The 50,839-nt window shown below is 51.9% G+C and overlaps 2 protein-coding genes across 2 annotated transcripts; both read right to left on the bottom strand.

Annotated features, from left to right (window-relative positions):
* Positions 1–10,975: 10,975 nt before the first annotated feature.
* On the bottom strand, positions 10,976–21,813 carry IVD (isovaleryl-CoA dehydrogenase). Its single transcript, XM_062205630.1, has 12 exons — positions 21,640–21,813; positions 20,066–20,155; positions 19,840–19,891; positions 17,406–17,575; positions 16,232–16,325; positions 15,907–16,043; positions 14,762–14,858; positions 13,652–13,745; positions 13,260–13,341; positions 12,424–12,528; positions 12,280–12,352; positions 10,976–11,871 (listed from the first exon to the last, which is right to left on the bottom strand). Exons 1-12 carry the CDS (start codon positions 21,781–21,783, stop codon positions 11,738–11,740), a joined length of 1,272 nt encoding a protein of 423 aa, XP_062061614.1. The 5' UTR covers positions 21,784–21,813; the 3' UTR covers positions 10,976–11,737.
* Positions 21,814–38,696: 16,883 nt separating this feature from the next.
* KNSTRN (kinetochore localized astrin (SPAG5) binding protein) lies at positions 38,697–50,378 on the bottom strand. The gene is made up of 9 exons (XM_062205629.1): positions 50,170–50,378; positions 49,929–50,020; positions 45,965–46,097; positions 45,307–45,354; positions 43,392–43,497; positions 43,099–43,192; positions 40,912–40,967; positions 40,122–40,196; positions 38,697–39,471 (listed from the first exon to the last, which is right to left on the bottom strand). Exons 1-9 carry the CDS (start codon positions 50,376–50,378, stop codon positions 39,340–39,342), a joined length of 945 nt encoding a protein of 314 aa, XP_062061613.1. The 3' UTR covers positions 38,697–39,339.
* Positions 50,379–50,839: the final 461 nt, after the last annotated feature.

Raw genomic sequence — 50,839 nt, 5'->3', positions numbered from 1 at the left:
GAAGGCCCTCGCGAGGAGCGGCAAACTTGTGTGATGACCTTGGTGTGAGCTGCTGAGGATCAGCTCCTTCTCTGGTCCAGTGCCCTACCCAAGAGCCTCTCATGGGACTTCTCCGAGCAGCCCCTCAGGGTGCCTCCCCTGTGGCTGCTTGAATGCAGAGCCGCAGAGCCCTGGGATGATGAGGAAATCCAGGTCCAGGCAGCCTCCAAGCGAGCCTGGGGCCCTGCAGACAGGCCCTCAGCCTGTGTCCCTTTCTTTAATCCTCCACAACCCCACCAGGCAAATCGTATTCTCAAATTTACAAGCAAACGGGGAAACTGAGACCTGGAGAGTGAAAGTGCCCATGACCACATAGGCTTGGCATGGTTCCAAAACCTTTGCTCTCTCTTTCTTTCTTTCTCTCTCTCTCTCTCTTTTAATATGGCCTTTAGCCCAAAAGTTCAGCAGAGGTCGAACCCTTTGTAGGTCTAAAACTTCAATCCCTTCTGCATTTCATATAGCATAGTGGTTAAGAATGCAAGCTCCGAAGCCAGACTTCCTGGGTGGAAGTCTTTGCTCTACAGCTTCCTAAAACATGGGAAGGACTGGGAACAGTGCCAGACCCACAGCCAAGTGCCCTCGGAGTGTCAACCCTGGGAAGCTCCTTCATCACCCCCCATCCAGCAGTGCCTGCCGTCCGCTGGCTTCCACACCGGAATCCAGTCCTGCAACCCCTCTTCACACCCCGCTTCCTCTCTGGACACCGGACTTTATGGTGCTTGTGGCTGTGTGCTGGCCGCTCAGCTTCTCTCCCCGTGGCTTCCCCAACCCACCCTCCCAACAGCTGGCTCCTCTGTTTGGAATCCCCGGTTGCTTCCGAAGCCTGGTGATGACCAGAGGGCTCTTTGACCATCTTCTATCAGCGAACCTACAAGAGCCAGCTGAGGCTCCAAGTACGGTGCCCACCAACCACGGCACCACTTCTGCTCAGCACTGCTCAGGCTCCAGGAGAACCTGGGGGGCTGTGCAGAGAACCTTGCTTCTGACCTTGGAAAGCCACCGCTCCACACCGTAGAGCAGAGACCCTCTGAAACTGGAGTCCGTAGAGAGGACCTGAGCCAGGCAAGACAGTGCCAGTCCACAGCAGGTGACACCAAGACCTAGACGCGAGGTTCAACCTGTCTTGTTCCTGATTTGTGAATTTTACTCTGTCCCTTAAAGATCTTACAAGGGCCTTTGTGAAAATCACAGTTATCTGGGCAACACCTCTTCTTCATAGGAGAGTGTTATGGGGGATCAGCAGTGGTTTTTCTTCCTTCCTTCCTTCTTTCCTTCCTTCCTTCTTTCCTTTCTTCCTTCCTCCCTCCCTTTCTCCCTCCCTCCTTTCCTTCTTTCCTTCCTTCCTTTCTTTTTAGTTTTTGTCTTTCAGGGTGTATTCTGTAGTGATAGGCGAGGATCCTGGAGAGAGCCCACAGACGAGGCTTAAATCTGTTCTTTATACACTCTTCCATTCTCCAGCCAGTCTCCTGAAAGAGGTCTTCTTACTATTCCCATTTTACTGATTAGGAAACTGAAGCGTGTGAATAAAGCAAATAAATGCTGGGGCCAGGGTTTAGCACTCAGCCTTCTTGCTTGTTATCATTCCTCCATCACTTGTTACAAAGTGAACTTACCCAAACAACGCATGACCCCCTCCCCCCTAGTTTTGAAAGCCAAGAGCCTTCCAGTCATCCTTGGCACCTCCCTCTCCCTACCCAGCCTCCACCCTTATCTGCTCCACCACCCAGACTGTGTGTCAGGTGCCTTCATGCTGCCTCCCGGCTCCTCCTCCCCACCCCCAGACCAGTAGCAGTCCTGGCCCACCTTAGCCCCTCTGTCCCAGTCCCTGTGGATTGTAACATCTCACTCTACTGCTTAAGCCCTTGGGTGGCTCCTGCTCCCCCTCAGGATAAAGACCCAAATCTGGAACTGACCACTGTGCCTCCTCTCCTCCCTTCCCCATCCCCCAAGCCAGGAGATCCTCTGATCTCATCCCCTGGGCGCGGGTCCACTTCTACACCTGGGATGCTCCATCTTCCAGCTGTCCCCCTCCTGGGCTAGGGCGAGGACCATATCTGTGCTGGCTCTCAGTGCTTCCCCATGGCCTGCAGGGGCCCTGGACAGCGCGGGTTCTTGGTAAGCTGCTTAGCGATGAATGACCTACAGAGACACCAAGCTTCGGTGCCCCGTGCTGCTGCCTAGTAACTGCCGCCTGCAGCCACGCTGTGTGTCAGGGCTGCCCTGCTGCCCCTCCACTCGCTCCTGACCCGGTCTGACTGGTAACGGTGACATGACCTTGGCCTCTGACTTCCGCGTTTGTATGCTGGTGATTTGTGCAGATTTTTGCTATGCAATCTACTGCTTAATTCATCCACCACCTGGAATACAATGGTTGTAGCTTTGACAAGGCAAGCTCGAGGTTATGGTTCTGCTTTAGCAGGCCAGATGGGCTCCCCAAGAAGCTAGGGGCTCTGGCCCCAGAACCCGGTTCTTTTAGCTGCTACTAGAAAGATCAGAGAATTTAGTTCAAGGCTCAGCCTTGAGTGTTTCCAGCCTTCTCCTACCCTTCCTCCCGCCAAGGCTGCCCTTGATGTTTCAGTTCAATCTGATTTCATTTAGATAAGCTTGGTGGAGGGCGGGAAGAGGGTGATCCCCCCTGCACCCCACCCCCAGGGCAGGCACTCAGTATGCAAATATTTTGGGGGTGGGTGCCTCCCGAAGCCAGGTGCAAGGAGTGGGGGGATGCAACAGCAAAGCAGAGGTGTGGGGGTGTTCAGGTGAAGGCTGTTCAAGCTGGGTCTTAAAGAATGGAAACATTGAAATTGATGGAGTCATTGAAACATCTGTTTCTGTGTCTGTCTCCCTGTGGAGCTCCTGGTGAACTCCCCTGACCCTGGCCGGCAGTGGCCACTCTGCAACTGTTCCTCAAGCTGGAACTGGAAGTGGAGCTGAGGCTCAAACCCAGGTATGGGGTCCCCAGTGAGTCCTAACTGCTATGCCAAACACCAGCCTGGCCAGCGCGCTGAGGGGAGCATGGGGCAGGCTGCCTGAGTGAGGAGACTGGCGAAGCTTGGCAGCCATGCCCGGGCAGGGGGAAAGTGTGCTGGGCCATGTGGCGCCCTGGCAGTCTCTGTGGCACAGAGAGGTGACATTCTGGGGAGGCAGCAGGGACGAGGTGGAGAGCAGGTTCATTAGGAAGATGCTGGGCTTCCAGCCTTGGCGCAGAGGGGAAGGGGCAGGGGCAACATTGGTGAGAGAGCAGAACGCTGCAGACAGTGTCCCGAGCCCCCTGGCAATGGGCCCCACTCTGAGGCGCCCCGTGGCTCCTGCCCACCTTCCCAGAGGAGACACGAGTCCCTTGGAGGTCTGAGCCGCCTGATGGGGAGGCAGAGAAAGGGCAAAGACAAGACTTCAACAGCCCCACGGGCGAGGGAAGCGGGCAGTAGGGGTGTGTGAGGCAGGGTTCCAAGCACCTGGACCCCGCGGCCACAGAAGGAGATGAACGCCCCACCTGCTTCCCACCCGGGGGCTTCACCTCCCTTCGTGCAAGCCAGGCAGCCCAATGTGGAAGGAGGGGACGGGGGAGACACAGACCCCAGAGGCCAGCCTGCTTCCTGTGCCCATGCCCTTCCCCAGCCTCAAGGGAGCACGCCAGGGCACCTGGGAGGTGGAAACAGGGAGAGAAGAGAGAATATGGAGGAGACGCTGCCTTAGCCTAAACCATGGCGGGCTCCGGGCCTGGGGAGCAGACCCCGGCTCGCCACGCCACTGTCATGAAATCGCCACGTAGTTGCGTCCTGCATCCGGACCACAGGAGCGCTGGTGGTTCCACAGCATCCCCGGTACGGCTGTAACCGCCATGGTTTGTGTAAGTGCACCATGCTGTTTGCACAGTGAGGCATCGCCCAACAATGCGGCTCCCCAAGTTCATCCCCTTATTAAGCAACACGTGACTGTAGGTCAGTCTCAATCAACAGCCTTGTGATGGCCCTGACCCCCACCCTTCAACTCTGAGCCAGAAAGAAGGCAGGGGCTGGGCAGGCTGAGGCCAGTGGTGAAAGACATCACGTCTCCCCTGGCCGGCCTCTCCCTTCAGATTTCTCCATTTAAAATTACAAAACAAAAAAGCCTTTGATTTTGTTTTTGTGTGCTGACTTTTTAAAGATTTAGTTATTTGAACGTCAGACTTAGAGAGAGAAAGGGAGAGATACAAAGGACAGAGGTCTTCCATGTGCTGGTTCACTCCCCAAATGGCTGCAACGGCCTGTGCTAGGCCAGGCTGGAGCCTGGAGCTTCACTGGGTCTCCCACGTGGGTGCAGGGGTCCAAGGACTTGGGCCATCGTCTACTATTTTGCCTAGGTGCATTAGCAGGGAGCCAGATCAGAAGAAGAATAGGGGCAGGTGCTGTGGCATAGCAGATAAAGCCATCGCCTGCAGTGCCAGCATCCCATATGGGTGCTGGTTCAAGTTCCTCTTCTGATCCAGCTCTCTGCTATGGCCTGGGAAGCAGTAGAAGATGGCTCAAGTCCTTGGACTCCTGCACCCGCGTCAGAGACTTAGAAGTAGCTTCTGGCTCCTGGCTTCAGATAGGCACAGCTACTGCTGTTGTGGCCATTTGGGGAGTGAACCAGCACATGGAAGACCTCTCTCTCCCTCTCTGCCTCTCTGTAACTCTGCCTTTCAAATAAATAAATAAATAAATCTTTTTAAAAAAATAAGAAGTGGAGTAGTTGGCATTCATATGGAATGCTGGTATTGCAGGTGGAGGATTAATGTGCTGCACCCTGCCCCCACTTTAAATTTTAATTCACTTTGTAGTAAATTTCATTCAGCAATTTTACTTGAGTATGGAAAGCAATTTTACTTGAGTATGCTGTGAACCCATCTTGCCCAGCCTGGCAAGATCAGGCAGGGCTCAAGTGTAGACTAAGGAACTTTGCTACTGTAGTAGCAAAAAAAAACAAACAAACAAACAAACAAACCATAAGGAGAACAGGTTCTGGGGGCTGGGGTGCCCAGGTTGTCCTGAAAACATGGGGCTTTGCAGAGGCCACCTCTTGGGAGCCCAGGCTATGGCGTGAGGGGACTCTCCAGGCAGGTGGCTGCAGGGAGGACTTATCTACACACACACCCCAACTCCCCCTACCCCACCCCACAGCCTCCACCACGGCAGCCCTGTTTCCGAAACACCCCCCCCCCCCCCCCCGTCGAGTCTGACAGCCTCTCTCCATGGGTGCAGTTCACCTGTGCCTGCTCCTGGAAGGGCACAAAGCACAGAGGGGTGTTTGGATGGATCTGGTGACTTGGCCATCTGCTGGCACGGACCTAGCTCTGGTCCTCTCTTCTGCCTCCATGCTGTGCCTATACGGCCCACAAAGGCAGCCCCTTGTACTCCACTGAGGCCTCGCCCACCTTCCAGGAGACACTGCCCGCACTGAGGTTTTGCTCGGCCTGGAGTAGCTTTCCTCTCTTCGAGAAAATTCCTGCTTACCCATCCAGCACTTATTCCCCCGTGTATTCCAGGGCAAAGCCAGGGCATTGGGTCATCTAGCAAAGCAACTGTCCCTCTGTGGCTGCTCCCACCACACCATTGCTGCCTGCCCAGCCCTGAGCCCACTGCAGGGCTCGTCACAGCTTTGCTAAATGGTTTGCTGAGCATGTGCTGTGGCGACTGGGATGCACACTCTTCCACCAGCTGGCTTCTCCCCTTCCAGCTCTTGCTCAAAAGTCCATGGAGTCAGCCGTGGGGTTGCACGGCCACCTGTGCCTTGAGTCACCTCTGGCGGCCTCACTGTAAAGCATCCAGGTGCGCAGCTAATTTGGGAAACAGCTTTGCCTCCCGCAGTAAAGGTGACCAAGTGCGTGTGGCGCTGCTCGGGAACTCTGTTCCCATGGGGATGCTTCAGAGTAAGTAGCCTCAAGCTGCAGACACCCCAAAGGCCCGCCCACAGCGCAATACACCATTAAACTAGTGTTTCCATATGCAAGGGAAAATGGCGCCGACTTCAGTTCTGCTCGTTAACATCAACAAAGCTTTAAAAAACTACCCGAAGCAGCAATGCTTGGGAGTATAGAGACATAGGCGTCCACCTCTAGAAAGGCCAACTCATTTTTATTGAGTTGAGAGGCAGAGAGAGAAAGCAGCAGAAGGCAGCTCAAGCCCTTGGGCCCCTGCACCCATGTGGGAGACCCTGAAGAAGCTCCTGGCTCCTGACTTCGGCCTGGCCATTGCAGCCATGTGGGGAGTGAACCAGCAGATGGAAGATTTCTGTCTCTCCTTTTTCTCTAACTCTGCCTTTCAACTAAATAAAAAATAAATCTTTCTTTTAAAAAAAAGAAAGGTGAGGGACCGGGATGGCTGTTTCCTGGGGAGGACATGTTGGGGCCGGGGGTTGGGCCGCCACAGCCCCTGAGCTGGCTGCAGGCGGCACAGGGGTCCGTTACTTGCACACAGCATACAGGCCTAGCCCTGTAGCCTTCCACAGAGGCCATGCATCTCACACAAGCAAACAGAGGCCGGGTGGCCCTGCTCTGCCCTTTGCTCAGCCTCCATTGCCACACGCCGCCATCACAGCCCCTTTCCTGTGCTTCTCATCAGGGCGAGGAGTGTGGGGGTGAGGGGGAGAAGGCGCGAGGGCCTCCTTCCTGCAGTTGGGTGCTGGCTGCTCCAGGGTGGAGAGGCCTGGACACAGCCAGGCCAGCAGAGGCCGGCTGCTTCTGCTGTTTCTGCCAACACTGGGATTAGGCCAGGGCTCCGGCCCACCTGTCCTTTCAGTCACAGGGCGTGAGCACAGCCACAGAGCACTTGCTGTGAGCCCTGCGTGCCGCTGGGTGAGGTCCCGTGAGTGGGAGCTGGTCTTTTCCCTCAAAGGTTTTTCTAGTACAGGTGACCACAGACACAAGCAACTATGGTACCAGCCGAATGCCAGCCTGGTGTCTTGTGACCACTCAGCTACTCTTTCAGTCAACACGTGTTGAGCACCTGCTAGGTGCCAGGGGCTGAGCTGGATGGTGACCATATAGACAGTTAAACATGGTCCTGGGGTGGGTGCTGCGGGCATCCTATACCAGAGTGCTGGTTCAAGACCCACCTGCTCTACTTCCTACCTAGCCTGGGAAGGTGGCAGAAGGTGGTCCAAGAACTTGGATTCCTTTCCACCCTGTGGGAGACCAGGATGGAGTTCCAGCTTCTGTCTTTGGCCTGGACGAGCCTAAGCCATTGTGGCCATCTGGGTAGTGAACCAGTGATTGGAAGATCTGTGTCTCCCCTCTCTCTGTCACTCTGCCTTTCAAATGAATAAATGATAATAATAAAAAAAAAAATCAGTCCAGGGCACGTGCAGATTTGCCCAGGGAGGAGGAGGAGGAGGAGGAGGAGGAGGAGGAGGAGGAAGGAGACCCGTCCCCAAGAGGAACAGAGAAAGCTGGGGAGGGGAGCTCTTCCTGAGGGAGGCAAGCCCTGTGCCAGGCGCCAGGGATGCAAGGGGAGGGCAAAGGACCTACTGGGCAGAGGGCCAGCCGGGATAGAGGAATGGGGCAGGAGACGTGGCGATGGATGGGACCACTGACAGGAGCACAGTTCTCAGCAGAGGGACAGGAAGGCCAAAGCAGCCCAGAGGCCCCGAAGGATTCGGGGGACCAGGAGAGGCTTGGTACATCGCTCTGGCTCCGTACGGGGGAAGGGCTGGGGGCACCGACCGGGAGAAGGAAGGCTAGTTGGCAGGTTGTTGTGTTGAAGTCCTTAGGAGATACCAAGCCGGCCTCCGTCTGACAGTGGCGGGGTGGTGGGTGCGGGGAGGCCAATTTCCGGCATGGTTCTCCACCAGGTGGAGCCCAGGCGGAGGAGAGCTCAGGGCGGGGTAGGGCAGGAATGCAGATGGGGCTCTGCATGGCCTGACCTGAGAGCTGGCCTGTGGACGGTGTTGGTCTAAAGGGGAAAACACACACCGGCACGTGATGAACTTCTCGTCACTCAAATGCAAGTGCTTTGAAGAACCACCCTTAGAGTGTCCTGTCGACAACCAAACCTGGAAGGCGTGAGTTACCGAAAGAAATCTCTCAAAGTCTCCAAAGAGGCTTGGGCCTAGGAGTAGGAATGGGATTCAGAGGAACAGAGGGCAGCGTTGTCTTTTTTTTTAAAACAAGTTTTCAAGAAAAATAGCATTTTTTAAAAAACAAAGAACATAAATAATATACAAAAGTTTAAAATACGAAAGACAAGTGGCTTTTGTTTCTATCCTTTCTAGCTTTTAGTAGCTAAAATCGGCCTTTCTTGGATGACGTGATCGTGATAATTCCCTTTTATCCCCTCTGAGGTCCTCATTTAGCAAAATAAAACGTGGTCCACGAACCCGGAGCGTTCTTTAAAGCCCTGTGCGCCTGCGACCCCGAGGACGGCCGGCAGGGGTCAGGCGAGCTCTACGCAGCGCCAAGCCGAGTCAAGCGACCCAGAGCTGCGTTCAGCCGCGCGCACGGGGCCTCCAGGGAGGCAGGGGACAGAGGGAGGATCCTAGACCTGACCCAGGCTGGGGAATCCTGACTGACGGCCACCTGAGTCTCAGGTCCTGCCAGGCTGACCATGGGTTGGGCGTCCTTCCCCATCCCGCACGCGAGGTTTGCAACAGCTCTGGCTCCACCCGGAGTCGGGGCGTGGCCAGCTCGCTTGCGTCCCTGGTTCCCAGACCCCCTGGGCGACTCCCCTTACCATGGTCAGGAAGGGGGCCCTGGGTAACCTTGCCCCGCCCCCGGCGCTAAGAGACGTTATGTCAGAGGAGGCTTGAGAGGGTTAGGTAGGCAAGGGGCTGCTATCACTAGATAACAGCGGCCTAAGTAGCCGCGGGCCTGGGCACTAGATCTGTTGTTGGAGACCTGGGGTAGGATCCAGGAATCTGCGTATTTTATAGGATGCCAGATTCTGCCAAGAGATGTGCCTGGACCACCAGGCCTGAAGGAACATTCCATTAGCTTCTGAGGCCCTACAGAACAGGCAGAGTCAATGGGGGTAGTCCCGGAAGGCTGCACATTCGTGAAGACACTGGACCTCTCCCACCAGAACTAGTGTATTAGGTCTCAGGCTATAATTTTTTGTTGTTGTTTTACTTTTAAACATTTCTCAGGCTGGCGTTGTGGCACTGCAGGTTAAGCCACCGTCTTTTAGACCAGCATTCCAAATGGAGTAACAGTTCTGCTTCCCATCCACCTCCCAGCTAAAGTGCCTGGGAAGACGGCAGAGGATGGCCCAAGTGCTTGTGCCCCTAAACCCACGTGGGAGACCCAGCTGGAGCTCCTGGTTCCTGGCTTCAGTTTGACCCAGCCCTGGCCATCATGGCCATTTGGGGAGTGAACCAGCAAACGGAAAAATCTCTCTCTCTGTAAGTGCTTTTCAAATAAATAATCGAATCCTTAAAAAAAAAAAAAATTCCTCTTCTACTTCACACGTAGCATCAGGACAATCACATCTCCCAGTCTTTGTCCATTTTCTGTTGTTTAGCAGAATCACGGGCAGACTTAGATCAGAGGTTGGTTCAGCTCATGTTTCTGGAGGCTGGGAAGCCCAGGCCAGTGGCGCCAACACCTGGCAGGGGCCTCCTCGCCGTGTCCTGTGGTGAGACACAGTGAGCCTGCTAGCTTGAGTCTCTCTTCTTACAAAGCCTCTGATGCTGCCCTGTGGCCCCACTGAATCCCAATTACCTTCCACAGGCCTCGCCTCCAAATACCACTGACACTTGATTTGGGGGCAACAAGCGAACTTTTGGGGAGCACATTCAAACCGCAGCACTCCGCAGGTGGGCGGGGTCCGGGTGGCAGGGGCACAGGTGGACGCCGCCCCTGTGACATTCAGAATGCTGCCAGGCTGTCAGTGCGGCCGCACAGCAGCCCAGCAGGGCCACAGCATCAGCCACTTCATGTCCGACCTAACTTCTAAAAGTTCACGAAAGTTCCCAGGACCTCTTATCCTGTTTATCCGTGACCTTCCCAAAGCACCCTCGCAGCAGGAGACTCAGAGGTGGAGAGGAGGAGCCCAACCCACCCACCGTCCTCTCAGGACGGCCTGGGCCTGGCAAGGAGTCAGCCCCACCTGTCTCAGGCCTCCAGCCAGGAACAACCCTTGGCCACTAGCCAGGACCAAAAGCCAGCAACAGGCACTGCCAGGCTGGGGGCCAAGGAAACCAGTTCCCTTTTCAGAACTCCAAGAGCATGGAGAAAGCCAGACCTGGTTCTGCCTCAGCCTGTGCCCCGGCCAGGCTGCCATGCAGCGGGCGCCTGGCTGGGATCCTCAGGACACCGCATTTCTGCCTCTAGCAGATCTGGATTCCAGCTCCAGCTGTGATCTTGAGGAAGTCAAAACTGTCTTAATGTTTTAGAAAATGTAGGGATGGCTTCCAGAAATGTATAAGCCTCCTTCTAACTCCAAAACTCCACTGAGACTTCAGGTACCCTGCTTTAAAAACCGCCAGGGGGGGCCAGCGCTGTGGCATAGCAGGTTAAGCTGCTGTCTGAAACACAGGCATCCCACATGGGCACCAACTTGAGTCCCGGCTGCTCTACTTCCAATCCAGCTCTCTGCTAATGGCCTGGGAAAGCAGCAGCAGATGACCCAAGTGCTTGGGCCCCTGCCACCTATGTGGGAGACCAGGATGGAGTTCCAAGCTCCTGGCTTCTGCCTGGCTCATTTGGGTCACTGTGGCCATTTGAGGAATGAATCAGCAGATGGAAGATCTCTTTCCCTGTGTCTCTCCCTCTCTGTGCAACTCTTTCCAATAAGTAAATCCTAAGTAAATAAATAAATCACTAAGAGAGCTGGGAAACAGAGGCTGACACCTCTGTCCTAAGGGCTGCTGTGACTCTTGTGTCCCCCTTAACCAAAGAGCAGCATGGAGGGAGCCAGGGCCAGGGATGGTGCCTGGATCCACATGGGAGGTGGCAGCGGGTAGAAGGCTTCTCCCCATACACACGGGTTTAGAAGCAAATGGATTGGCTTCACAACATGTTTAATACAAAATGGCAACGGCTCCATTGCAGTCGTAACAAAATTAGCCATAGGGCATCTCAAGCTATGTCCGCAGGCAGTCTCAGCTGGAGCACAGCCAGCCAACCAGGCCAGCCCCGGCAGGGCCTGTGCGGGCCGCCCAGCCAGCTGTGGATGGTCACGTGGCCAGGACCGGACAGTGCCTGTGGCACAGAAGGGCTCAGACGAGCTGCCAAGGAGGCCAGCGTGAGCCAATCCTGCACAAGCACGCTGCCCTCGGCCAAACTGCGGTTCTTGAGCACAGGTGCTCCCAGGCTGCCTGCAGCGTTTGCCTCTAGGGACTGCAGAGACAAGACTGCTTTTTCACTGTTTCTGGTCCCAGAAGAGACCACCAAGTTCAGTAAATAGAGAGGGGCAATGCTTCGTGGTATCAGAACAGGGAGGGCTCCCTGCCAGAGGCTCCCCCGGAAAAGGGGTGCCCACCCCAGGAAGGGAGCCTCAGGCTCCAGGGACAGTGTCCTGCTCAGCAATCCCCTGAGAAGCCACTCGGATGCCTGCCGAGCCCACTCTCAGCCCCCAGAGGCTCCCTGGCTGGCGGGCCTAGCTGTGAGGCCCCAGGAGTGTGGCAGCGGGGGTGAAGTCAGCCTCGTGCAGCGGCTGGGGGGCTGACGCAGGCAGGACGGCCGAGTGGCAGGGCCTGCCTTGGGCGGAGAGTGGGAGCCACCACTTTTCTCTTGCCAGGGCCGGGGCTAGTGAAAGTCTGCGTTGAAGGCTCTGCCGATGACCAGCCGCCGCACCTCGCTGGTCCCCGCCCCGATCTCGTACAGCTTGGCGTCGCGGAGGAAGCGGCCCATGGGAAAGTCATTGATGTAGCCATTGCCACCTGTAGTGCGCACACACGGGTAGACGAGAAAGGACAATGGGAGGGGTGATAGCGAGGACAGCCAGCGGAGACAGGGCAAGCAAGGGGCTAGGGCAGGAAGGCCACCTGTGGTGCTGGGGATAGCAGGCAAAGGAAGCGGAGACCATGGGCAGACATGAGGTCAAAGGGACAGGACGACACTGGCACGGCAGACCCGGCATTCAGATGGGTTGTCAGCCGCTGGCCTGGGCTCCTAAGCACTGGGCAGCTTTGCAACAGGTCTGACCAGTGGCAAGGATGAGGGGGCAGTGGCGGCTGGTGGCCTCCTGTCTCCCCACTTGCTCTTCCATTTCCTCCTCCTCACTGGGGAATGGTGCCAGCTCTGCTGCAGCTTAGACAGGGTGGGGAGGGGGGCACGGGGCCGCTCACCCAAACACTGAATGCCGTCCAGGGCGACCTGCGTGGCACACTCGGCGGAGTACAGGATCACACCCGCACAGTCCTGCAGGGGGAGGCACGGTGAGCGGGGCCCCGCCACCGCGTGGCCGCGCCCTCCGAGGGGCTGGCCCTCACCTTGGCGGTGCAGTGGCCCTCATCGCAGGCCTTGGCGACGTTGTAGACGTACTGCCGACACGCCATGAGGCGTGTGTACATGTCGGCCATCTTCCCCTGCATCAGCTGGGCACAAAGGGAGGTCACAGGTCAACACGCAGCCACGAGCAGGGGAGCAGAGAGGACTTGTCTCGGACGACAGAGGTGGGAGCAGCTCTTGAGTTAAGGCCAGAGAGCTGCCATTCCTCTGTGCACGCTGCAGCCGGAAACTGCCCTTGTTACCTCTAAGGCGCCATTCCCAATGCGCCCCGGACCACAGCTGCCACAGACTTCCTGTCTCCTTCAGACCCTGCCTGACTGAAATGCCACTCCCTTGCCCTACGCCCCTCGCAACCTGCATGCTGCCCCTCCAGCGTCTAAAACAGGAGCGGAGAGGCCAGCACTGTGGCACAGTAGGCTAAGCCCCTGACTGCAGTGCCAGCATCCCTTATGGGTACCAGTTCTAGTCCCAGCTGCTCCTCTTCCGATCCAGCTCTCTGCTATGGCCTGGGAAAGCAATAGAAGATGGCCCAAGTCCTTGGGCTCCAGTACCCACGTGGGAGACCTGGAAGAAGCTTCTGGCTTCAGATCAGCCTAGCTCCAGCCATTGCAGCCATTTGGGGAGTGAACCAGCAGATGGAAAACTTCTCTCTGCCTCTCCCTCTCACTCTGTAACTACCTCTCTCAAATAAATAAAACCTAAAAAAAAAAATTGCTAACACAGGAGTGGAGGCGACAAGGTGAGGAGCAGCCTGCCCTCTAGGAGCTCAGCCCCTGTGGCTGGAGGAGGACAGCCGTGGTGCACGTCCCACCGCTACCTGGAAGTGGCCGATCTTCTGGCCGAAGGCCTCCCGCACGTGCAGGTAGGGGATGGTGTGGTCGAGGACAGCCTGCATGAGCCTGTGGAGAGGAGGAAGACACCATGGCCACCCATTGCCTCTGCCCAGCTGTACAGAGGCAGGAGCGCGGGACCCCTGCAGTGGACAGGCCTCAGAGGCTGCGCCCCCGCTGCACATCCATGTCGGCTACGCAGCGCTGCTCCTCAGGCCTTCTGGGCGTCACCTCGTGCTATCTCCCTTCCACGTGCAGAAAAGAAACATGGGAGGAGGACACTCTCTTTCCAGGGCAGCGTGTAGCAGCTGGGAAGTGGGGAAAGCTGCTGCTTGGGACAGCACCGTCTGCCCAGCGCCCCCTGCAGCCCTGCACTTACCCGAGGGGCCCTCCAGCCAGCACAAGCCGCTCCAGGTCCAGCCCACTCATCAGCACGTAGACACCCTTACCCACGTGGCCCAGGACGTTGGCAGCTGCCGGGACAAGTGCTGGTCAGAAGGAGGGGGCTGGCCGTAGCCTCTTCCCTTTTATAAAAGGTACAAGCTGTAGGGGTGTCAGGATGGCCGAGTGATCTAAAAGGTACAAGCTTTGGCAACGTGGCTCTTGTACAAGGCACTAAAGCATGTCACATGGTCTTCAACCAGAGCTCCAGGTAAGAGAGAAAAGGACCGAGTGTACCACTTCCCATGGGAAGGGGAGCTGCCAGGCCCCTACAGTTTCCCCGAGACTTCCCTTCTCTCGCTGGTCTCCCTGGGATGGAGCAGGAGACGCCATGACTGCTTGCTCGAGCAGCCACTCCTCCCTCCTGGGTCTTTCCACTCGACTGCCCGCTCAGGGAGAAGAGAATTACTCTTCCCTGAGCCGAGTCTGCTCTGGGCCAAGGTCACCTCCTCCCAGGGTGCTCCGAGACAGCGCCTATGTCCAGGAGACGGGGCGTGTGGTGCTCGGGACAGAGGCTGCGAAGCGCCCTCCACCTAAGCGAGGAGCTGGATGGCATGGGAAGCGTGGGTGGGAAACCACTCGAGTACTAAAAGTTGGTATCAGAAACCTGCCTTTAGTGCAGGCTGAATTGGGATCTGCATGGATCCCTTTCCTTAGCTGTTCCTCTTAACTCTGGTTAAGCTCCTGGGACAGCTGATCAACTGTTGATCGAGTCTGCCTACTGGCCTCCTCTGCACCTGCACCTCCCTCCATGCTCCATTGTGTCACATCTTCAGTTGCACCTCAGGCTCCCATCATTAATAAGGCACAGAGGCTCCACAGCCAACGCAGAGAGCCTGCAGGGCATCCGCAGGCTGGGACACATTTTACCTCTGCCTCCAACTGCTGGAAGACCAATCCTGGGCAGTGTTCCCCATCCAGGAGAGACCAGCCTCCTGCTCGGCCAGTCAGGCTCCAGGTGTCAGGAAGGACAGAGTGCCCCGCCCCAGGCCCCAGGGCAGCCTTCTGTCATTCACCGCCCGGCTCCCCCATTCTCAGTGACACTCACCAGGTACCTCGCAGTCTTCAAAGATGAGCTCACAGGTGTTGGAGCCCCGCATGCCCAGCTTGTCCAGCTTCTTGGAGGTGCTGAAGCCAGGCATGTTCTTCACAGGGGACAAAAGGGGCTCTTGTTGCAGACCAGCCCCAAGGGGCCACGTTCAACGGAGCCCCGGGAAGTGCAGAGCAGGGAGCACGCCAGCTTCCTATGCATGCCTTCCCCGCCATGCAGCCTCTCCGTTCCTGCTTCTCCCCCGTTCTCACGGGAGCAGTTCTTTCTCAAAGAAGTGCCCAGTCCCCGAGTCCTCCTGGCGCTCCCTGGCCATGCTTCCTGCCCCTGGGGATGGGTCCCCCGGAGCGTCTCAGCAGCCCAGTCACCTGCTGCCCTGAAAGTTTCCCCATGGAGCCCCGCCTCCACCTTTCTGCTTCCACCCAGATTACTCAGAGCAGATGTGCTGGCAGGGGCCCCGGGAGCGTGGCACTTGTCACCGCCCCGCCCCTCTGGCTGGGGAGGGTGCTGTTACACAACCTGGAGGCTGCCCAGCCCAGCCAGGCCCTTCCCACTCCATGCCAGCCAGCTCCCCAGCCCTCCCCACAGGTGCTGAGGCCCTGGACAACCCCGCTCCCTCGGGAGCCCCGCCCTCACGGGCACCTGGCCCCTGCTCCATGGTCATCAGGCGGATTCACCTCCTCACTTCTGCCCCAAATCACCATTGTGCTTTGCTCCTTCCTTCGCAGACATCGCAGTTTCTCCCTCCACTTTCCTTTAGCTCCACCCAAAGCTTTGCGCAGCTCTCCTTCGTTCTTGAAACAAACCCAGACTCCCAAGGTTCCATTCCAGCTCCTTTGCCTTAGCGCCCTCTCGCTTTCATTGTGCGGGTGGCGGAAAGCGAGTCTGCAACCACCCCTGTGCTTGCCCTGGATGCCACAGCAGGGGCCTCTCCCAGGCCTCCTCTGTCTGCCCTGGCTGCGTGGCCTGGCTCCGCCTCTCACACTTGACCCCCTGCTCTGTCTCTGGCAGTCTCCCTCCCGGCTGAGAGCCCTGCACAGCAGATGACGCCGATGGTTTGCATGATCAGTCGAAGGAGCTGCCCCTGGGGGCACTGGCACCGCTGGAGGGAAGAAGCGTGGTTGGCCGCCCAACCCCACACTCACCTTCTCCACGAGGAAGGCCGTGATGCCCCGGGAGGCCGGCACAGCAGCCATGTCTGTCTTGGCGTAGACAATAAGGACGTCAGCATCGGGGCCATTGGTGATCCAGAACTTGTTGCCGTTCAGGACATAGTGGTCTCCTAAAAGCAGGACGGTGGCTTCTGGTTCAGACTGCCTCAGCCTATCTCAGCCACTGAGTGCACAGACCTGCCGCCGCACAAGCTGCCCAGTGGAGAAATGGTTCTGGAGCACCCCCCCACACACACACTGTTGCCCCGCCCCCTGATAAGGGGTCTGGCTCAGCATCCCATGTTGAGCGTCGCCTCACCTTTCTTTTCCGCTTTGAGCTTCATGGAGACAACATCAGAGCCGGCGTTGGGCTCACTCATGGCCAGGGCGCCGATGTACTCGCCGCTGATCAGCTGCAAGGAAAACCCCAGTGGGTGTTGCCGAGGGCCCCCAAGCTCAAGACAGCAGCCCCGGGTGCTGCTCTGCGCTGATCGCATTAGGCGCCTGCACACTTCTCTCTCAGACCAGCGAACTGGGAAGTCCTTCAAAAGAAGGCCAGCAACCACAGGGCCCGAATGTCCCTCTGCCCATTTTCTCTGCAAGCGCAGCAGGCCCCAATGTCCAGCTGTGGTCCAGCTCTGGAGCTCTGGCCCTATATATATATATATATATATATATATATATATATATGTATATATATGTATGTATATATATATGTATGTATATATATATGTATGTATATATATAAAATTTTGTAAAGATTTAATTATTTATTGAAAGGCAAAGCACCAGAGAAAAAGGAGAGAAATCTTCCATTCACTGCTTCACTCCCCAAATGGCCGCAACAACCAAGGCTATGCCAAGCTGAAGCCAGGAGCCAGAAACTCCATCCAGGGCTCCCACATGGGTGGCAGGGTCCTAGGCGCTTGGGCCACCTTCTGCTGCCTTTCCAGGTGCATTAGCAAGGAGCTGGATCAGAAGCAGAGTAGCTGGGACTTGAACCGCTGCTCTGATATGGGATGCCAGGTGTCGCAAACAGCAGCATAACTGTTCCACTGTGCCACAACCTCGGCCCTCCCTCCCCTTTTTAAAAACATTTATTTATTTATTTGGGAAGCAGAGTTACAGAGAAGCAGAGGGAGAGGTCTTCCATCCGCTGGTTCACCCCCAAAATGGCCACAATGGCCAGAGCTGCACTGATCCAAAGCCAGGAGCCAGCTTCTTCCAGGTCTCCCACATGGGTGTAGGGGCCCAAGTATTTATTTGGGCCATCTTCTACTGTTTTCCCAGGGGCATCAGCAAGGAGCTGGATGGGAAGTGGAGCAGCTGGGTCTTGAATCAGCGCCCATATGGGATGCCTGTGCTGCAGGCAGCAGCTTTACCTGCTATGCCACAGGGCCCCTTCCTAAGCACATGTGGATGTTGGCCATGCTAGGCCCTCCCCAGCAGGAGAGGGTACCTCATGCTGGGCTGCATGGAAGATCATGCCTCACCTTGGGGAGATACTTCTCCTTCTGGGCCTCATTGCCATTGCGTACAATCTGGTTGATGCAGAGGTTGGAGTGGGCACCATAGCTGAGCCCCACAGCTCCGGAAGCTCGAGATATCTCCTCCATCACCAGCACATGCTCCAAGTAGCCTAGGCCAGAGCCGCCATACTGAACTGGGATTACAGGGGCCGGGGTCGGGGTGGAGAGAGGGTATGGAGAGGAGTGGGAAAAGCACTCACATTAAATCTGGCATTGACAGAAGATAAATAACATGGGTGGCATCTATTCTAAGTCCCCCTCAGCAAGGCCACGAGGCTCAGGTCTTGAACTCTGCTCACAAGATCACAGACCTAGTGTTGCCTGCTGCTGCTGGCCAGCTCAGGTGTGGTTCAGAAAATCACCACTGCAATTCCTGTTTTACCCCCGACAGTCCTCTTAAATGAAGACAAGCAACCTGAGCACTCACTGGTCAGAAAGTTACAGAAGTGCAGAGGCCAGGGAATAAGTGGAGAGAGAGTGCCCAGGGTTTAACAGGTACACACGAGGCAGAGGGGTGAGAGGCGTCCCGAGCACCAAGAGCAGATTCACAGCCAAGGGTGCATGTGCTCAGCACCTAATGAGATTTCACAGCCTAGGTGTGGATGCAAAGAAGCAGCAGGGGTGTTGGGATGGGGGAGCCAGGCCTGCAGGACAGCCTGGAGGCGTGCCGTGTGGCAGAGGTCAGGAAAGGTGCTCGCGGGGAATCCCCAACTCCCCACATCAATAGGTTTTTCCTTGATGGCAGGTGCCAAACCGAAGTGGCTGAGTCATCCGATACCAGGCCTGGCCTGGGTGGTTGTCTGGGTGGAGCCTGGCGAGGCGTCTACACAGGTTCACTCTGACCAGGAAGTCAGACTGGAAAGGGGGCGAGCCTGAAGTAACCCCCAGGGCAGCAGGCAGAAACCAGAGCCTGTAACTGGCCTTCTTTTCAAAGTTCTCCCTTAAAAGTGTTCTCCCCTTTCTTTTCGTCTTCTTGTTTAACCCTTTTTTGAGTAGAGCTAGATTTCCCGAACACACCGCAAGGAAGGAGCGGGCAGGTGGATCGGGCAGCGGCCAACAGCTGCTGCCTCACGGGAACCCAGACTGCCTTTCTTCCAGTGAACACCATCCGACTCAGAACCATCTGCTCGGTGTGGGGCTCAGAACCCCGAAACACCACGGCACAGACAGTCTCGCTCAGGAGTTCCCGGCAGCCTTCCCCAACTATTTTACATTAAGGAGGCCTAAACTAACTTGTAAGTGGTTTCATTTTATTGCTATTTATGATGTGACTTTGTGCTCAGCTCAGACCCCAGGGACCATCCTCCGAGTGGCGAGGGGAAGAAGTATATAAAGAAAAGTATATATATATGATTGTTCCTCAATATCCCTGGGGCTTGGTCCCAGGACACCCAAATCTGGCTACCCACGTCCCTTACGTAGAATGCTATAGTATATGCATCAGCTCTATGCAATTCTCCCATGTACTTTAAGTTATCTCTAGATTACTCATACTACACAACACAAGGAAAACGCTAGGTTAAAAGTTGTTCTACTGTATTGGCTAGGGAATAATGGCCGGAAAAAAAATGTCTGAACACATTCAATTACGGATGCGCTCCCCCACCAACCTGAACTATCTTCGCTCTTCAGTTGGCTGAATCCAGAGATGCAGAGCCTGAGGGCACGGAGGCATGGCTGAATCCTGTTCTATCCCTACTCTCAGGCCGAGAGGGAGGCATAGGCCGTCGCAGGGTGGGCTGTCCTGGCCTTGGCTGGTGAAGGTGAAGGCTTGGCTCTTCACTGGAAGCCAGGCTGGGCCTCGTCTTCAGAGGCCAGCAACCAAAGCAGGGCCTACAGCTCGCTGCCCTCTCTGCCTGGACACGAGCAGTCAGGCTGGCGGGGTACAGGGGCAAGGCCTGGAGAGCCACTGAAGGCTTGCAGCTGCCAGCATGCTTCTCACTCCACCTGTTCCCAGAGGAGCTCCAGGGCCAACCCTCAGGCAGAGGACAAAGGCGGCCCCTCCAGGGATGCACCTGCCCTGACCACTCCTGCCTAGGAGCCACTGGCAGGACACAGCTGAGGAATGAGGGGAGCCAGTAGGGGCGAGGACCTACCACAGCCACTGATGCAGAGTCTTCTAAACTTCCCAGGTCACTTGGGGTAGCCTATCAAGTATGTCGTGTCCAAGGGTCCGAGTGATCCTGGCCTAATCCCTTTGCCTCCTGCACACGATTGTCTCAAAAACAGACGTGTGTCCTCTGGTCTGGGCTACAGCCAGTGGCCACTTCCTCAGGTTCAAGAGGGAGTAAGTTCTGGGCCTCCTGAGACGATTTCTCCCTCTCTTCCTGCTCCTTTTGGGAACTGTGTCAAAGGGCACACGAGGAAAGTTCTCTGTAGGGAAAGAAACTGCACTCACCAGGGGCTGTGATGCCCAGGACTCCCAGGCTCCCCAGCTGCCTCCAAAATTCCTGCCAATGGAATGGAGTGGAGTGAGTTGTGAGTAGAGAGCCAGTCACAAGCGGCTGCAGCAATGAGAGCCCCCACAGATCGGGGGAGGAGCCGCACTCCCAGGGGGCCTTGTGGACCCTAAGACTGTCTGAGCCCAGCTCTCAGGCTGCCCTCTGCCTGGGTCTCAAACTCACTCGCAGGTTCTTGAACTCGTTGCTCTGGTCAATCTCCTGGGCCTTGGGAGCCAGGTGCTCTTGCAGGAACTTAGCCATGGTCTGCCGAAGCTAGGAGAAAGTGGACAGATTTTGCTGAGACCAGGGGTATATATAGGAAAGCAGGCCAAGGAACCTCACCAAACAGCGTCAGCCTGAACTGGGAGCAGAGGCAGAGTCCCCCAGTTTAAGCTGCCTTAGAGGCACTTCACCCCTCTTTCCCAAAGTCCTCAGTCCAGACAGCTGTAAGATGTCATTCCCCTACATAATATCATTCCGCAGTCTCCCCCTGTGCTTAGAATAACACACCAGCTCCTTCCTCTGGCCCACGAGCGGACTCTGCCACAGCTGCCAGCTTTCCCCACTCACTGTGCTCCAGCCACACCCCCTCAGTTCCAGGCACGTGGCTGGCTCCTTTCTGGCCCTAAATCTTTGCTTACAAGAGATTACTCAAGGGAATTAGAAACTCCTCTTGGCAGGAAAGCCTGATAACTAGGACTGAATCCCAGGATCTACGGCCGAAGCCTGGAGCGGTTCAGACAAGCGCTGCAGCTCACCAACATGCTTAGCACCACAGGACTACATTCCTGGGCTTGGGACCCAACTTCTGACTCAACACAACCTCATTCCTCCTGCAAGCGTTCTGGTTCAGCTCCAGCTGAAATCAACTCTTTCAAGTTCTTGTGTCCAGGGGCCCACACTGGCACCTCAGGCTAAGCTGCTGCTTGTGACACTGGCATCCCAAAATTGGAGCACCAGGTTTGACTCCCAGCTGCTCTGCTTCTGACCCTTCTTCCTGCCAAGGCACCTGGGAAGGTCACAGATGATGGTCCGAGTACTCGGGCCCAGATACCCAAGTGGGAGAATAGGATGGAGTTCTGGGCCTGGTCCAGCCCCAGCTGTTGCCGATATTTGTGGAGTGAAACAGCAGATGTAAGATTATTCTTTCTGGGCCACTCTGCTTACCAAATAAAAAATGGAACGGAAAAAAAATTATAAACGAAAGAAAAAAACCCACAAAAACTAAGCAAACAAAAAAACCAAGCAAACAAGCTCTTGTTCAACTTTGTGCTCCAAATTGTACCCAACGGGATGAAGGAGGACAGTAAACCACATTTCAAAATCCCCTAATGTGTATTTGGAAGACTCACTGGTAAGTGTGAAGACCAGCCAGGTCTGAGAACCGCGTTCCAGGAGCCAATCTGCCATAGTTCGGGCGTGGGAGGACTACACACAGACGGAGGGCCCTCTGCCCCACGCGGGAGCCCCTCCCAATGCTCCACCAGCCAAGTTTTCCAGGAGCTTTCCCTAGACTCCTCTCATCTACCTCCAGCCGCCAGGCCTTGCTCTCTCAAATCGTACCCCCGAAGACTCGACAACGAAGTCAGAGGCCCGCGCCCAAAGGCAGCTGGACCAGCGGCCCGGCCCGCCCTCAAGCTGGTGCTGCCATGCCCCGGCGGGCACAAGCCGTGGCTGGGTGGGGGACGGGCGAGAGGCCCCGGGACGACCACGGAGCTGGGCCTAGGGGGCCGGGCGGGGGGTGTCAGTCAGCCTACCTGTTTCTGCTCCTCGCTTAGCCCGTTGATCGCATCGTCCACGGGCAATAATGAATACGCTCGCTGCGAAAGGAAGCCGGCGAGCGGCGGCCGCAGCCTCCAGCTAGCCACACGCCGCCCCAGAAGACAAGCCGCAGTCGCCATCTCTGCCTCGGGCAAGGAGCCAGAGCGGCAATTTAGCCAGTTCTTCCGGTCCCACCAATCCTAGCCTCACCTCCCCACCCAATGGCGGGCGGGGGTGGGTCTCCAGCAACCAATCACTCTCGGCAGTCCCGGAGCCCGCACCGCCCTTGGCCGCCTCGTGAGCCAATCAGCCGAGACCGCCCTCCAACACCGGGAGCGCCGGGGCAGCGAGGTCGGTGTGCGTGCGGGAAGTCTGGGCTTGTTCTGCCTAGCTTGGTGTTTTTTGAACAAAAGAGCAAGGAAAGTGTCTTTTCCTTTGAGTCGTTAATACAGTATCTTGTTGCGTTGAAATAGCAGCCCCTAACTGCGGAAATCTGTATCCGTAGGAAAGCAAAATGTTACAACAGCAAGGTGCCCAGATGCCCAGAATTTGCGAATAAGTGTCAAATCTGGGATAGCCGAGATTGGGAAAGAAACGCTCGCTCTTAGTGTGCACACAGCCGTAAAATACGGCTTATTCTTACATAACAGGGTTTTTGACTTGTGTTTTAAGCAGAGGCTGTCTTCCAAACGAGCACGCAGAACTTGTTGCATGGTGCAAGAAACTTTCTTCCTTCATTGGTGTTTGAGGTGGAAAGGAGAACCGAGGGAGATCAGGCTCTATCCCCGTGCCCCTCGCCATCCCCCTTCGGGACCATCACAGACTGTTTTCCCGTCTGGGAAATGAGAACAGTACCACCCACTGGGAGGTGATTGTGGAGAATAAAGGGGGTGCGTCCCTGTCCCTTAGGATGCTGGCACAGCCTTTGGCACAGCATTCTCCGTTTTAGCCCATTCCAACCTCACGTGACTTCTCAGAACCCCTTCCCCAGCTTCTACTCCACCCTTCTCTGCAACTTGAGAGTCATACATTCTGGGACTCTCTACCGAGTCAAATCCCTTTGAAATCGATCTTTTAGATGTTTGAAGATTCTCTTGATGTTTTGGGCGCTCAGGGGATTCTGTATAAAAGCTATGACCGTGTTAACTGAGAGTTTTGGCACTTTTTCCAAAGTGGCACTTTTTCCCTGCAAAAATGGACAGATTTTGCCACTGACCATTGCACAATGTTATGGCACGTTCTGGAAAACAGGGTCAAGAAGCTCAAAGATGAATGAATGCTGCTAATAGCAGAGGAAGATCCAGACCAATATCCAAATTTTCTGCCTCCCACACCCCCAACCCATTTAAAACTTAACAATACAGGGGCAGGTGTTGTGGTGCAGCAGGTTAAGCTGCTGATTTCGAGGCTGACCTGCATCCCATATGGGGGTGCAAGTTCAAGTCTAGCTCTACTACTTTCTTTTTGATTTATTTATTTATTTGAAAGTCAGAGTGAGAGAGAGAGAGAGAAATATCTTCCATCCATTGGTTCACTCCCCAATCGGCCACAACGGCCAGAGCTGTGCTGCTCCAAAGCCAGGAGCCAGGAGCTACTTCTGGGTCTCCCACATGGGTGCAGGGGCCCAAGGACTTGAGTCATCTTCTACTGCTTTCCCAGACCATAGCAGAGAGCTGGACAGGAAGTGGAGCTACTTCCGATCTAGCTTCCTGCTAAGGCATCCTGGGAGGTAACAGATGATGCAGACACAAGTGCCTGGGTCCCTACCACCCACAAGGGAGATCCAGTTTGAGTGCTAGGTTTCTGGCTTCAGTCTGGCCAGGCACTAGCTGCTGTGGGCTTTTGGGGCATGATCAAGGAGATGGAAGTGATTTCTCTGCCTTTCAAGTGGATGAAAATAAATGTTTATAAAAACAAAACAGATATAAGCAGTCTTATAAATGCCCTGTCTCTCTTCATCATTTATTATTTTCTTGTGTTTTATGTGGATTGAAGCAATTATGAATACATTTTTTTTTACCTTCCTAATTTTTACACTTAACAAAACATCTTGGAGATCTTTTGCATATCATTCACTCTTTTTAAAAAGATCATTCCATTGTATGAGTATAATATACTTTATTTGAGCATCTTCATTATAGGGACACTTGAACTATCAACAATGCTGCAGCCAATGACCTTGTAGTAGCTGTAGGACTAATTGACAGAAGCAGAATTGCTGGGTCCAAGGGTAAATGCATTTATAATTTTCATATTGATAAATTCCCAATTAACAAGATTGTATGTTTTAAAAATGTTTATTTTCATCTACTTAAAAGAGATCTTCCACCCCCTGATCTTAGACTGTTGTAAGAGTAATATTCCATTTATTCTATTTTAATCAAAGCTGTGGACCAGATCTAATCAAAAGTTATGGCAATCACTCAGTCATTAAGAACAGGCAGATTAGGACCAGCATTGTGGCTTAGCAGGTAAAGCTCCTGCCTGCAATGCTGGCTTCCCAGATGGGTGCTGGTTCAAGTTCCAGCTGTTCCACTACCAATCCAGTTTCCTATAAATGACTTGGGAAAAGTCACAGAGTAGGTCCCAGAAACTGCTTCTATCCCAGGTTTCATATGCATGACCATCAAGAATTTCACTATTTCAAGTCTGGAGAAAATAAACCTAACAAGCAGATTAAATAAACAGGGTCTAAAACAAAGAACAGAGTCATTATTAGGGGACCTAGGAAAGGTGCTGTCTAAACCACCAGGAAGTTTTCCCATTGAGAGGCAAATAGAAACTGACAGGAGGGGCTCCATAATAATCAGATGGCCACTAAGACCTGGCCAGGCATATATGAAGTCCAGGCCTATCTGTCTCTTCAAATGGGGTACTGAAAGAGCCATCATAAGGGAGGTGAGAGCCTCCTTAGGGAAGGTACCCTGTTGACTTCCATCACCTAGCTGGCCTGAACAGAAGACAGGTGGCATCTCTAAAAGGACATTTACCGTTCTGCCTGTAATGTTATAACCCTAGGCTGTCCCCTCAACAGTAGTGGTTGCTTTGGAAGCTGGGCAGAATGAAGGGTTTTTCAGCTTAGAGCCAACAAGGTCTGCAGCTCTGACCTGGAAGTCCTTTAGCTCCAGGGCAGTTCCATTTCCAGTGACCCAGCTCTTGGCTGGCAGAGCTGTCAGGGCTCTTCAGAGGCTGACTGCTGTCTCTCTGAAGCCCTGGCTTTTCACATTAGAAACCAATGCTGGGGCTGGCACAATGGTGTAGCAAGTAAAGCTGCCACCTGCAGAGCCAGCATCCCACATGGGCGCCAGTTCAAGACCCAGCTGCTCCATTTCCAATCCAGCTCTCTGCTGTGGCCTGGGAAAGCAGTAGAAGATGGCCCAAGTCCTTGGGACCCTGCACCCACGTGGGAGACCTGGAAAAAGCTCCTGGCTTCAGATCAGTGCAGCTCCAGCCGTTGCAGCCAATGGGGAGTGAATCAGTGGATGGAAGACCCCCCCCCCCCGCCTCTCTTCTCTCTGTGTAACTCTGACTTTCAAATAAATAAATAAGTCTTTAAAAAAAAAAAGAGTACATATAGTTGGAAATAGTTCTTGAATATCTAACAGAAATGGAACTTGTACAAACCCAAGCACAAACATGTCAATGAAACATTTTCAGTTTCTTTCTATAAACAAATTTAAAACATCTGATACAGAGACTTATTTAGGTCAGGTGAACCAAAAAGGTATTTTTGATTAATTTAGTAGTTTAAATTTATGAGGAACATTTATCTATAAGCCAGTTAAAATAGAGCACTTAATAAATGTTCCCATGTAGACATATAATATGTATACATGTATAACACAATATCCATTACCAAATAGAACAAAGCAATCTCAGTAATAGCTTCTTAAGATCTTTAAATGTTTATAAAAAATTACCAACAATCTATTAGAATTACTTCCTTCTCTTAGAAACCTGAATTTACCATACTTTTTCTCAGTTGGAATCTGTGGTCCATTATTGGCTTTATCTGCTTACAGAACTGTCCTGAAGTACTGACTACAACAGAGATCAGGGAAAAAGAAGTCCTTTGGAACTTAAAAGAGGACACATTTAAACACAGAACCAATAATGTTTTAACTTCCATGAGCAGTAAATTTGATTTTTAGTGTTTGGAGAATACAAAACTGTGGATGACAAAAGATTGTAAATAGCCATGTTTAAAATTATAAACTCATTAACCAACAAGAAGAGGCACTTGCTTACTACACACAGTATTATGAAAGCACTGGTAAGATGTTATAAACCATCCCCTTTAAGGCCTCTGGGCCTTTCTCATTAAGATAACCATCATGTCTGATTAACAACACAACAAGATCATTAGACTTTTGTAACTTTTGGACATTTGTATCGGTAGCATATTATCATAACTTAAAATTTAGCACAACCTCATATCTTGACAGTACCTTTAATATAATCCAAATAGCCTAGTTAGTTGGTGTCTCTACAAGGTGAGAGATATATCCTTTGACATTTCCAGGGGCCCAACTGGAAATATCAAAGTTCAAAGAATTTGGAACTTTGCTTTTTGAACGCCTATTAAAGATGCCAAGAAGGCTTAAAATATCTGGTAGAATCCCTTAACATCATACTATAATAATATAGACCAGACTTGATCACTGTTATAAAATGATCACTCAGATGCTTTAGAATGAATATATATCCAAACAAACCATAATTCTTTTAATGAAAAAAAAAAAAAACAACAAAAAACAAAAAACCCTCAGCTGTTTTTAAACAACCAGAACTTAAGTATTGACAGTGAATGCAAAGATTACCTCAGTAGGATACAAAATCAATGTCTCTTTGGTCTGTCACCAAAATGAGCAGTGAAAAACCTTGAATATAAGAGTTAGTACATAGAATCATCCCATAACTTGGAACAATTTTAACAGAATCGGAATTAGCGAATAAAAGAGAGCTTACTTGAGCTGGCTAGAAAATTGAGAGAATCACCAGTTTCCTTGATTTACATCGAAATAATCCTTTAAAAATCTCTAAATTAAGACAACATTTTTTCAACCTTAGGTACTTCCAAGCAGTCTTGAATTATTTTTCATATGGATAGTTTATGAAAATATTTGTTAACAAACCCAGTTTTTTCATAGACTATAAGGTGTTAAGAGTACCAAAGTTTACACTTAGATACATTTATCCTATTTACCTTTACCTAATTTACATTTAGCAGTTATACCTGGATACTTAAGATGCTGATACCTATCATACCTTTATCTGAATTAATGGGAAAATTACCTTTATATGAAATTCTACTCCTGTTATAAAAACTCTAGCTGGAAATCAGTGACATAAGCCAAAGATTACAAAATTCCACCTTAGGGGCTATAATGACACTAATTATCCATTGCTATTTCATCCAGATCTGTTAAATCAAGTCACAGAACAAGCTTGGCAAGTTATAAAGCAATTTTTTTAGGCAGTATCTTCCTAGATTCAAAAGAAAGAAATTCCTTTAAACCCAATGTCCAGTTACAGCTGAACCAAAATTTCATGTATGAAATTGCTATTTACCAAAGACATCTCTTTAGATTTTAAACTGAATTTGAGTCCAGTATTTTGTTTTGTTTTTTATTTTTTAAACAATGAAACACCTTAGGCCAATGATGCCTGGACAATAGTCAGCTACTTGGGACTGCCTCTAAAACAAACAGGTGCTCAGGCAGCTGCCAGACAGGTCCCGAGGGTGTGTGCAGGCCAGGGGCCAACGTGCCAGGGACGAGAAGCCCACTGGAGACTGTTCACCGTGATGTCAGGTTTAATGGGAGGGGACATCTACAGAGCAGATGGGCACCCTCCAGATGTAAACTTCAGGGTCTGGAGCAATGACCTCCTGTAGGAGTCCATGAAGGGGCAGGCAAGAGGGTGAAAAACTGGAGACCCTGCCAAGACACAATGACCTGATACCCCAGACCAAAGGCCAACACTGGAAGCATCTAATCATGGGGCTGTCAGTCAAACCAGCCTCAGGGATGAGAAGTCAGTCAGGAGGTGTCTCAAGAAGTCCAAGACTTCGTCATATGGGTTGATCCATATATATTCAACAACATGAAGTTATTGGGCCTGGATTTCCACCTAGAAACCTCCAGGCAAAATTGCAATAGGGTCAGTAGTTGCCTGATGAAAAAACTTCCAATGGGGATTAAAAGCCTCACTAGTCAAACACTGATACCAGAGGGACCCCAGTCTAAATGGACCCAAAGAGCCTGTGACAGACTCTGTAAAAGAATTCAGTGCATACTGGAGCACACGCAGGCAAACAGAGGTAAGGAGGGGCCATTCAGGAGACAGAGTTCTGAAACAGGGAGTCAGAGCAGAGGCTGGCACTTTTTTCAGCTCACTTAGGCTAATTTCTCCATATTCTAGCTTGTAACCAGGCCAGGTGGTGGTGTAAAAAAGATGAGGCATTTTTCTGTAAGCTCAGGGGCCAAAGGAGAATCAAAGTTTGGATGGCTTGCCTCCTGGCTGGAATGAGAGGATAAAAATGGATGCGTTCCCCCAGTTCTTATCTCTCCTGAGTCTGAGACACCGCTCTTGCTCCCTGTGGTGTCCAGACTGCACTGAAGCCCACAGGGAAGGGAGGAAGGTGAGGGTGGGATTAGCACATAGTACCCACTCTCGCTCATCCTTCCATGCCTGTAAATTAGGGTATATATTTGTCAGAACAGCCTGCGTGTTTCTGTTATTGGCAGCATGCTAGAACTGGGCCTCTGCCTGGTCAAATATATACTGTCACTTTGTTCCTATACATAAGGAAAAATAGTTGCTCTATGCCTCTTAACCTTGAGTCTTACCTGATGGGCCTGATTTCAATAATAAGCCTTCATGGCAAGAGCCTTAGCAAACAAAGGTGTTTCAAGCTAGAATTTGGAAAGAGGGTCCCAGTCCTGGTTACCACTTAGGTTGGTGACTAGGCAGGTGAAGTGGTGAAAAAGCATAGTGGGGGAATAGAGTTCTCCCCAGTAAACTTCCTCTGAGCTGGGTACTACATACAAAGGACCTGACAGAGGGGACCCAAAACAGGGTCTTGAGAAGGAAGGTAGGGGATACCAGCGACGTGCTGGGGCTTGTCTACACAAGTTCGGTTGTGCAGGGATCTACACTTAATTGGAGTTCAGACTGAAAATGTCTGTCTGTGAAAGGGAGAACTGAATTCTGACCCAGAACTAATGAATGGAATGTCCAGGAAATACCCTCTAAGGGACCAGGGATTCAAGTTTGTAGGAATTGAGATCTGGCGAGCTAAGGAAGATGATGGAACAAGGACCTAGTCTCAGTCATTCTCTCATTACCCAAAAGATAGATAAAATTGGAATTTATCCCTTGTCCCTGAATCCCAATTCAGTCTCACACACTGTTGTTCCCACCCTCACCCCCTGCATTCTTTCCCCAGCTTGGAAGCCTATGACGTGTTCAGTCTGTGCGCGTGCTGCCCGTTGGTCATCCACCTCTGAGCATTTATTTTCTTTGAATAAATTTGGTCTGGCTGCGAGTTCGTGTTCTGTCTCCTCTGTTCTGCACGCTTTTCCTTACATTTAGAGGAGCAGAGGGATGGAGCTCTTGTCAGGATCTGCGGCATGGAGCCCATGGCTTCGCTCAAAACTGCTCCCAGTCTCACTGACAAATTCATCTCCGAGAAAGGAAGAACAGAATGCCGTTCTCTAACAGGCTGTTGGAGTCCGGCGTCTGGTCAAGGAGTCCTTGACAAATGTCAGAGAGTGGCCCTGGCCTGAATTTCAAAGTTACGCCAAGACCTTCTCCCAGTCTTGTGCTGATCCCCGCCGAAAGGAACTGAGTTGGACCAGACCAACACCCTCATAGCTGAGCTAAGTATGATGGGTGGGGCCTCCAGCTTCACGGCTTGAGAGGACTCCAAAAGGGCAGAGAGCGGGCTCTGGGCAGGAAAGCGTGGCTCCCGCCAACACCATTCTGGCTGTCAGGGCCTGGTGTCTGGCCAAGAGATCTCTGGAAGCACCGAGTGTAGCCCCAGTCGGGATCCGTCAGTTATCCCAAGGCCTTCTCCCGGTCCCACACAAAGGGCTGATCCACCAAGGGGGAGGCGGCTTGTCAGGGACTGGGGGCCGGCCAAGAGATTTTCAGAACACACTGGGAAGTGCCCCCGCCAGAGTGCTTCAGTCACTTAAAGGCCTTCTCCACCCCCCACCCCTGCGAAGGGCTGATCCACACCCGCGAGAGGGGTTAGAATGGAGTCGCAGCCCCAGGGGATTGCCCAGGCCCCATCAGCACGCCTAGCCCTTGCGTCTTACCCGCTAGACACAGGGACCCAGTGTTTTTGAGAGAGAGAGTTGATATGGAGGAGAGAGAAACTCCCCAAAAAACAGAAGCGGGAGCAGTCCGCTTGCTCACCTGCCTGGCGAGATGATCCGATGCTGCAGGGACCCACAGCGGGATCCTAGTCAAGAAACCAAAATGTTACAGGTAAAGCGGAAGCGGCCTCGGTTCTCTGTCTCAGGTGAAGCGGGAATTATCGCTCAGATGAGGCAGAGAGAGAAAAGCAGGATTTATTTAAGTTGGAAACCTGCTGAAATGGCTGGGAGGAGGGCTCCGTGAGAGGAAGACCTAAGGGGCTGCTGGTAGTTGGGTTCTTAAGCACGAAGGAAGGAAGGAAGGGAGGAAGGGAGGAAGGGAGGAAGGGAGGAAGGGAGGAAGGGAGGAAGGGAGGAAGGGAGGGAGGGAGGAAGGGAGGGAGGGAGGAAGACTTGTCAATCAATTACAACGCAGGTTACAATTATAACCCCTCAAGAGACCTGATTTGTAATCTTATCTGTCCTGTCTGGCTTGCTCATGATAAAACAAAATGCCTTCTGGAGGGTGGGATAGATAACTTGTTTTCATGGTAAAACTGTGAGCACAGAAGGATGGAATGGCCTCTCCTTTGCTGTTCTCATAAGGTTGGAAGCTCCCAAGGAGTGGGGCAGGCACGTCTGTTTTGTTAAAGGCAGCTTTTGGGGAGAAACAGCAGTGGGCTTCAGCACTTTTTTCCCTCCCACCCCCCTTCCCTCTAGCCCTCCCTCCTCCTCTTTGTGGAGGGTGGTCCCCAGATTCTGCACTTCGATCTCGCTAAGGGTAACTTGGAGGAAGCAAGGTGGGACCACTGATGCCTGTTAACCCAGTTGGCTCCTCACAGCAACTGCGCAGTACAACATGGGGAGGAGTTTTACCTGCTTCCCACCCAGCAAAACTTCGTCCAGGAGAAGAGGTGGGGGAGGGGGAAAGGTGGAAAGAACTGGACCCCCCTCCCGTACAAGCCCCGGTCTGAATACCGACTGTGCCCTCAGCACTCTCCTAAGATGCCCTCCTGGCCTATCAGATGAAGCTGGGTCCTCAGTGTCTCCCAAGACACCCACCTGAGCCATCAGGAGTACTTTTCTTCATTCTTTCTCTTTATTAAGCCTCACTCCCACTACTGCCTCATGTCTGAATTCTTTCTTGTATGAGGAAAGGCAGCCCTGAGCAGCCGATCTTAGGTAACACCATCGCTCTGCCTCCCAGAGTCGGCATTAACTGGAAGCCAGAATCCAGATGCAGGTGTCTAAACCACTAGGGTAAGCAGCCACTCCCTTTACTAATTTTTTTTTTTTTTTTTGGACAGGCAGAGTGGACAGTGAGAGAGGTAGAGACAGAGAGAAAGGTCTTCCTTTTGCCATTGGTTCACCCTCCAATCCCTTTACTAATTTTAACAATTTTTTAATAACTGGTGGGAAACAAAGGTAGCCATCATCTTAACTGAAGTCTCTTTTGGCAGAGAAAACCCAGCAAGCTAAAACGGCAACAGTCAGCCTTGCTCTAAGGCACACAGGCACCCTTTCCAGTTCTCCCTCCATCCCACACCGTTGTCCTGGGTCCTTGGCACACAGGATGGCTATGAAGCGCAGGGTTTGTCTGGGTCCTTGACTGACACACCAGGTGCAGAGTCCAGGACAGAGAACAGACAGCTGTGGAGACAGTGCCTTGAGTAGTCAACGCTTCCCAGCAAGGCCAGGACACAGAGCCTGGCAGAAGACACATGGACCACACTGGGTCTGTCCTGGCCTCAGGACTGGTGGCTCAGGCACTTGGAAACTTGCATATTGCCAGACCTCACCACAGCCACCAGCCCAGGCCCCACAAGCCAGATTCAAAACCAAAGCCACAAACTCACAGACAGAACCCATGCGAAAGAAGCCTTGGGAAAGCTCAGTATCTCTCTCCCCAACATGCACCGCACGGCATGAACTCACTGACAAATCAAGCAGGTATCCAAAACATCAGAGGCAAAGAAGTGAAAAAGCAGAAAGCCGGGGCCGCAGTCTGTGGGGATGGCATTCCATATCAGAGTGCTCCTCTGCTTCCAATCCAGCTCCCGGCTGCATCTGGGAAAGCAGCGGAAGATGGTGCAGGCAACAAATGCCCCTCAGCTGGAGGGCAGGTAACTACTGATCCATGCAACAGCACGGATGAGTGACACAGACATCATGTTTAGCTAACGGACACCTGATGCGGGAGTCCCCACTGTGCGAGCCCATTTGTACGAGGCAGCACTGAGGGAGGCAGGTTTTCTGTTGCAGTAGTGCTTGCCCCTAGAGCAGGGGCAGCGATCGCCCACCTGCGCATCTGAGGCTACTGCGCTTTGGTAAGCAGCAGTCTGTTCCATTTGTAAAACGTGATAGACGGTACCTAGGATCTGTCATCTTGGCCATTTAGTGTACAATTCAGCGACATTAAGCACATACACAATATTACACAACTGTTACCACCATCCCAAATAGAAACTTGGTACCTGATAACCTCCTCTCTCAGGGCAGCTGGCCTCTGGACGAGTGTGCCTCCTCCAGCTACCTCATCTCAGGATTTTTCAACCATGTAGGAAGAGCAAGGGAGCAAACACAACTTTAGAGACAGGACAGGTGGTAGTCAGAGGGGACGAGGGTTTTCCTTTTCTTTTTTGGCTGCTTAGTTTTAAATTGATAGTAATTTGAGTCTTCAGGGCAGTATGTTTTGGTGTGGGTAGAGAGGAGAGGGGTTGCTGTAGCTGAAGTTAGGAGTGAGATTTAAGAAGGGGGGCCATGGCCGGCGCCGTGGCTTAACAGGCTAATCCTCCGCCTTGTGGCGCTGGCACACCGGGTTCTAGTCCCGGTTGGGGCGCCAGATTCTGTCCCGGTTGCCCCTCTTCCAGGCCAGCTCTCTGCTATGGCCTGGGAAGGCAGTGGAGGATGGCCCAAGTGCTTGGGCCCTGCACCCACATGGGAGACCAGGAAAAGCACCTGGCTCCTGGCTTTGGATCAGCGCGGTGCGCCGGCCGCAGCGGCCATTAGAGGGTGAACCAACGGCAAAGGAAGATCTTTCTCTCTCTCTCACTATCCACTCTGTCAAAAAAAAAAAAAAAAAAAAGGAGAAGAAGAAGAAGGGGGGCCGGCGCTGTGGTACAGTGGGTTAACGCCCTGGCCTGAAGCGCCGGCATGAGACCTGGCTGCTCTACTTTTGATCCAGCTCTCTGCTATGGCCTGGGAAAACAGTAGATGGCCCAAGTCCTTGGGCCCCTGCACCCACGTGGGAGACCTAGAGGAAGCTCCTGGCTCCTGGCTTCGGGTCAGCGCAGCTCCAGCTGTTGGGGGCCAATTGAAGAGTGAACCATCAGATGGAAGAACTCTCTCTCTCTGCCTCTCCTCTCTCTGTGTTAACTCTGACTCTCAAATAAATAAATAAATCTTTTAAAAAAAAAAGAGAGATTTAACAAGGGAATCCTTTGTAAAGGCAGCTTCTGAGCTTTAACAATACCTTCACCATCCTTGGGGTTCAGCTGATGAATCAATGCCTGATTTTTAAATTTTATTTATTTAAGTACAGAGAGAGAAGGAGAGAGAGAGAGGTCTCCATCCACTGGTTTATTCCCCAAATGGCCACAACGGCCAATGCTGGGCCAGGCCCAAGCCAGGAGCTTCTTCCAGGTCTCCTACATGGATGCAAGGGCCCAAGCACTTGGGCCATCTTCTACTGCTTTCCCACGTATATTAGCAGGAAGTTGGATTGGAAGTAGAGCAGCTGGGTCTTGAACTAGCGCCCACGTGGGATGCCGGCAGTGCAGGTGGAGGCTTAACCTTCTATGCCACAGCTCCAACCCCCACCTGATTATTTTTTAACCACATGTAAACACCATATATTTTTAAGGGATACGATGTGATGTTTTGATGCACGTATTCATTGTATACTGCTCAAACCAGGGTAAGCACGTCTACCTCCCCAAACCTTTGTCATTTCTTTGTGGTGAAAACATTTAAAATCCTTCTCTCTAGCTATCTTGAAATACACAGTACACCATTGTTAGGTACAGTCACTACGGTGCAACAGAACAGCAGAACTTATGTCTCTTATCTAACTAGAACCTAGTACCACTGACCCTCTTCCCATCCCTCCCTTGCCAGATTTGTTTTTCTCAAATACTCATGCTGGGTGCCTGCTCAGAATCTGTCACTGGGGGGTGGGAACTAGCACGGTGGCCAAGATGCCTGCATCCCACACTAGTGTGTATTCAACCTCCCGCTTTCTGCCAACGCACACCCAGGGTAGCCGCAGGGGATGGTTCAAGTAGTTGGGTCCCTGCCACCCATGTGGGAGACCCAGATTGAGTTCTGCGCTCCCAGCTTTGGGCTGGCCCAGTCCTGGCTGCTGTGGGCATTTGGGGAATGGGTCAGCATGTGGAAGATCTGTGTTTCAAATAAAATAAAAATACATAAAAATATAAAAATCTGTTAGTGATGCTTACTGCCTAGACTTGCAGTTTCCAGACTATGAGACAAGGTATCATGGAACACTGCAGAAAGCTCACAAGGATGCTGTGGGATATTTTATTTATTATTTTTAAAGATTTATTTGTTTGAAAGACAGAAATAGAGAAAGGGGAGGGGGTAGCTTCCATCCACTGGTTCACTCCCCAAATGGCTGCAATGGCCGGGGCTGGGACAAACCAAAGCCAGGAGCCAGGAGCTTTGTCCAGGTCTCCCATGTGGGTTCAGGGTCCCAAAGACTTGGGACATCTTCCATTGCTTTCCCAGGTGCATTAGCAGGGAGCTGGAATGGAAGTGGAGCAGCTGGGTCTTGAACCAGCACCCATGTGGGATGTCAGTACTGCAGGTAGAGGCTTAACCTTCTGAGCCACAGTGCCAGCCCCCTATGGGATATTTTAAACTTTTGAGGGAATCAAAGGCATACCCAATACCACGTGCACTATAGCTCAAAGCAGGACCATGTCAACACCACAGCAAGCTATATTCCTTTCAGCATGAAACAGGAAAGGCAGCAGTGTCCAATTTGATGCCAAGGTTTGAGAACTTGAGCAGTACCCTACCCAACATCCCATCAGTAGATATTTTGTAATTTTTTTTTTTGACAGGCAGAGGGGATAGTGAGAGAGAGAGACAGAGAGGTCTTCCTTTGCTGTTGGTTCACCCTCTAATGGCCGCTGTGGCTGGTGCACTGCGGCCAGCGCACCACGCTGATCTGAAGCCAGGAGCCAGGTGATTCTGGTCTCCCATGCGGGTGCAGGGCCCAAGCACTTGGGCCATCCTCCACTGCACTCCTGGGCCACAGCAGAGTGCTGGACTGGAAGAGGGGCAACCGGGACAGAATCTGGCGCCCCAACCGGGACTAGAACCCGGTGTGCCGGCACCGCAGGCGGAGGATTAGCCTATTGAGCCGCGGCACCAGCCAGTAGACAGTTTTTTTAAAAATGAAAAATATAGAGGCTGTCATTGTGGCACAGCGTGTTAAACCACCGCCTGCAACACCAGCATCCCTTATGGGCAATGGTTCAAGTCCCAGCTGCTCCACTCCGATCCAGCTCCCCAACTAATAATATACCTGGGAAAATAGCAGGGGATGGCCCAAGTTCTTGGGCACCTGCCACCCAGGACCTGGATGAAGGTCCTGACTCCTGATGGAAGATCTTTTTCTCTTTCCTCCTCTTTCTGTAACCCTGCCTCTCAAATAAACAAACACATCTTTGAAAACAATGAAAAATATAATTTAGATTTATGTGTATTGTTTTTCCAAACCCCTAAGTTGTTAGGGTACAAGTATTTGTTGTTTGGACTTATCCACTTAATAAGATAGGTCTGTTAGTTATTTCCTTTGGTGTGTCCCTGAAATCACAGACACTGAAGGAAGCATGAATTAAGAAAGTTTGGAAGCTTCTCTCTGGCCTTAGAAGGTAAAACCCTCCACTTCTCAACCTGACTTTCAACATTCTTCAAAACTCCTGTTAGAATCACTTACCTTCCATTCCGTTTCCGAGTTCAGATCCTCTTGTGCAGTACCGACATCCCACATGATCCTTGCTGGTTGTTCAACCGTCTGCAGTTCTCTCCAAGGCTGTGCGCCAGCAGTGAAAGGGTTAGTCATACTTGCTGCGCATGGCTGTCGAGAGGATTATAGGCAGCACAGGAGGAGGGGGGACCCGAGCACCAGGTGGCCCATTTCAAGTTCTCAGTTCTGGAGACACTCATCCTCACTCCTCTCGAACCCTCAGAACAAGCCTGGAGCCCTGACACTCCCTGGAGCCCCACCCTCCGCCTCTCTTTCCAGGGAGCCTCCGCGTTACTCTGCCTTCAAGCCCCATTCACATCCTTCATCAACGAGCTAGCCACACTTTAGTACTAGAAGACTCCAGTGCACCACACAAGCAGCAGTCAATAAAATGCTGCTCCCTAGCGCCTGCCCCATTGGCTTCCTGACTCTTAGCTTCTGAGGCTGGGAATGTCCTGGGATGCTCCAGCTTCCTGTAGCATCTGTAGTTCCTATAGCTGAACTCCAGACCTGACTGAGTACCCAGAACATCTCCCTGGGCCCAGAAAGACGAACAGAGTAGCACCGATCAAAGAGGGAGTGAGGAAAGGCAAGAGTATAAAAATGCTGGCTGGGGGATTCCAATTCAATCCCATGAAGGTGTCATGTACCACTGCCATCTCACTAGTCCAAGTGATCAATTTCTGTTCACAATTGATCATAGTGATAGGTCTAAGAGTCAAAGAGATTACATAAACAAGACTAGTGTCTGCTAATACTGATAGAGTTAAGAAGGAGAGAACGATCCAACAAGGGAAGCGGGATACACAGCAGACTCATAGAATGGCAGATGTCCTGTACAGTACTCTGGCCTCAGAATCAGCCCTTAAGGCATTTGAATCTGGCTGAAGAGCCCATGAGAATATTTTAGGCATGGAAAGCCAAGACACTCTGGCCAAAAAACAAAAACCCAAAAAACCAAAACCCTAAATGAAAGATCTCTGCGAGTGAGATCCCAGTGGAAAGAACGGGCCATCAAAGAAAGAGGTACCTTTCTCTGAAGGGAGAACTCAAAAGGCTTCCATAGCCTTGGCAACTCATGACAAGAGCCTAAGGTGATTACTGACGCCATAAACTACAGTGTCAATTTGTTAAGTCAACAACAAGAGTCACTGTGCACTTATTCCTCATGTAGGATCTCTGTCCTTAATGTGTTGTACAATGTGAATTAATGCTATAACTAGTACTCAAACAGTACTTTACACTTTGTGTTTCTGTGCGGGTGCAAACTGTTGAAATCTTTACTTAATATATGCTAAATCGATCTTCTATATATAAAGATAATTGAAAATGAATCTTGATGCGAATGGAATGGGAGAGGGAATGGGAGATGGGAGGGTTGTAGGTGGGAGGGAAGTTATGGGGTGGAAAAAGCCATTGTAATCTACAAACTATACTTTGGAAATTTATATTCATTAAATAAAAGTTAAAAAAACAAAAAACAAAAAAAAAAACCCGCTGGCTGGCAGCGCTCAGAACTCTGGGGTGAAGATTCTTTGGAAGACAGCCAGGAGTGGGCAGGGTCTCCACACTGGGGGAAATTAGGAACCACAGGCATTCAGGTAGTCACAGTTGCAGCAGTGAATTCGAGGTCTGGCAAGGAGGTGCGATTCCCACAATCAAGTCTCCACTTTCTTTCCAAGAAGGAAATGTTAATTTTTGGGGACTAAAAATGCTACTTTCAAATTTAAGTAAACAAACCCTTTGCAGTGTAAACATTCTGAAAATGAGTAGAATATTTAGCCCTTCTTATCAGTGAGGATTATTTAATTAATTACCCTCCTATTTGAGACTTCAGGCCAGGGTTGTGGCGCAGTGGGTCAAGCCACTGCCTGTTACGCTGTATCAGGGTACCTGCTCCAGTCCAGCTGCCCCATTTCCACTCTAGCTTGCTGCTAACCCACCTGGGAAAGCAGAGGATGCTCCAGGTACATGGGCCCCCACACCCACGTGGGAGACTCAGATGGTGTTCTAGGCTCCTGGCTTCAGCCTGGCCCAGCCCTGGCCATTGCAGCCATTTGAGGAGTGAACCAGTGGAAGATCTCTGTATCTGTCACTCTGCCTTTCAAATAAATAGTTAAGAAAAAATCATAGAAAAATGGAATTAAAAGATAACATCTAAAAAATTGAGACATAGCTAACAATGCGTGAGGGGACACATCATTTCAGCCTTTACACTAGGGCAGGGTGTTACCTGGCTTCACTGCGTGGCTCTGAGCAGCCTTAATGATGCTGAAGGGTAGAGCGGGAAGGTTTGGTGAAGAATGGGGGGAAGGTGTAGAAAGAATGGGAGATTACCAAAACTAAGAAGGAACACTTGGGTGTGCCTTTGGTAAGCCAGAGGGGAGGCCTACCTACCTTGGACTTTAGGCCACGGGACTGGAGTTCCCTAGGGCAAAAGGCCCAGGACTGGCTGTGCAGAGCAAACAGCAGGTGTGGACCATGTGTGAGTACAGGCAGAACAGAGGCAGCAAGTGGCCACACGGCCAGAGAAGGCAGCACGGCACCTCCCGCCCCAAACAGGAACACCCCCAGGGGAGCGCCCAAGGCTCCGGAAGACAGGGAACTCTGGGGACATCAGAACACCATGAGCCTGGGAACCAGCCTAGGTCAACCAGGTCCAGCTGACATATTTAGGTTAAAGGCTGTTTTCACTCCTTAATGTTATAGTCAGAACACTTAGGGAAATATTTATTTCAAAAGTAGCACTTAAAAAAAACCAAATGCAATTTAGATTAAAAGCTCCAAGGTGTATTGTTTCAGGTAGGTGTTATTGCTATCTATACCCTTTCACCCCATTTACTAAGCCAAAAAGCTTCAAGCAACTTCAAGTTTGTAAATTTACAAGGAGGTACGGGACAGAATGTGTTCCAGATCAGTAGGTGACAGCTCGGCTCTTGTCGGATGTCTCCTGTGGAGTACCTGTGCTCCACTGAGATTCAAGTGTCCCCCTGCAAATCTGCACGTGACCTTTTAGATCTTCTGGCTGTGGCTGGTTTCATCTCCCGATTGCAATGGGGGGCTGCTTTGTTGCCTAGGACACCGATCCACGCTTCCAGGTCCCCTCTTGCGGCCTCCATTTTTTACCCGCGAGGCTCAGGAGAGCCATCCAGTCTGAAAGTTGGCAGAACTAGCTTCGAGGAGCCGCCACTCCAGCATCAAGTGTCCTTAGTCCTACTGCAGAAACTGTTTTCTCTCTGGGGATGGTGAGGCCTAGAAGATCACGGCCAGGAAGATGTCCGAGGTGGCTTCCTCTCAGTTTGCTCCCACGAGGAAGCCACCTGACCGCTTGCTTTCTATCACATTTCTAGTAGCTTCTCCATTTCCTCAAGGGTTGCTGTAAAATCATTTACTTGACTGTTACATAAGGTTTGCTGTTCTAAGAATCGAGCCCTTTCTTCTTCTTTCATCTTCAACTTTACCTTTAAGGCCTGCATGGAAAGACAGTCCAGAGAAAAAAAATGTACACAGGAAACTCCTGACTCAGAGGAAAGAAAATCTCCTCACACAATGTCATGCTTCTATTCCAGAGAGGTCCACCGGCATCCCAACAGACCAACCGGCATCACGTTTCCTTAGGGCTTGCTTATCTGAGCTGGTCTGAGGAGCTATCCCTCTACACTACACTCCCATACCTAAGCTGTAGCAATAAAATCCTGTCTGGTCAGTGCAGTATTCTATCCAAGCCCAAGAGTCTGGGCTTCTCAGTAAGTCTCCTCCTGGCAATGTCAAGTTCCCACATAATGGACCACACAAGTCTTAACTCCCAGCGTGCAGCAAGCTACTGTTTTGCCTCATGTCCTGGAGATGGGAACATTTCTAAGAATCTTCAGGAACAGAAAAAGACAATCAGTGGGAAACATTAGCGAAATCCAAAGGAAGTCTTGGCACGAAGACAATGTAAGAAGTTAGTATCAAGGGAACTGCATTTGCTTTATTACCTTTTCAGCATTTCTATAAATCAAATTCTTTCAAAACAGTTCATAAAAATAAACAGAAAAATAGGAAACAAAGACTCCTCCCTGACCCCATCTATCGTGGTAGGCAATGGTAACCATTCCGGGTGATGCCGGCCTCTCACCTGTAATTCCTCCATCTGCTTTTTGGCTGTTTCGTTAAAAAGCTTCAGCTCATCTTGCAGTGTTTCTAACAGCAACTAAGAGGAAAGTACAATGTAGTACACAAATCTCCATGTAAAGCAGTCCGGTGACCGCTGAAGGCCCTTCCGCTCATCCAGCCACTCACTGAGCATCTAGGCACCTGCGGGCTCACTGCTGAGCTCCCCGCAGGGAGGAACTCGGTCATCCAGACGGCCAGACGACCCCACCACAACACGCTCTGCGCTCCTCAGACTTTAGGAACAAAACGCAGCAGTCACAGAAGACGTGACTGATGGTCTCTGGTTGCTGCTTCGTGTTCTGCGATCTCTAAGATGACAAATATCTCCGAGAAAGAGATCACAGGGATCTGAGAGACTTGAAGCCCAAACGATTACCTTCCCACTTCTTACAAAAAGCAGCTCAGAATTAAAACTTAACAGGTTTGACCTTGACCTTGGCATCACACAGTTCTAGGCAAGGGAATAAGGGAAGAAATGTGGCAAAGTGCAGAACGGACAAACCAGAGAGCTCTCCATACAGGTCCACCCTGTTAGGTTTCACAGTAGCACATTTTCAGTTTAGACTCACATTGGTAAGCACAAAGCTACCTCTGAAGTAAAATATGCTATACTGAGTACACGTCTGGTCGTTCTCCTCTCCTACCAGGGACAAAGATTACTTCTGAGGGTTTGCTGTGCACATGGGGGAAGACTTTGAGACTCCCGGAGCCCCAGGACCCCTCAGCCCGACCCATTCACACCCAACCCTCACCATAGAGTCTGTGTGATCCGTGGTGGAGGTCTGCTGCGGCACCAGGGTCTCACCGCCTAAAACCAATGGGTACGACAGTCAGCCTCATTTAGCAAACTTACTTTAAACAAAAGAAAGCAGAGGCCCCACCAGGGACAGAAGGGCTTTTATTCACGAGGGAAATTGAGTGTCCAGTCCTAGACGTTCTCCCCCGGGTTCTCACCCTGGTAGAGTCACCCACGCCATTCACAGCTGCACTTCCCCCGTGTCTCTTTAGATTTCAATATGCCAAAAAAAAAAAAAAAAAAAAAAAAAAATCACTCTACTCTCCTTATCCCAGCTGAAAAATCTGAACAAAGAAAATGTATTTTTTTGTTTACAGTATAAAAATTACCTTTGAAAATATTATGATCTATTTATTTATTTGCAATGAGAGACAGAGAAACACATAGCCAGAGCTCCAGAAATGCCCGCGATGGCTAGAGATGGGCTGGGCTGGCCCGGAGCAATCCAGGTCTCCCGTGTGACTGGCAAAAACCCAATTACTTAAGCAAACCTGGGCATTCCGATGTGGGATATAGGTGTTTTAACTGCTGGGCTAAACCCTTACCCTACAAAACTGTTTTTAAAAGCCTTTAAAGCCTTAAAAAATTATTACTGTTTTTCGTTAACAGTGTGTGCACACGGGTAACTTAAATCATATAAAATGTTTAGTTATTGCAAAGAATATCCTAAACCTGTAACCCATAGGTTAACCGCAGTCAGCATTTTTTATTATAATTAAAAAAAAAAAACAAAACAAAACACACACATTTTTTGAGAAGCAGAGAGAGTGAGACAGAGCTTCCATCCATTGGTCTAATCATTCCATGTCTCCCATGAGGCAGCAGGAACCCAACTACATGAGCCATCACTGCTGTCTCCCAGGGTCTACACTAGCAGGAAGCTGGAGTCAGAAGCCTGGGCCACAGCAGGCATCTTAGCTGTCGCACCAGACTTGGCAGTCTTCAGTTCCACGAGGCCTCAGCCCTTCTCCGGGCATTCTGCGGCTCCTCTTGCATTCTTTGGCTAACCTTTTTTTTTTTTTTTTTTGGGACAGGCAGAGTGGACAGTGAGAGAGAGAGAGAGAGAGAGAAAGGTCTTCCTTTGCCGTTGGTTCACCCTCCAATGGCCACCGCGGCCGGCGCGCTGTGGCCGGCGCACCGCGCTGATCCGATGGCAGGAGCCAGGTGCTTATCCTGGTCTCCCATGGGGTGCAGGGCCCAAGGACTTGGGCCATCCTCCACTGCACTCCCAGGCCACAGCAGAGAGCTGGCCTGGAAGAGGGGCAACTGGGACAGAATCCGGCGCCCCGACTGGGACTAGAACCCGGTGTGCCAGCGCCGCTAGGCGGAGGATTAGCCTATTGAGCCGCAGTGCCGGCCTGGTTAACTCCTTTTTCTGGTCTCTTCTTTGCTAGACTCTGCTGTCCAGGGACAGGGTCAGAACTGAGTCCCACGTCAACCACAGTTCTGCTGGACCCTGTGACTAGCTAGGTTCAGGACCCCTTGCAGCAGCATTCTCCTTTACCTCTTGCCACCAAGGAGTCACCAGCATGCTGTATCTCCCGTGAAAGGAGCAAAATATTTCTGGTCTGTTTGCAACTTTAAACCTGTTGGCACCAAATGAATGGCATAAAGAGTTTAGATAAGAAAGAGATAGGGGCCAGCACTTGGCACAGCACCCATTCCATATGGGTGCAGGTTCAATCCTGGCTGCTCCACTTCCAATCCAGCTTCCTGATAATGTGCCTTAGAAAACAGTAGAAGATGGCCCAAGTCACCCACGTGGGAGACCTGGAAGAAGCTCCTGGCTCCTGGCTTCAGACTGGCTCAGCTCTAGCCATTGTGGCCATTTGGGGAGTGAACCGGCAGATGGAAGACCTTTATCTCTCTGACTCTCCAACCCCACCCCCACCCCCACCCCCCAGTCCCTGTAACTCTGCCTTTCAAATAAAGAAAAGAAAGATGTTTCTATCTTCAGTCATTTGAAGTTTGTCGGGCAGCCAAATGAACATTGTATGGAAACAAACAGAAGCTCTCAAAGCACTTTAGTGCTTTGCCGTGCAACCTTTGCCCTGCCTAGACCAGCTGATGCCACACTGCTAGTCAGCTTAGGAAGGTGGACCTGTGCTGTTCTCTTTGACGGCAGCTGTGTGTGTTCTCTTACCTGGGTTAAGGCCCTTGCTCTCCAAAATTGCCAAACAGTTGTCCTGAAACTTCTCTAGAAGCTCTACCTTCTGGGTCAGGTCCTTCAGCTCTCCCTGTGGTGGTGGCGCACAGTCAGTCGGGAACCCTCTCAGACTCCACAAGTGGACAGCGCCAGCACGAGCCTGGCTGCTTCTCTCTGTGCGGTCAGGCAGCTGGGCGCTGCAAGCCTGCTCCTCCCCAGCGCGCCATCCCTCAGGACCGCACACGCCGTGCCCAGTGGCAGCTAGTGACAGAGGTTGGTGGGCTCCTCACCTGAGTTTCTGTCAGCTTCTGGTGCAACTGCTTGTTGACGGCCTCTAAGAGCTGGTTCTTGTCCTTGAGCTCTTCCTCGGATTTCTGCTTACTCGGTGGTTTATAACTGCAACAGGTGGATTTACATGGAGAGGGACTGTATGTACGCTATGGAGTTACACAAATAGGGTTCCCCACATCACGGTGGATGATCTACGGTGAGCTGCCCAACCTCCCTAAGGCTCTGTTTCCCCATTTCTAAAAACAGGATAATACTCGCACTTCATATTATTATTATGAGAGGGACTGGTGCTGTGGCACAGTGGGTGAAACTGCCACTTGCAGTGCCGGCATCCCATATGGGTGCTGTTTTTGAGTTCGGGCTGTTCTACTTCCAGTCCAGCTCTCTGCTGTCACCTGGAAAAGCAGAAGATGGCCCAAGTCCTTGGGCCCCTGCACCCACGTGGGAGACCTGGAAGAAGCTCCTGGCTTCAGACTGGCCCAGCTCCTGCCGTTGTGGTCATTTGGGGAGTGAACCAGCGGATGGAAGACCTCTCTCTCTCTCTCTCTCTGCCTCTCCTTCTCTCTCTGTGTAACTGACTTTCAAATAAATAAATCTTAAAAAAAAAAAAAAAAAAAAGAATAAGGGAGATAACACATGAATGATCCAGAACCCGGCTACTGGTCCATAATAAATCTTTCATAAGTAGCCATTACCATCATTGATATTCAAACCTTCTTTTTGAAATTCTCAGTCTCCCTCCCCACTCCATATCTGTCAATTATTTATTTATCAAAAGAAACTATTCCTTAGGCATGTAATATCATGTTTCACTGTTCAGGAACACAGGTCAGTGACAAACTGCTACAGAACTCTAAATCTCTCTGCACCATGCAGGACGCCAGCCTTCGGCATCTCAACAGCGGTCACGGGATCATAGTCCCTGTAAACACCTGCACATGCCTTCTTTCTTGGTTCAGCCACAGCAAACTTAGAGAGCGCTGCACCCTCACCCACAGGGAGACAACGCACACTCCGACAACACAGACTGCAGAGGTCTGGCCAGAGGCCCCGATCCCAGGTTTCATCAAAGCGCTGGAAGCCAGGACAGTTGTTGTGCTCAACACCCATGTCCCTCCCAAGCGGAGACATGGATGGTGCCTCAATCTTTCCCACTACAATTTTGTCTTCAAAACATTAAGGAGATCTTCCGTCCATGGGTCAACTCCCCAATTGCCGGTAACAGCCAGGGCTGGGCCAGGCTGAAGCCAGGAGGCTGGAACTCAATTTAGGTTTCCCACGTGGTTGGAAGAGACCCAAACACTGAAGCCGTCACCGCTGCCTCCCAGGGTGCACATCAGCAAGAAGGCGGAAGTGAAGGTAGAGCTGGGACTTGAACCAGGCGACCCACAATGGCATGCAGGTTCCCGAGCAGTGTCTCAACTACCACCCCAGACGCCAGCCCTCCAAACTTGTTAAACACAAATCTGGAATTAGAACATATCTTTGTGAACTTTTCATTTATTATTTTAAAGTTCAAGACTGTAAAAGTTCCAAGCCAGCTTCGAAGAGGGAGAGATGGATCATTCTATAGAATTCCAGTTCCACCTCCACCACCATCACAATATTCAAGCTGAGATCAGTAGCTCCCCTCCGCCCCTCCTCCCCTGAAGGCTTCACACTCCTGTTGCTGCGGCATAGTTTGTGCTGGGCTTGATTTCTGATTAGCAACGGTCTCGGCAGGAGGCCCCAAAAGATGGCAGCACCAGTGATTTTACACCCCAACAGTGATTACAACTGGCCGCTGAAACACCCACTCAGGTTTCTGGGGTGGTACACAGAGCTCAATGATCACAAATCCCATGAGTGATCTCAACCAGGATTCAGATCCACTACTGCAAAACGGCAGCCGGGCCCATTTTTCTGGGTGCTCACCTCTTCTTGACATTCCTCCTGATGGCAGTGTCCGCAGCTCTCAGCTGCCTAGAGGAGCAAGCACAGAGCAGCTGATGAGAGAGCCGTGGAACCACTGTGCCGTGCTGTGAACAAGGCAGAACAGAGACGACACGCAAGGCAAACAGCACTGGCTCGCCTGCTCTGGGGGCCCCGGCATCACTGCTTCAGCACGGACTACCCAAAAGGCTCATGGTCAGGGAGAGGGCTCTCGGGACCACCCCAACAATCTGCTCCTGCCCCTGCCCCTGCCCAAGTCAGCATGTCAGCCTTGCTCACCAGGGAACCGAGAGTTGAGCAGGGGCACACACGTGCTCCACTGCAGGTGGAGTCTGCTCCGACTGGCAACCTCGGCTAACAACTAAGTCTCGCCCCCTGACGACCACCACTCAGGGCTGCTATGTGACCATGGCGCTGCCCTTTGTATGCTTAAAGCAGGTGGCGAGAGGAGAGAACGCCTCTCACCAGAGCCCTTGCTGTCTCTCCAGAAGGGGCCAACACACAGACCCCGACAAACAGCTCAGCAACGCTGTGCCAGTTGTTCGGGAGCCCTGTGCACCCAGAGCCCTGTTTCCTAATTCTCAGAACTGCACAGTTTCTAGCAAGAAGTGCCCACTCGATGCCAACAGGTGACTCTCACCCATTCTCTCGCCTCGGTCTGGTGGTTTTCGTGATTTCGTTCTCTGAGCCTCCTGAATGAACGTGTCTGGAAACATCCACGTCTTTGGACTTCACAGGTAAAAGACTCTTAGAAGGGGCTCGAGCTTGTGTGTCTGCAAAGGGAAACAGGCAGGTGAAACGTCAGGCATCAAGACCAGGCAGGTGCAGCCCTGTAACAGACACTGCTCCATCCCAAGAGGTCATAAACTGCATTTTCACACCAGCCACTCTCAGTCTGCTCAGCTTAACTCTAAAGAATAAGCCTTCAGGCCGGCGCCATGGCTCAACAGGCTAATCCTCTGCCTAGCGGCGCCGGCACACCAGGTTCTAGCCACGGTCAGGGTGCCGGATTCTGTCCCGGTTGCCCCTCTTCCAGGCCAGCTCTCTGCTGTGGCCTGGGAGTGCAGTGGAGGATGGCCCAAGTGCTTGGGCCCTGCACCCCATAGGAGACCAGGAGAAGCACCTGGCTCCTGCCTTCGGATCAGCGCGATGTGCCGGCCGTGGCGGCCATTGGAGGGTGAACCAACGGCAAAGGAAGACCTTTCTCTCTGTCTCTCTCACTGTCCACTCTGCCTGTCAAAAAAAAAAAAAAAAAAAAGAATAAGCCTTCTAGACTAAATGGCGATAGAGATTAAAATATCTGACCGTCACAGCAGTGTGCCTGATGACACATCAAATGAGTGGACAGAGATAGAGCCGTGAGCACAGAGGCTGATCCGAGCCACGCGCTTCCTGAACACGACCGTGGAAGTTAGCAGAGCAAAGCAAACACTGCTCACTCAGGCACCAGAGGAATCGTGCCACTCAGCAGTTCCCTAAGGCAGTGCCCAAGCTGCTCTGAGTTTTGCTTTTGGTGGCTGCCAAGCCCTTTACACCAGGATGTCTCCCTAACCCCTCTGAGAGACATCTATCTCTGTGTCCCCGGTGCCTGTGCAGAGGTCCACTAACCTTCGTGTCGGACCCCTCCTTGCCCCCTCTTCCAGGCTGGCTGCCTCCCCCACGGGCCCCTGCAGCGTGTTTATCCTGCACTAAGTCTGGAGGGCTTTCATTTGGCAACCCTTCTGGTCTGCTCTCTGGGCCTTGCTGGATGATCAGAGAAATGGCCTTGCCAAGGACCACACCCCCTCGCCTCACGTTACAACTACACACGCTGTGACCACCAGGCACTGTAAAAGCAAATCCAAGCGACTGATTCTGGAGTTAGGCTTCATCCCCACCCCTCCCAACACTCACACAAATGTAAAATGGTCCTTTAAGCTTGACTTCAGAGGCTTATCAAGCTGAAAAAACTAGGTACACGGGCTGGCATTGTGGTGCAGCAGGTTAAGCCACAACCACCCACGTGGGTGACCTGGATGGAGTTCTAGGCTCCTTGCCTTGGCCTGACCCAGCCCTGACCATTGTGGCCATTTGAGGAGTGAACCAGAGGCTGGGAGATCTCTGCCTGTGTCTCGCTCTCGCTCTGTATCTCTGCCTTTCAAACAAACCTTAACAAGAAAAGCAAAAAGTACCAGACTGTGAGATTAGAAAATTTCATAACCAGATTTGATAAAATCTTAATTGGGTAACAAGCTGTACAAGTCTGAAATAAATATGAGGCCAACTTTTTTTTAAAGATTTATTTATTTATTTTGAAAGACTTAGAGAGAACGAGATCTTCCATCTGCTGGTTTACCCTCACAGATGGCCACAAGAGCCAGCACGAGGCCAGGCTGAAGCCAGGAGCTTCTTCCAGAGTGCAGGGGCCCAAGTACTTGGGTCACCTTCTACTGCTTTCTCAGGACATTAGCAGGGAGGTGGACCCGAAGTGGAACAGCCAGGGCAGAAACTGGCACCTACATGGGACGCTGGCATCGCAGGCGGCAGATTAACCTGCTATGCTGTAACACTGGTGCCTCAGGCCAATTTTTTTTTATAGGTACATTTACTGGACACCTGTCCTCTCTATTTTCATTACTCTTAACAACAAAAGCAAATATTACATGTTATTTTTTAAGGTGTCTGAAGTAAAAGGAAACTCTGGGGTAATATATTTATCTTCTCCTACCATAAGTATCAAGGTATATATAATAACAAATAGACCTCATGTAAAACAGAGTTAATGGTAAACTGATAAAAATTCACACTTCGTTGACTGGAATTGATTCTATTAACCCACATTTGTCAGAACCCATGATTTGCTTTGTAGGAACAATGTGGTGGGATGTAATAAACACTATCTCTTAAAAGGGGAGACAGGAAGGAAAACCGACTGTTGTCAACCGAGGGAAGGAAACTTGCTTTTCACTGCCTATCATTTCCTAACTTTTTAAATATGCATATACTATCTATTAAAAAAACTTAAAAAGCAGGGGCCGGCACTGTGGCCACTGCCTGTAGTGCCGGCATCCCATATGGGCACTGGTTTGAGACCCCACTGCTCCACTTCCCATCCAGCTCTCTGCTATGGCCTGGGAAAGTAGTAGAAGATGGCCCAAGTCCTTGGGACCCTGCATTCGTGTGGGAGACCTGGAAGAGGCTCCTGGCTCCTGGCTCCAGATTGGCCAGCGAACCAGCAGATGGAAGATTTCTCTCTCTCTGCCTCTCTGCTACTCTGCCTTTCAAATAAATAAATAGATCTTATTAAAAAAAAAACAAAAAAAAAATAAAAAAAACAAAAAACTGGGCCAGCGCCGTGGCTTAACAGGCTAATCCCCTGCCTGCGGCGCCAGCACCCCGGGATTCTAGTTCCGGTTGGGGCGCCAGATTCTGTCCTGGTTGCCCCTCTTCCAGTCCAGCTCTCTGCTGTGGCCCGGGAGGGCAGTGGAGGATGGCCCAAGTGCTTGGGCCCTGCACCCCATGGGAGACCAGGAGAAGCACCTGGCTCCTGGCTTCGGATCTTTGCAGTGGGCCGGCCATAGCGGCCTTGGGGGGTGAACCAATGGAAGGAAGACCTTTCTCTCTGTCTCTTTCTCTCTCAGTCCAACTCTGCCTGTCAAAAAAAAAAAAAAAAAAAAAAAAACCAACAACAAAAAACCTTAAAAAACAACCAATTTATTCTCTAAGTCAAGACAGAAAACCTAGGGACAGCCTAAAACTGTTCATCTACTGCAGTTGCAGAAAGCTGGCAAGGAGGCAGGGAGAGGCAGTCACTGGTGCTGAGCCAGGGGCACCGCACCTGCAGGGAACAGAGGCGCTGTGGAGACCTGGGGCCAGTTCCTCCCGCCACGCCCAGTCCCTGCCAGTGCCAAGAATGCCACTCCTCAGGTGTTCTGAGGTAACACACACAAAAAACCCCTTTCAGCCTCCAGAGAAAAGCCTGCTTACCTTGAAGATTAACTGTACCCTAGCACATCAGCCAGCTGCGGAGAATTCTTGGAAGGGGGCATAAACAGATGCGCCATAACGGCATGCACACGACACGAGAGCTAATTCCATGCCATCATCTCCCCATGAGGCTGTCCCAGGACCGCTACCCCCCTCTCCCCAGATGACTTCCAAGCACAAGCAAAGCAAGATGGCAAAGCAGCTAACAGCCATTCTCTCCTCCCAGCGTCAAACTCTCTGGCTAGGCTTGACAGCCCCCGCCTCCCCTTCACTCAACAAAGGTTAGTGATTGTGCTTAGGAGAGGAACCAGCAATCCCACGACTCCCCTCCCCGGCATCTCACTGCCCCTACGTTCCTGCCTGCCCACAAGGTTCCGCCGGACCACCGGCTAACAAGGGATCCCTAACTTAACGGTCATCCTATTGTACAGCAACCCGCAGCTAGAATGGAACGCGCCAGTGTGGTGCGGTCGGCGTGGTGCAGACAGAAGGGGTTCCGGCCTGGACTACAAATCCTAACTGTCATCAAAAACCTGGACAGCCTGGTTCTAGGGGGCCCAGCAGGTCTTCAGAGCCGACGGGATGCCCGCATCTCGTTCCCCGCCACATCCACGGTGGGTCCGCAGGGCGACACCCACCTGCGGGCAAGCCGCCGCTCAGCAAGGGGGGCTGCAGGCTGTACACCGTCTTAACCACGCTGGTCATCGTGAGCAGGCTGCACGGCTGGGCCCTGGAAGGAGCAAGGCGAACGTTACCCAGCGCTCAGCCACGGCGACCGAAGGGTCGGGCCCGGCGTCGGGGAAGAGCAAACCCTCCACTCGCAGCCCTGCCCGCCCTCCCTCACATCCAGCCCTCTCCCTCGTCCCGGAAAAGTCGAACCCAGGCGCCCGCCGCTCCCGCCCGCAGTCCTTGTTGCTCTGGTTCAAAAGACGCTCAGCAGCAACCGCCGCGCCGCCGGCTGAGCCCGCCGCCTCGGTTTCAAAGGGCAACTTCCGGTAGCTGGGAGGGAAGGGGCGCGGCTCGCGTTCCGCAGGTGGCCCTGTTGTACGGAAGGCCCTGTCGGAGGCCGCCGCTCTGGGGGCTGCCATGCTGTACGGAAAGACCGAGCGGAGGCCGGCGGCCAGATAGTGAGCCGCACTTCGCGTACCTGATTGGAGCTAATGAGCCGCCGGCGTCATATTCCGGGCTGGGGACGCAAACGTGGCCGCGTTTAGAGTCAGTGTCACAATGCGCTTTATTTAGTCTGCCACGGCTGGGGATACTGTCAGGAGCGCAGATTATTTGTATGAGAGCTGCGCACTACGGGATGCGGAGTGACAGGTAAGGCTGAAGATGGCGGCCACCTGTGCCTGCGTGCTTAGGTGCCCGAGGCACCTGCCCGCCTGTCCGACTTTAATAGCATTTACCCAGATTTTAAAGATCCAGAGCTGTTCCTAATAGACCGGGCAGAGTTGTCAGTCGTTTAGTACAAGTACTCATTTCATTCAATAAATATTCACAGAACACAGAACACTCACTCTAAGAGGGTGGGTGGGGGTGAGCGAGAACA

Source organism: Lepus europaeus, chromosome 11 (assembly GCF_033115175.1).
Source record: "Lepus europaeus isolate LE1 chromosome 11, mLepTim1.pri, whole genome shotgun sequence".
NCBI classification, from domain to species: domain Eukaryota; kingdom Metazoa; phylum Chordata; class Mammalia; order Lagomorpha; family Leporidae; genus Lepus; species Lepus europaeus.
The sequence above is the reverse complement of the archived record's forward strand: the minus strand, read 5'-3'. Positions and strand labels throughout refer to the sequence as shown.

Bases quoted from the DNA above. Each gene is read 5' to 3' on its own strand.
- IVD (XM_062205630.1), bottom strand. From the start codon at position 21,783: ATGGCGACTGCGGCTTGTCTTCTGGGGCGGCGTGTGGCTAGCTGGAGG. The intron at 14,859-15,906 runs GTGAGTGTGGGG...TCCCCTGTGAAG, and splicing joins CGGCCTTCCTCGTGGAGAAG to AACATGCCTGGCTTCAGCAC. The intron at 12,529-13,259 runs GTAGCGGTGGGA...CTTTGTGCCCAG, and splicing joins AGAAGATCGGCCACTTCCAG to CTGATGCAGGGGAAGATGGC.
- KNSTRN (XM_062205629.1), bottom strand. From the start codon at position 50,378: ATGGCAGCCCCCAGAGCGGCGGCCTCCGACAGGGCCTTCCGTACAACA. The intron at 43,498-45,306 runs GTGAGCACCCAG...CACCTGTTGCAG, and splicing joins AGGAGGAATGTCAAGAAGAG to TTATAAACCACCGAGTAAGC. The intron at 40,197-40,911 runs GTGAGGGTTGGG...CTTTCCTCTTAG, and splicing joins CGGATCACACAGACTCTATG to TTGCTGTTAGAAACACTGCA.